Raw genomic sequence first — 65,393 nt, forward strand, 5'->3', positions numbered from 1 at the left:
GAGACAGTGGCCTCATCACGGCCCCAGTGGTAAGAGCATTGGGTTCCAGGCCTACCTCTGACTCATTCAGTCACTCGTTCACTCACTCATGCCTTCATTCATTCAACTAGCATCTACTTAAAAATCTAGTTTCTTCCAGCCACTCTAGAGGATCTGGGTATATAGCAAAGAATAGCTTCTGCTCACAAGAGTCATTCTCCCAGGGGGCAAGACAGATAAATGGAGAGTGGCAGTATAGTAGAGGGTGGTGAGTGAGGAGGAGGGGTAAGGGGTCAATGCTCCCTGAGCCAAACGGACCAGTGAGGGATCTGAGCTGCTCTCCACTATCTAGGGTACAAACTTTACAGACATGGTCCCGAAGGTCCCTCGGAGTGGCCCCGGTTGCTAGCAGCTAGCAGCTACAGCCAGCTCAATGACAGGGTCATGGACTGGCTTCTCCCCTCCCATTCCACTCTAGGCTGTCTGCTCACCCCGCGATCATTCCCCAAATACAATACCTGCATGCAAGCCAGTTGAAGGGACTGAGACTGGGGAGGGGTGGGACAAGTCAAGAGAGGGAGGGCAGGGAGAAGTCTGGGAGGAAGTAACTCCTGAATCCCGAGCAGGAGTAGTGGCTAAGCGAAGAAGGAGATGAGCAGGGGTCCCCATTCCTGACCGAGGGGCTGAGCCACGAGCAAAGCCATAGCTGTAGGAGAGAACAGGGTGCCTTCCATGAACTAAGAGTGGCTCCCTCGGGGGAGGAGAGCTGTGAGAGGTGACACTGGACGAGCGGGCAAGTGCTGACATGAAGACCTTGAACACCAGCCGGGGGACTTCATTCTGGGGGCACAGAGGGGCGGTGGAGACGAGAACACAGGCACAGCCTTCCTGCGCAGTGGGCCTGTCTGTGCCTAACCTGCCACCGTGCTAACCAGGAGCCATGCCCCGTCACAAAAGCTCGCGGAGGGAGCTCCTCGTGTCTCCCCAGGTCCAGGTGAAGGAACCGAGGCACAGAGAGGTGAGGTCACCTGCCTACGGGCGCATGGCAAATAAGCGACGGAGACAGTCTGCAGGTGCAGGCAGAGGGCCCCAAGGGCCTCCTTCGGCCCCCTCACACACGGCTCTCGGCCCAGATCAGGGGCTCTCGGCCGGGCGTGGTTTTGCACGCAGGGGCTATATGGCAAAGTCCGGAGACATTTTTGGTCACAGCTAGGGCAGGAGGGTGCTGCTGGCGACTAGTGGGGAGAGGCCGGGAGAGATGCTCCTCTCTCCACTCCACCCCCTCTCGCGCGGGGAGGGCTGAACAGCAGGAGGGCAGGACCCAGGGGAAGAGAAGGGGTGGCAGGAGGAAGCCTACCAGCCAGTGGGGGAAAAGATAAAACCCCGCCGCACGTGGTGTGCCCAGTGCTTCCACGACCGTGGTGGAGCTGGCAGGGGCGTGTTCCTGTTCATGAAAGAAGCGCATTTAATCATTCAGCACGAGGGACGTGGCAGACGCGGGGTACACGCAGCAGCCGGGAGCAGGAACGTGCTCGGGGACGCCCAAGCATCCGGCGGAACGGGGCGCACTGGATTTGGGAGGTTCAGAACGGCCGTGGAAATTCCACCATGGGGCCATCAGGGCAATAAAACCCAGATCTGGAGGGTTAGACCCTGAGGCTGCCTTCCAGCTCAAGAGGTCAAAAAAGACTTCCACTTGACTTTATGAAACTGACATTTCTGACATTTACAGCAAGGTAAAGAAAAGCAGAGCCGGAGCGGGAGTTTCGCTAGAGCAGGCAGAGCCAGCAGGAGCCAGCAGGATGGGGTCATGCCCTCGGCAGGAAGGAAGCCGCACGGGCCCGGCCATTTCTCCTCCCAGGCTCCGGAAACCTCTCCGCTGGTAGCGGGAGGACACCCATCCAGCAGTCGAGACTTTCACCTTCCAAGAGTGACGACGTGAGGGCACGTGGTCTGATGAAAGCATGCGAGGCTTTCTTAGAAAACCCGTCTTCGGGGTGTTTGGGTATCTGGGTACCAGGGCACCTATGCCGGCCAAACCCCGCCACCCCCACCCCCTGCTTCAGCCCCATCCCCAGCCGTGGCCCGGGCGGCCACGCCAACGCTCACTTGGGTGTTCAGAGCCACGGCCCCGGGGTCCCAGCATCCATGGGGGTCCCACACCCATGTTCCTACAGCCTCCGCCTGCTACTCTCCGAGATGAGCAAAGCCGGACGCTGGTTCATGGCGTCGGGACGGACTTAATCAGTAATAACCACTGCAACAGGGAGAAGATTCTAGCAGGAGCTGAACTGAGCTTGGATGTGCACAGAGGGGATTGGACATTTTAAAGGGACACTGAGGGGTAAGGAGAGGGCTCTGAGCAGGGGCTCGGAGGAGTCAGGGAAACGGAAGTGGTCTCGGAATGTTGGAATGTTGGAAGTCTGGAGCTCCTGCTGGGGTTTCTTTCCAACAAGGCTCCTCTGTCTTGTCACCCTACCATGCATGGCCTCCACTCCTAGGATCCCAGAAGGCTGGTACGGCACCAGCCAGAGGGCCCGGCCACCAGCTCACAGGAAAGGAGGAGAGAATGGCATGTTTGAAGAAGAAGCAAAGGGCCCGAGCCCACTGTCTTTTCAGGAAGGTCCTGGAAAGGGCCACACCATACTTCCATTTACGTCTCATTGACAAGATCTCGGTTAAGCATCAAGGGGAAGCCGGGGGATGCGGCCTTTCATTTGAATGGCCAGGTGCCCAGGTAAGAAGTAGGCGCCCTATTATAAAGGAAAGAAGGAGAAAGAGTTCTAGGAGACAGAACAGCCTCTGCAAGGTGGGTGGTTTGAGCCAGGGTCTGCCCGCACCGAGCCTGCCAACTTCCTCTCTTCCTGTGCACAGCTGAGCAAATATTGGTCCCAAACTTTGGCTGCCAGGGTGAAGGAAGTAGGAAGCCCCGCTCAGACGTCCACGGCTCAGCCACACGCTCGCGGCCGGCCTCTCCCAGAGCTCCGTGCCGGGGGACACGGGGCTCGCTCTAAAGCAGCTCTGAGTCCCACGCTCCTGGATCGTGAGTGCCCACCTCTGACACCATTCCCCTCCTCTGGGCCCTCTGCCTGGACTTCTTCCCCCGAACCTTCCCACAGCCAACTCCTTGTGGTCCGGTCTCAGGTCAGCCGTATCACCTCCCCCACAGGCGTCCCCTGGTGCCATCTACATTTAGCCATTGTGCCCTACGCTCCATCCTGTCTCCGCCATGGCGCTGCTCTCCACCTGTAGTCATTTGGCCGAGCCTGCTGTTTTCTATCTCCCCACTCTGCAGACAAACTCCATGATATGTAGATCCTGCCTGCGTCGTTCCCTTCAGCATCCAGTGCCTATGACAGATATGCCTCAATAAATATGTTTGAATGAATGAAGGATCGAGGAGTAAAAGTGAGTGAGGGAATGGATGAATGCATGGAACTATTCAGATACTTCCTCTGACACTCACCGATTCGGGCCTTGTTTTTCCTTGTCACAGCCCGCTAGCCGCCTCACCTGTTCCACCCCCAGGACATTCTCTCATCCAGCTAGGCTCTCGGGCGAGCCTTAGGCTCTCGGGCTGCCCCTGCAATGCCCTTGGCAGCATGGAAACTTGAACAAGGGGTGCTTTTCTGAAGCAGTTCTGAAGTTCCAGGGTCTGGCCCAGCACCCACCGGCTGGGGGATTGGGAGGGAGTGACTTGACCACTCCTAGCCATGTTTTCTATGCCGCAGCAGAGGATTGAACTACCGTCTCTCCCTGGTCGTTGGGTTCAGAGATCGTGTGTTTCTGACTCCAGGATGTGGGGGCGTTTTCATGTTGGTTCCCCCCTCCTCCATGGTGGTCCTCAGACTAGCCTTTGGCCTCTCCATGACGAAGTTTCGTGATTTTTCGTCTAAGGGGAAAGGTTTAGGCATGATTTAACCCTACGGGTTCGAGTCTCAAGAAGGGACATTGGGACCCACTTTTCTCCACTGCAAGAAAGGAAGGTTTTAGGCATGATGAAAAATGCCCGGCGCTTGGGATCAGTGCAACAAAACCAGGTCACCCCACTCACTGTATGAATTTATACAGGTAACTGCCTACCCTAGAGACCCACAACCACCCTGGAGACCCCTAGCCAGCAACACTCAGCACAAATGTCCTCTCCCTCCCCTCTCTCCTACCTGGGCAAGTTAGATACCCTCTTTCTCCCATGGTACTTTGTATATTCACCTATTTTTAAAAAACATTTTAATGTTTATTTATTTTTGAGGGAGAGAGAGCGAGAGAGAGAGAGAGAGATGCGTGGGGGAAGGGTAGAGAGAGAAGGAGACACAGAATCCAAAACAGGCTCCAGGCTCCGAGTTGTCAGCACAGAGCCCGATACGGGGCTCAAACTCATGAACTGCGAGATTGGGACCTGAGCCGAAGTCGGGTGCTTAACCGACTGAGCCACCCAGGCACCCCGCTATATTCTTCTATTAAAGTCCTTACCTTGATGACTGTGGCCAGCCTTTTAGTACACTTACTCATCTATCCATCCATCCGTCCATCTATCTGTTCAGTCAGAAAGCATTGTGTAAGTACCACTTACTACTGGAAAGAAAGAAACAAACAAGGGCATGGTCTTGACTCCCATGGACCTCAGCACCCATGCCCGTGAAGTGAGGGTAAGCAGGAATAGGCTGGCCAAGAGGGGCACCGACCTCAGTATTGGTGAGCATTGGGAAGATCCCCTGGGGCAGCTGGGCTCCGGGTTCCAAGAGCCCAGGCATGGCCTGAACGCAAGGAGGGGAGATGGCCCTTTAGAGAGAGAGGGGAGGAGCGGACACTGGGAAGGATGCGGTACATGGCACAAAGCACCTGCTTCACAAAGAGTCATTACCAACCGGAAGGGTGAGTTAAATGAAACGTGATAACAAAAACCTTATGTGTTATTGAGAACTGTGCTATGTGCTGTACCCACGTATTTCTTGGAATTCTCTGGAGTCTGGGCAGAGGGTGACTTATCTCTGCTTTACAGACGAGGAGACAGGTGAGCACTTTCGAGGAGCATGCCCCAAGGCCATGCAGCTAGTGAAAGACAGCATCAGAGCTCAGCCCAAGAGCGGCTGACTCCACAGCCCTTGCTCTCACTTCCAGGCTGCACCCCAGCCATCAAGTAGTATTCACGAAGAGGAAGAAGGGTGTGGAGGGGAGGGGCGGGAGGCTCTGCAGTGTGCCATGACCAAGGCAAGGGGGAGCCATGGAAGGCTACTGAGCCGAGGAGGATCACATCTGACTCTTAACCTGGATCGGGGGCTCTTAGGAAGCAGAAGCTGGCTGTAGGCTCTCACCCCCCAGCATATAGCCTAACACAGAGAATGTTTGCTGCGTGACTGGAAAAATATCAAGGAATCTGTGAATGAATAAAACAGTGTGGTGTTGTCAGACTCTGGAGTCAAAGTATATCTGCTAGGATTAGAGTGAGCGGTCTGTAATAGAAAATCCGTAACCGTGGCTTTAGCGAAATGAAGTTTATCATCTATTCCGTACACAAGTCTGCAGGCAGGCGGTCTGAGTCTGGTATAGTGTTTCAAAAGGGTGAAGGACCAAATCTTCAACGTTCCTGCCCTACCAAGCACCACATGGCTTCTATGGTGCAGGTCACCTCAAGGCCTAAAATAGGCGCTGGGGTTCCAGCCATTATATCACCATTCCAGGTGGCAGAAAGCAGAAAAGGAAGGAGTAGAGTCCGCCCCAGCCCTTTTAAGAGACTTCCCAAAGCTGCCATCCAACGGTATCTCATCGGCCAGAACCCCTCTAACACCAGGGAAGGCTGGAACGAATAGTCCGTCAGCTGGAGGGAGACACTGCTATCCTGAATACACGTTGTTATTAAGGAGAAGAGAAAGAATGGATGCCGTCGAGAGCAACCGGCAAACCCTGCCGCCAGCAGTAAGTGGCCTTTGTGCAAACCTGCGTGCGGATGGCATCTCTTCCTGGGGAAGGAAATGCCCCTTCACCTCCCGGGGAAGCAGTTATCTCAGGGAGCGTCAGGAAGAGGAGCTCGAGGCAGCTCTTCGGAGAGATTACATCTGCCTGATAAATGGAAGCCACTGAACTCCAGTGATTCCTCGTGAGGACGCGAGATAGGAGCTCTTGGCTGGTTCTGGGCTGCTGTCTCCGGCAGCCGAGGCTCCTTATCACTGCCGGATCAGGGACTGCTTGACAAGACCCATTAAAGGGACCGGGCTGGGATTCCGCTGACGCCCTGGAGCCCTGGGTGCTCAGAACCAGCTGCTTTCTGACAGAGAAGATAACAAGGCCTGGGCCACCCTGGGCACGCAGGAGAGTTCAGAAGCTTCCACCGAGGGTGGGTCCCGGGCCCCTGCCCCCTGCAGAGCTCCCCAACCACAGCCAGCGGCAGGCCGGCCAAGTCCAAAGGCACCTTCCAGGGGGACAAGGACACCGTGCGGCGGTCCCGGGGAGGCAGTGACTCGCCCACTCCCCAAGCCCAGGCTGCCAGGTCTGCGGGGCAGGGCCAGGGAGCCCGGGGGGACAGTGAGTGTGCCCCAAGCCGCAGATGGAGCACTGAAGACGTGAGCGGTGGGTGGCTGCCTGTCGGGAGCCATGGAGTGGCAGGCCCAGGTTTGGACCCGGCTCCTTGATGGTGCCCGTTCTGGTTTTCTGTGAACTGAAGCCAAGAGGCCACCCGCTGAAGGGGGCTCACTGCTGGATTCCTCCCCCTTGGCTCCTAGGTCCCCTGCCGTTCTAGCCAGCGGCCGTTCCCCGCCTGCCCCGTCGTGAAACCCTGTAAAATCAGGCTGGGCTTCCGGTTTTGAACAGTTTTTAACGATCCTTCCTTTGTTCCCGAGGAGGGGGGCAAAGTGGGCCTTATTCGTGGGGTACAGAGAAGGTTAGGACATGCGTCCAAGCTCTCCAGCGTGTGAGGGGTGAGGCTGAGATGAGGATGTCTAACATCTGGGGAGGAGGCTGTCCCTAAAACGAGGGGACTCTGTGGGAGGAGCTCCCCTCTCAGCGGGCCGGCACCCATGGGCCCCTGGCCCTTGAAGTGCAGACCCAACAGAGACCATTAATGAGATGTGGTCGGCACCCGCCAGGGCGCTCGCCTCCCCCCCTAGGGAGGCCACGGCTTCCTTGTCTCAGGTGCCTACCTCAGCTTCCCAATCTGCAGCCCCGGGCAGGGGACACCCAGGGATGACACCCGTGGAATCCAGGGACTCGGTCACCTTAGTGCTCAGCCGGTGTGCGCCAGCCTCCCCCTCTGCGCCTGGTCTCTCGGCCGTGACCTCATGTCATCCGTCTGTGTCCTGCCTGGGCGCACGGGAAAGACAGGCAGATGGCAATCGAGGCTGGTTGTAGTCCCCCAGTACCTGCAACGGGGTTGAGGGAGACAGGCCCTCCACACCCGGCAGCCCCCAAACAGCAAAAGCACAAGACCCAGCACCCGGAGTTCTACTCAGCAACCCCGCTCTTTTCCGGTGCTAACATTCCTGTGACGAGGGTCGCCTGGAGTGCCGAAGGCCTTGACTTCCTCATCTGTGAGATAGGTTTGCACATCCCTCCTGCTCAGCACAAAGAGAGCATGAGAGCCTGTAGGAGAAATTGCCGGTGTGGTGCCTGGGACAGAGTTTATGGGCTCAGAGTGTTTGGGATCATAGATCTGAGCCTTGAGCGTGACAGCTTTTGGGGTCCAGCCCAAGGAAGGACAGCTGGGGGTGGGGGGTGGGGGCTGCCTGTGTCCCTCATAGGGCTGTCCTCAACCATGGCCACCTCTGGTGCCTGCCCAGCCTGTCCATCCATCCACAGAGGGTTCTGGAACAACTGGAACAAGGGCCTCATCTGGGGGGCTGCCATTGAGTAGAGTCGGGTGCCACTGGTTGGAGGGAGAAGGGCTGGCCTGAGAGGACTTTGTTGGCGGGGGTGGGGGTGCGGAGGGGGGAGATGGAAACCCTGAATGGGGTACCCTGAGCCACAAAGTGAGACCCGGCTGGCCTCCCAAGCACCTGCCATTGGCATCATCATTCACTCAGTCTTTGAATAAGGTGCTTTCTTTTTGTGAGGCCATGGCTCACCCTTGCTCTAATTGGATTCACCCTAGGGTACGTAAGATGACCCATTTTGCAGAGGAGGAAAGTGAGATTCAGAGGAGACCCCTTAGTTCGTGACGGATGAACAGGATAGGTCCCTCTTTGCCTTGCCTTCTCTTCATGCAAATTACATCTGGTCCCAGAAAACCACAGACAAGGGATTGTAGAAAAAAGAAAAAAAGTTTACCAAAGGAGCTGAATACAGTGTGTCTGTGAGTGTGTGTGTGTGTGTGTGTGTGTGTGTGTGTGAGAGAGAGAGAGAGAGAGAGAGAGAGAGAGATGTAGAGAGAGAGAATAAGAGAATAAGAACCAATGATTAGCTCCTGCTGGAAATTCTGTTAACACATTTATTTTGCGCTTCTGAGTGTTTTCTACACTCTTACCATGTATCCTTTGTAATTAGGTATCAAAAAGAAACAATAAGCACTATTAAAATAATTTTAAATAATGAGAAAGGGCAGTTAGGTTCTGGAGAAATCAGCATGGATTTGGAATCAGGAAGCTTGGCTTCTAGCTCTGAGTCTTTCCCTGCCTCGCTGTGTAACCTTGGCCATGCAGCCCCCTCTCTGGACTTCAATTCCCTCACCCACCCATCCCCATCAAGCAATGGCCCAGAAGCTCATGCAGAGCCTTCCCCACTGGGTCTCTGTCTTGTGAATAGTCCCTTCTAAGAAAAAAGCAGATCAGGGATCCTTATCTGAAGCCCCAAAAGTCCTAACATCCAAACCCACCCCTTCTGTCTTGGGGATCTGGAGTCAGGGCTGAGAAGAGGCAGGTCCTTGTGAATCTGACAAGTTGTTTCCAGCTGCTGCTAACATGTCATTAGCAGGATTTTCCTAAACCTCACATCCACTTTCCAGAGTCCCACAGACCAGGCACAGTGGCCCTCTTGTCCTCTGAGGCCCTCCACGACTCCGTGCCTGAAGAGGGAAGCACACATACTCGGATTTCTGAACCAGAACCCTGCCTCTTCTGACTGGTTCCTCGCAGGTTACAGTTTAGAAGCCTCCCCGAGACGTCTGGACGCGGCGATCCCTGCTTTCGCTCTGGGGCTGTGTCTCTACTATTTCCAGATGTTTACACAGCTGGCTGGATGACTTAACTGCATTGACATCATACACCTTGATATTTCCTCTACACAAAAACGGTTCGGATGGGAAAGAAACAAGCCATTGAGAATCCGTGCGCCGCGGAACTAACCGAAATAACATTCCAGCTCGCCCAGGAAGATTTGGTTGCACGAACTGCCCCCACCAAAGTGCACGGGTCTCGGTTTCCCCGCACGTAAATGGAAGGGGTGGGGTTGGACTGCTTCAGAGCTGCTTTGGGTGCACCGAGTAGATCTGAAGCTGACAGATGTTTCTCCCAAGTCCTGGAACGGACGACTGATTTTTTGTCCAACCGATAGCCATACGTAGGGCACCCACGATGAGCCAACTGATGGGCAAGACCAGGTAGGCACAAAGACGGAAATACGGAGGTGCAAGCGGATGTCCCCGAGTGACCCCTGTGCATCAGGCTCTGTGCCGGTGTCCCTTTCTTTGGCTCTGTTTCTCTCAGCTTGAGAGATAGAGGGATCGGAGCTTAGAGATGTTAATGAGTTCACCTCAGCTCACAAAATCCGGTGCCTCCGGGAATTCCAACTCACGTGTGATTGATTCCAGAACCCATACCCCTAAGCATCACTCTGGACGGCTCTCCAAATATTTCCTGCCCTCGCAGACCTTCCAGTCCAAAAAGGGATATGAGTCGCTTAAGGAGTGAACATTTACACCCCTGGAGCTTGGCAAGTGCCACAGCCAAGGCGTGCACCGAGTGCCAGGAGGGCCCTGGCCTCGTGGGAAAGTCTGCTTGGAGAAAGGGCCACTCGGGCTGGGCTTTGAAGGCTGAGCAAGAGCCCGTCTGGCAGAGGCACCGTGAGGCAAGACATCCACTGTCTCTGGCTGATGACAACGCCAGGCCCCGACAGCCTACTTCCACAGCCTTCTCGTTCTAGGCACAGCACAGAGGGTCCTGGGTCTGGATGACACTCTGTGGCCAACAGTGGCTCCTCGGCATGGCCTCTCCCTGCCTGTCAGCTCTTTAAGGCCGGGACCAGGGCCCGTCTGGGTTCGTGCCTGGCACCTGGCACCGAGCCGGGCACAGCCCGTACTCACTGGACAAGTCGACGTTCGTGTTGCAGGACCTATTCCCCCAGCGGCAGCAGAAGCATCAACAGCTACCACTTGTGACGTGTTGCATGCCAGGTGCTATGCGAAGTCCTTTTTGTGCATCATCTTATTTGATCCGCCAAAGCCACGGTCTGAGTAAGGGACTATTCTTTTCCCTGCTTGACACATGAGGTTAAATAACTTGTCCGAGGTCACACGGCACACAAGTGGCAGGGCCAGGATTCGTGCCCGGGGCCCGTGGGACTTCAAAGCCCATGGCCTTAACCCCTCTGCCACCGGGTTCTCTTTGTTGTGGCCTCTTCGTCCCCCAGGGGGAAGGGCTCTTGCAAGCAGGCCTGAGGTACCACAGCCCTTTCCAGCACATTCTGCCCCTTTGTCCTCCGACATCTGTTTATCATTTCCCCGCTCCGGAGCTGGCCGGGCCCTGGCTCCCGCCTCGCCGTAATTCAGATGTCAGGGAGGATGGGAGCCAGTGCCTGGTGACTGAGCACCTGAGCTGGCAGAGAGTAAGGACAGCCTGCCGCACACGCGCATTTGTTTTGTCAGCCTGTAGCATGGCATTTGTCAGAGGCGGGGACGCGTGGATGCCACCCAAGCCTCCCCAGGCTTCTTGCCCTGGCCTGCCAGACAGCCCCACGCCGACAGCCTCAACTCCGGGGAAGGTGAGAGGAGAGGGGCCCTGCCTCCCACCCCTGCCTGCCGGCCCCCCTCCCCTCCTCCCCCAGATAGAACTGACTGCCTCCCTCATTCTGCTGCAAGCCTCCACCAGGATAGAACTCCTCTTTCCCTTTGGAGCAAGAACAGGGACAGCTCTGGAAATTTCTGGAAGCAGCGTTTTGTTTTTCAAAGCACGTCCTCTAAAATGTTCACCCTGAGTGGGGCGCCTGGGTGGCGCAGTCGGTTAAGCGCCCGACTTCGGCCAGGTCACGATCTCGCGGTCCGTGAGTTCGAGCCCCGCGTCGGGCTCTGGGCTGATGGCTCAGAGCCTGGAGCCTGTTTCCGATTCTGTGTCTCCCTCTCTCTCTGCCCCTCCCCCGTTCATGCTCTGTCTCTCTCTGTCCCAAAAATAACAATAAAAAAACAAAAAAATTTTAAAAATTTAAAAAATAAATAAATAAATAAAATGTTCACCCTGAGAGATGTCCTGAAGAAGAAAAAGCAGCAGCATCAGCATCAGCCTTGGGGGATACGGCGGGCTCCATCCTGCTCTTGCAGGGGTCTCCGTGGACCCTGGAGCCATGCAGGCACTGAGAAGTCCTGCAGCATTTCCCAGGTTATACTTTATCCTGAGAGCACTTATTCTGAGTGTGAGAACACAGCCCAAGGCTGGAGGGGAAGCTGGGGCTCAGGCAGGAGACGCCTCCTAGAAGGGCCCACACCCACCAGCAGAAGACCCCCTTCTCTGCAGACCCGCGTGGTGTGGAGACCCCCTGCCCACCCCTGCTATGTGCTCCGGGCTTCTCTCAGTGACTCACCTCCTCACCTGGTCAAGGATTCCCAGATCCACTCAGCACCCCCAAAATGGGCGTTTCCTGGAGGCCCAAGGGTGAACATAAGACCAGAGTGGAGGAAGCTACAGGGAGGCAGGGGTGGTCTCTTGATCAGCATGTTCCCTTCCTGCCGAGCTGCTCAGGACCACAGGAACACCTTGTCACTGAAGGTGTGCAAGGCCAGAAGGCCTGACTAACTGGGGAGTCCAGCCTCCGAAGCAGGGGCTAACCCCGTCCTACCTGTTGATTCTAGGACGCTGGGAATGCACCCGGGGAAAAACAAGCGGCCATGGCTCAAGGCCTTCCAGGAACAAACCCTTGTGACAGCCCCGCCACACTTCAGCACACAGCTGTGCTTCCCTGTCTGGCTCCTTGGCCAGACAGGAGCCCAAGATGTTTCCTATGGGGACCTGTCCCCAGTGCCTGACGATGTCTGGTCCGTAACAGAAACTAGATGCGGATTTACCAAGTGAGAGTGAAATTACAGGCTGGGCTCTTTGGGAAGCAGGCTCTGAGCTGGAGATTCGTCGGGGAGGTTCCCCAGGGGAGGTTCTTGTGAGTGACACCTGCAGGAGAAGCGAAGAAAGGAGAAAGGAGCCGAGGGAGAAACGGGGCAGTGATGTAGTCACAGTAGAGCCTCAGCTGGCCCCGTGCGGAACCCAGAAAGCCGGTGGCTCTTCAGAGCGGTTCTGAGTTGAGGCAAATGGCCTGGGCTCCTCTGCCTCCAGGGTAGCTGTTCAGTGAAGGTGGGTTGCCCCAGGGAAGGGGTGTGACCTCCACGGCGCAGCTCTCTTTAGCCAAGCTGATTCCTAAAGAGGGCCGACGTTGGAGTGTTCTTAGCTGACAACCTTCCCGGCAGCTGGCGGAGAAAGGCCTTCGGTCCTGCAAGGGAGACATGCATTCCCAGGAGAGATCGTGGGAGTCCCACACTGCGACCCCTCCCGCGTAGCCTTGCCACACGCGGATCCCAGCCTCCCTCTCCTCCCGGCCCCTCTGCCCAGGCCGGCTCTCCCCTTTCCACCTCCCATTTCCCTTAGTGCAGGCCACGGGCTGCTCCAAAGGGCAAGCCTCGCATGGGGGGGGCCGGGGCAGGACGTGATCAAGCCCCGTGTTCGACCTTGTACTTCAGACACGTGGGACAAAGAGAGCCTGGGCTGTCCCCAGCAGGACACGCACCCGGGCTCCCCTCGACCGTGTGGCTTCTGCAGGCAGGAAGGGGCACTCGAGAAGCTCCTCACCTCCGCCCCCAACCGGGTCCTTCTTCTCCGGGCTTTGGACTGGACTCTCAATAGTTGTCTTCTCCGCACCCTTACCCCTAAAGGAACTCTAGCCCTTCTCCACCTTGCCGGCTGCCTCTCCTGGACCTAGCCGCAGCCCTGCTATGAATGAGGAGGAGAAGCACCCACAGCCACTGCAGCTGGACTGTCGGGGAGAAACGGAGCTCTGTGGGACCACTGGCTCGAGTTGGAGAACACGAATAATTGTAGGCACTCCTGCAGGGTCTGGTGTCTCCCCGCATCAGTTTCTTCGTCTGTGAATGAGATCGATGAGAGGCACGGAAGAGGCCCTTGGTGACCGTTCTTGGGACAAACACGCCAGGGCACGGCATGGGGGACGCTGCTCGGTGACACGGGCCGGCGAGCGGCCGGCCGGGTTGGCATTGGGGCGAGTCGACAGCGCAGTGGTTAAGCACAGGGGCGTGGCCGGGCAGGTCCTCCACCCCCGTCACACGCTAGCCGGGCGACTTGGGCACACGGCCACACTTTCCGCTGTTGGTTTCCTCTCTGCGAAGGCAGGGGTGATAGGACTCACCTCAAGGGCCGCGTCACAGGGCACATTAGAGCATCGCAGCTCGGGTGACCCTCGGCGCACGTGCATTGCGTTCTCGCCATTATGCTCGAGGCTTCTGGACTCGGTGTCACGGATCTTGTCATCACCCCGCACGGCCTGCCCCACATCCCCTGCGGGAGGAGCACGCCCTGCATCGTTTCGTGAAGAAGCTCGAAGCCCCGCCCTGTCAGCACAGCCTGCTGCGTAAACCTGGGGTTCTGAGCTGGTCCCTCCCGCGTGGAGCCCTCTGAGAAGCCGGTGAGGTCCCAGGGAGGGAGAAATGGAAGGTGCCGCCAGCGGCTTTCCCCTGCTGTTCTCTGAGCGGGATGGGGGCCCCATCAGTGCAACAGCCCCGCCTTCCCCCAGCAGGAGAGGACGCCGGGCATCGCGGAGCAGCCTGGAGCCGCAGGGGTGCCCAGTGTCTAATGGAAGGGGATGGCCATCCAAACGCCGTCCATCAGCAGCGTCTGCCGTGACCCCAGCTGCTCCCCCCAGAGTGCGTCTTCCCATCTCCCGGCGCCCAGTGCTGGCAGAGGTAGATGTTTTCCTCATTAGCCCCGATGGAGGGTCTCATGCCGCAGAAGGGCTTGGCGGTAAGGCACGAGGGGGCGTTCTCGGTAGGCTGGTGGGAAGGGAGGGAGAGGCACCTGGAGGGCAGCGGCTGGTCTTCCAAGGGGAAGCGGTTGGTGAACACACGGCGACCCGTGGGCTTTGGTGGCCCCGGCCAAGCAGTGGCCATGCCACAGCAGTGCCAGGAGCCTCCGTATCTGGAGCCGGGGAGGTCACCGCTTCACGGTTTGGAGGTTGGCGGGGGGTGGGAGAAGTCTGCTCAGTGACAAACCGGTCCCCGGTCCGCAAGGGATGAGGAACAAAGGCCAGCTCCCAGGTGGGGTATGTATAGGAACCAGGGTGTTAGGAATTCTGACACGGAGGCTGGCCAAGGAAGGGGCAGGGCTACAGCCACGGGGCAGGGGATGGGGTGGAATTTGGGAGCTGTCATTTCCACTATCATCCAGGGAAGGTGATAGTGCCTGATAGGCCCACAGGAGCGAGGGAGGGAGGAGGTCACGCCCCAGCACAAGGCTTAAGAAAACAGCAGCAAGATCTTTTTTGAAGATTTTTAAATGTTCATTTATTTCTGAGAGAGAGACAGAGTACGAACAGGGGAGGGGCAGAGAAAGAGGGAGACACCGAATCCGAAGCAGGCTCCAGGCCCCGAGCCGTCAGCACAGAGCCCGACGCGGGGCTTGAACTCACAAGCTGCGAGATCACGACCTGAGCGAAGTCAGATGCTTGACCGACTGAGCCACCCAGGTGCCCCCAGTAAGATCTTTCGGAGTCACTAATCCAATTGCATCGTTCAACTGCTTAAAACCTTCCAATGGCTGCCCGGAAGCCTGTGTGCCCTCGTAGGCTCTTCGCCCCACCATGCACCATCTTCCTACCTCCCTGTGGCTAGCCCCTGCTAGTTTCTCTCAATCACTCCAAAATGCTACCAAATTTTTGTCCACCCCAGGGCCTTTGCACATGCCGCTTCTCTGGCAGGAAAGCTCTAGCTGCCTCAGGCTTCAATACCAGCCCCCATCCCCTACTTCTCGAAGTCTGGACATAAATATCAACTCCAGGGAAGGACCATCCCTGCCCATTTTATCTAAAATCACCCCCCCCCACCCCATTATCATCTGTTTTAGCATCCTTTTTTACGTGTTCTATTTTACTGTATTTTGCTATAGGCCTCTTATCGTAATTTATACTTATTTTGTTTATTTGGTAGCTTCCTTGTTTATTGTCTATCTCTCCACGAGGATAGGGACCTTCTCTCTCTCTCTCTCTCTCTCTCTCTCTCTCTCTCTCCCCCTCTCTCTCTCACCATGATCTCCAGCCCCAAATACTCAGGAAGCTTTCCATACGTGTCGGCTGTTTTAGCAATGCCATGGTGGTTACTATTGCAGGGGTGCAATAAATACCGTTTGAATGTTGAGTGAATACTGAGACTCACTCCAGGCCCCACTATCTGGAAGGGTCGTGACACCAGATGTGCTGCAGGCCCTGGGTGGGCAGGGAACTCCTCGCTGCCTGTTTCTGCCCCCCCACCCCGGTCCTTCCGGGAGGCCATCTCTGCCTGAGGCGGTGGGGCCTGTGAGCCTCTGGCCCGCGATCACTCAAGGTTCCATCCTGCCTCTTCCAGGCTTGCCCGGCTGCTGGAGTCATTCCGGCGATTTCCCCCCAGCACACGTTCTGTCATCTCTTCACCGTGAACTGTAGTTAAAATGTAAATAAAAAAAGGCTTTTAGGAGATTTAACTGTTTCCCTTGGTATTTAAATTATTCAATTATAACTAAAGCTATTAAAATACAGTTAATTAAAATTGTTAGATTGTTTTCCTTTGCACTGATCACAGCATTGCCCGACTTCTCCCTCTAGCTGTTTAATTCCTATTAAAAATGATAATGCCTCGCTTTATTCATAAATGCAGCAACCTTCCCGCACATTCTTCAAGTGATCTGTTTTCTTTTCTTCTAGCAGTGAAGCGGAAATTCTGCTGTAGTCTTTAGAGGTTTAATCAGCAGTAAAAAGGACTCAAAATTTAAACATTAGCATTACCGAGTCACAACAAATAATACAGCCCCCTGTAAAAAAAAAAAAAAAAAAAAAAAATCTGTCTAATTCTGACGCAACGTAATGTCATTAGAGACCAAAAGAGAACCCTGAGGTTTAATAAAAGGTAGGATCTAAATAAAGGTTTCATTACTCCCAACATAGAATTACTGGATCCACACGTTAAATATTTTATTTGAAAGGTTTCGTGGCATTTCTAGTGGGAATGGCTCTGTTGTGGAAGAACAGACGGGTCAGTGCTGCCTGAACAAGAGGGGGAAAAGAAAAGGAAGGAAGGAAGAAAAGAAAGCTTCTAGACCAGCTCAAATCTCGTTAAGCTTGGCGTGTTTAAGATGACGCACCCCGAGAAGCTAATTGGTTATAGTGTTTAAACTCCCGGGCCATGTGTTCGCACGACGATAATGGCTGTTCCAGGTAATGGTGGGCAAGGTGGCACAGGTACTTAACTTTCTAGAACGTAGCGGGTGTCACCTCTGGCATTTGGAGTGATTTGTGAACCACGTGTGGTGGGTGTACGTGTGGGGGGGCGGCACGACCTCCTAGTCCCCAAGTGCAGAAAGGGAGGGAGTGGTGTAAAAGTCAGACTCGGCCGGCGGTGACTAGCTGAGCAGGAGCCTTGAGTGCTAAGACGGGCGCGTATGATCGCATCCTGCCCTTCAGGGGCCCAGAGCCCCGCCAAACCGCGTATGGGATTCTAAGCGTGGACGGCGCTGGCCCCAGGAAATTCTGCCTGTGAGGAGGAGGAAGGCCGCGAGGGAGGCTTGGTGCTTCAGCGGGCTGAGAAGTTCTCCATCAGCCAGGGGAGACGAGCGTGAGAAAAGGCTAAGGCCGAGAGGCGGGAAGGAGCTGGCAAGTCTGGGACACCGGGCGTTTGTTCGGAGCCCAGGCCGGGTGGAAGGATGTGTTAGGAAAACCTAGATTTAGGAACTCGATCAAGAAAGGCCTTGAACACCATCCCTGGGTACTCCGCCTTTTACTCTGAAAGTTGCCACACAACCTACGCAGCAAGCAAAGCCTGTCGAACACTTACGCCGGTCACAGAATCGGCACTTGAGAGGCACTTGATGGTTGTTGAGTAAATGAATGGAGGCTGAGGCTTAGGACCCGCCATATCGTGTTTGCTGATCACCTGTGAAAAGGCCCAGGTTGGGCTGCTGAGCTGGGGGTGGTCTGAAAGGAAGCCTCTGCCAGTCGGAGCCACTGGACCGATACCCGTGTTGGCAAGGACCCCGCTCTACACTGGGGCTCTAGGCTTCCACCTGAGCCCATCCATTTCCATGCTCTCCTTTGGAGACTTGCCTGTCCACCCTTGGCCTGCAGGGCGGCGGTAACTAAGCTTCTCAGGCTCGCTGCGTGTTCCCCTTCGCCCAGAGAAGCTGGAGACGGAAGGGCATAGTGACAAAATCAACACCCCTGGTCACCAGGACAAGGCAAACGAAAGCTACAATGGGAGACCACTAGCCTCCGCTAGACGGGTCTGACCCAAGAGGCTGACACTGCCTCAACACCGAAGCAAGGATGTGGCGATGCCAGAATCCGTGCCCGCTGCCGGTGGTACAGCCACTTGGGAAAATTGTTGGGCAGTGTCTTCATTAATAAACTTACTACACACTAATGCATGATCCAGTCACTCGGTTGAAATGAAAGCATAACGCCCATAAAAAGGCCTGAACACAAATCTTCCTAGCAGCTTTATTCATAATTTCCAAGGATTGGGAACAACCCACATATCCATCAGCAGAGGAATGGATAGAAAAAATTGTGGTATATCCATTCAATGGAATACTACTCGGCTGTGAAAAGGAATGAACAAGCAGAGCGTGCGATAGTATGGATGAATCTCAAAATAATTATACTAATTGAAAGAAGAGGCTAAAAACAGTGCATACTGTATGATGCCATTTATATGAAATTCTAGGAAATGCAAGTTAATCTAAAGCAACAGAAGGCAGTTGTGTGGGGCCGGGGCTGGGGGATCGGGAAGGGGTGATAGGGAACCGTTGTGAAGGGGCAGGAGGTGACTTTCGGGCGGGATGGGTCTGTTCACTCTCTTGACAGTGGTGATGACTTTATGGCTACATACATATGTCAAAAGTTATTACAGCATATGCTTCAAATACATGGCGTTCATTAGGGAAATTATACTTCGTTAAGCTGCTTTAAAAAAAAAAATAAAAAGAGCTAGGACTTCAAAGTTTTCTTTTTTTACAGTTTTAATTTTCGTGCGGTTTCCCATGTACAGAGTAGGAAAATAGTCAAGGGTCCCCTGCACACCCTTCCTCCGATTCCCCAATTGCTAGATTTTGTCTCATTCACTTTATAATTCACCCTATTATTTTCCTGAGCTATTTGAGAGCGAGCTGGGGACGTTGCTTCCGATTACTCAGAAACTCTGCCGTGTGTATTTCTTAAGAATGGGACCTCCTACACGTCACGGTGTGGTTATCAAAATCAGGAAATTTAGCACTGATAACCAAACTGTTACCTGATCTGAATCCCATAATCAAAGGTCATCAGTTCGCCCTGTAACGTGCCTGCACCCCAGGATCCACTGAGTTTGAATCCTGACTCCATCACTTCCTTGTCGTGTGACGTTGGGCATTCGCACCTGCATTCCCTGACTTGTACAACGGGCCCTACGCTGATGCGCACGCCCCAGGGCCCGGGGACAGTGAATGAGAGGGAGTCTGGACAGTGTCGCTAGCATGGTGTGGCGCACGGGAGGCATTCAGGGAGTGGGGTTACGGCAAAAGCAGCCTTGATGCATCGGAGCCATTGTCCCCTGCCCTCTGCAAACACCCGTTTGCAGAGGCGCCCAGCTCAGCCGAGGCCCTGGCAGCCTGCCCCTCCCACCCAGCCTCTCTGGGCCCACCCCTGCCGTCCCCAGTGGCTGTCAGGCTGACCCAGAGCTGCGGGCGCTTCTGAGCAGCTCGACAAAGGCAGCTGTCCTCTGGCGAAGGAGGTAAGTGGGTTGCAATTTTGGCTTTTCAAAAGCTTCCGCTGATGGTGCTTTTCTTCTCACTCTTTAAGAAGTGCTTCTTCCTTTTTTCTTCTCCCTTCCTACTGCCTAGTATTCAATCCTGCAGGAAGCTCAGTCTCGGGGCAGGCGTCAGTCTGGGATTGTCTCTGCTCATCTGTCCTGTCTCCCCATTGCTGGAACACATGGCCTGCCTCTCTGGCCACGGCTGTCCGGACCTGGGAGACCTTGACCAGGATGAGCAGGGCCAAAGTCTACTGCCTGGAGACCTCCACTCCTGGCTGGAGTGAAAGCTTTGCCCTTTGGGGATGATGGCAGTTAACCATGATCCGATCACCTCTCTTAGAGAGGCTAAATAAATGTGGCGAGAGAGTTGGCTGGTGGGCAGGTGTAAGGGAAGTGGTAAGACCACCAACAGATGGACACGGGGGACATCTGAAACTGCAGACTTTCAGGCACATGGAACCCACAGGTGAGAGCCTGAAAATGGACACACGGGGAGGAGAGGGGACTGGGGCAGGGTGAAGGCAGCTGGACGTCAACAGAAAAAAGAGAAAGGGCCTCGGGGTGCCAGGGCGAGTTGCAGAGGGGGAGCCCACACGTGATGAGCACCCCTGTCCGCGCCCTCATTCCCTGTGTCCCTCTGGGGCTTCCCCTGCTACACTGCCTGGTGGTTTCCATCCCCTAGGGCAGCTTAGGTAACAAAGGACTACAAACTGGGTGGCTTAAAACAAAAGGAATTTATTCTCAGTGCCAGAGGCCAGAGAGCGGGTGTCACAGGATTGGTCCCCTCTGCAGGCTCTGAGACACGTTCCGTTCCAGGCCCCTGTCTTAGCTTCTGCTGACCACGCATCCAGCGATCCCTAGTGTTCCCCGGCTTGTAGACCCATCGCGCCAACCTCCACGTCCACCTCCTGGGGATCCTCCCATCGCCTTCTCGCCTGGATCTCCGCGTGCCTACTTCCTGTCTCTTGCAAGGACACCTGCCGTTGGTTTAGGGCCCACCCTGATCCAGGAGGAGCTCATTTCAAGACCCTTCAACTAATTACATCTACAAAGATTCTTACACCAAGTGATGCCCCATTCTGAGGTTCCAGGTGGACAGAATTTGGCGGGGGTGGGAGTGGCCAGTCACTGCTCACAGTGGTGAAGATAGATGCTGGCCTTCACTCTGCCTCCCTGGATCCTGACCTTGAGACACCAAGGCATGAGCTTGCTTGCATGCACGGCTATTCCTGGCAACCTTGAGAAGCTCATTTTTTAGAAGAGGGGTAAGTGTCACCAGAAAGGAGAGTCATGAGTCTTTCTATGGATCGAAGGGTCTGTGTCCCAGATTCGGCTTTCCGGTGGCCCTGCTAGTCCAAGGCTGTTGGGCAGCTGGTGGAGAAGACATGGAGAAGGAAGAAAGGGTTTGACAGAGAAAAGACATGTGTAGCTCTGCAAACCAAGACATGAGTAGTGGTTTGTGGGTTGTAGGTGAGGCTGAGGCCCCAGAGCGAGCAGAGAGGCAGGGGGGAGTGGCGATAGGAGAGAGATCCCAACTGGGCCATCAGACAAGTGATGCCTGGAGGACCTCTCTGAGCCTCAGAGTTCTCGCCGGTAAGCTCCACTTCTCCAATGCCACCTGAGCACCTAGGAGGTGCCAGAAGCATTCTGGGAGGGAGGAGGATATGGCGGTGAGGAGGCATGACCCTTGGGCTCCCAACATGGCAGAGGAGGCAGGTGTGTGAAGGCCTAAGGGGGATCATCAGTTGGTAGGGAACATACGAGCCTTCAGTGCAAGTGCCAAGGCCGATGGCAGCCAGGTGGGCAGAGGTCTCTGAAGTAGGTGATGCTGAACAAGATCTTAACGGAAGATATGACTTGGTCAGCAGGATGGGAAAGGCCAGGGTTGAGCTCATGGCACGAGCAGCCCCTGAAAGTGCTTGGTGTATTCAGAAAGCACATCATGGCTTCCTCGGGCCTGGAGGGTGGGGGGTGTGGCGGGAAATGCTGTCAAGGGGCTTGTAGAGAGAGGCCTTAATCCTTGGATGCGCAGGAGTTGGGACTTCAGTCGGTACCTGGCGGGGCCACGGGAGGCTACGGATGCCAACGGCAAGGTGAACAAAGTGGGGTGCAGAAAGATCACGCAGGCAGAAAGAGGGGACAGGAGGACATGGGCTGGAAGCAGGGAGGCAGTGAGAAGCTATTGCAACAGGCCCGGGAGGGATGAAAAGGTCAGTGGCAGTGCGAGAGGGAAGAAGGGACGGAGGCAAGAGGCATTTGGCAGGTGGCCCGCACGGGGCCGCGCGGGCCCGTCTGCAGGTCGTGGCGGCTAATGGATGTGATGCTCTCTGAAAGCTGCGGAGCGCCTCGTCCGGGTGCGGTGGCAGCTCTGGACTGGAGCCTGTTCAAGCTTTCCTGAAGTGAAGCCTCTCCCCTCCTCCTCCCTGGCTCATCCTGGAAGCTCTTTTTTTTTTTTTTTTTTTTTGCCTGTGAGCAAGGGAGAGAGGGGAGGTGAAAAACAGAGACATTAAGTGCCAAAGCTTATGTTAATACAGCATTAAGGTTGAAAATGTAATCTCTTAGGAGTCAGGAAATTCCGAACCAGAGGTTTCCATGGCAACCCAGCCACACTGCTCCTCTGTCCATTCGGGCCCTGTTTTCCTTGTTAAATATGATCCCGTCGTATATTATATTTTATCGAGCTAAATGTGTTACCCACAGCATGCAAGGGCTCCAGTCAGCTGCAGCACGGAGCTGCAGGGAACCTGTGTGTGTGTGTGTGTGTGTGTGTGTGTGTGTGCGTGTGTGTGCATGTGTATGTGGTAAGGGTGGGTCTTCAGAATTCGCCTGATACAACACAGCCACATTGTAGGTCCTTGTACCTAATAAATGGAATGTAATTTCATTAAGAGCAGCTCCCGTGGAAACAAATGAGCAAGGGCACTGCAAGCCCTGTGCTCTGAGGGGGTCGCCCAGGGTGCCCACCCCTCCTGGGAGCACAGCCGGGTCCCTCACAGCTCGGCACCCACCGGGCCCCAGGGGCAGGGCCACCCCTGCCGCCCCGGGCCCCCTCCTGGATGGAGTTCTGAGGAGGTGGATGGGAATTACCTGGTCCAGTGGTTCTCCACACACGCCGGTCAATTGAGGCTCATCTGTCACTGTTCATTAACATCCCAGGGTGCACCGGGAAGCGGCAAACAGATACGGAAAGGAAATTCGATTCTCTTCCCAACCCTCTCTCCCACGAAGAGAGCACAATGCACAAAAGGCGTCCCCGGTGGCAGCAGGGATGTTCGGCGGGACAGGAGGGAAATGGACTGGCAGGGAGGGCAGCTCAGGGGCGGCATGTTGTGTCAGAGAAGCCCCTGCAGGTCAATGTGGTGGAAAGAGCATGGAATGTTGGAACCAGGCTGCCTGGGACTCGGCGTCTCCCAGCCATCTTTTCGTTTCCCTTTGTCTTAGTTTTTTCATCTGCAAAATTGGGATAAAATTACCCTTAACCTCACACAGGCTTGTTGAAGGATTAAATAGGGTAATTGATGCAAAAGCTCACTGTAAACTTGTAGATCCTATACAAACGTCACTCTTACAGGAGTTCTGGAACGCCACTCTGGACTCTAATGCTGTGGGTTCTAGATGTGGTCGGTTTCAAGCATTCTACAATGGTGGCTCCATCCGTTAAGCGTCCGACTTCGGCTCAGCTCGTGATCTCTCACTTCATGAGTTCCAGCCCCGCGTCGGGCTCTGTGCTGACAGCTCAGAGCCTGGAGCCTGCTTCGGATTCTGTCTCCCTCTCTCTCTGTCCCTCCCCTGCTCTCATTCTGTCCCTCTCTAAAAAAATAAGTAAACATTTAAAAAAATTAATTAAAAAAAAAAAGAATTCTACCATGGGTTCCAGAATTAATGGACAGATCTGGAACAGGAGGTGGTGATTTTTTTTAGAAAGGGTCAGATAATAAATAGTTTAGGATTCAGAGGTCATGCTGTGACTACTCAACTCTGCCACTGTAGCTCAAAGGCAGCCACAGGTGATACATAGGTGAACGGCCGTGGCTGCGTGCCAATAAAGCTTTATTTACAAAAACAGGAAATGCACCGGATTGGCCTGGTGAGTTGTACTTTGCCAGCCCCTGGTCTGCAATTGCCTGTGTAGAAAACTTTTTTTGGTGAAGGCTGCTTTTCTCCTCAGAATTGAATTCTCGCTCCTCTCCGTCCTTCCATCCCACACACCTCCCCCTCCTCCCACCCACTCACACACATACCTCTCTCTTGGCCCCAACTTCTTAACCTTCCAGACTCAGTTAGAATCACCTCCTCCAAGAGAAAGTCGCAATAGTCTCTTGGCCCTTGTCTACTTGCCTCGTGGATCATGAGTTCCTGAGGGCAGCCAGCTGTGTCACCCCAGGCCCTAGGTCTCGGTGGATGTTTGCAGAATAGATCTCCGGAAAGACACGGCATCCCAGGGAACTGGGATGTTGTCATTCCCTCGGGAGGTCTATGAACTGGAGTGGTTTCAAAAACCTTATGTCTGCCATCGTTCCTCTAATTGTGAGCTGCTAAGTCAGAGCTTGTAGAACAATCCGAAGGCAGGATTACCTTTGCAGACATAGGCCAACATACGTGCCCACCTTACAAGCCCAGGGGCCAACCTGCTCTCTTCACGAGGTATGCTGAAGCCCTGGGCAGCGGGCCAGCCGGGCAGCAGCGGGTCAGTGGAAGGTGACACTCCGTGGCCGCCCCCCTGACGGAAGGTGCTCCTGTCACAGAGCACACAGTCGTGTCTGTGACAGTGCAGTGGCTCTTGATGCTCCCCTCAGGGAGCCTCGGCCTCCACTAGCCTGGACAAGCGACGTGATAAGATGGAAGCTTCCGGAAGAGTGACAACGCTTTTGGCTTCCACATTTGCGGGCTTTCCTCGTCCTCCCCCTCCCGGGCAGAAGGAGACAGGCAGGATGGCGTTGTGTAACTCACCCCTGAGTCACACTTGCCCCAGCACCGCGTTGGTTTTCTGCCTCACAGAGCCGAGCGTCCTCGGGACAGCCAGACGGGCAACTGTCGTTCAAGAGTCAAGGCTGGGGGATAGGCTCTTCTGCCCCTAGTACACCAGCTAAGAAGATGTCCCTTTTCATTACCATGGTAGGGGACTCGAAACACGTGCGGGTGCCCGCATACAGTGGGTGTTCATCGGGACGTGCAGCACACGCGTGTGTGCTCCCATCATCACATGGACACGGCCTTAGCACAGGCTTGCGAGCCACCTGGGTGGTTGGTGGGGGCACGTGTGTGTACATGCGCGTATTGAGGCGTGTGCTTTTGTGTACGTGTGAGGCCGCGTTGCTCCTAGGTGTGCCGGAAACGTCTGCCGGTCGGGCAAGTGCTTTTGCCCGGCTGGGTCCGCGCGTGTCTTCAGTTCAGGGCTCCGCTTCTCCCGGAGGGCCCCGTAACTTCCATCCTCCAGCCTCGGCAGATGGACATTTTACTACCTCGCTTTTGCCACGGCGCTGGGCAGCCTTGCCGTGGGAAGCCGGAGCGTGACGCGCTCCGGGGAGGCAGAGACCGAAGCTCTGATGCTGGAGCCCCAGAAAGTAACGCACCCCTGCGACGAGGCCCCGGGAGGCCCCGCAGAGGCTGCTCGTTAGTGTCACGAGGAACCGATGACTCAGCCTTTCTCGCCGCGTCCCCTGACAGCGCTCCCTCTGACCGGACAGCGGGCACACCCATTTCACGGGAGGCTCGAGGGGCTCCTCCTGGAGCCAGCCCAAAGCTGTTTCGTTCCAATCCCCCAAATGCCTCCCCTGCCATCGAGGAAGATGTGGGGCAACAGAAGGTCACGGTGTCACCCAGAACGGCAAGCAGAGGGGTCTGACTTCGCCCCACGCTCTGGGAATGCGGGTGAGGCAACATGTCGGGGGAAGGCCAGTCGTGCTGGAAACCACAGTGCACGGAGACAGCACTACCCCAGCCTTGGGCCTCCCCCCCACCCCCCCGCGCTCAGCTTGGGGGGGGGGTGGGTTTCAGCCACGTGCTCCCAAGAAGTAGACCCCCAGACAAGGACCTGGGAGCAAGTAGCTTATCTGGAAGGTGATCCCAGTCCTGGAGCACTGTGGGGAGCCCGGGAAACAACCGGTTGAGTCAACGGGAGCCGGTGAACAATGCATTGATGAACAGGTTTTGTCTGCGGCTCGTGCCGCTGCAGTCTGTCTGCCCACCGAGGGCTGGGCACCAGCCCACCGAGGAACTGAGGTTCGGCCAACTCTCACTTCACTGGTGGAGGATTGGCTGCCCTAGGGGCAAACTAGCGCCCTCCGCTGCAGACCCTGGAAAGGCCAGGGGCAAAGGGCTCGGCCACACCCTGGGGGGGTGGGGGATAGCCTGGCCATCGGCAGGTGGCAGGGGCTAATCTGGGCCTCTGGACTCACCTCTGTTGCTCTCTCCATCTTCCCTGCCGACTCAGGCAGTGGCAGGAGCTCTGCGGGTTGCCCTTTCCACAAAGCTCAGGAGCCGGGACGCCCCCGCACCCTGCGCCGGGAGCCGGGGCTGGGTCGGGTGAGGCCGGGGCTGCCCGGCCATCATGGGCTGTGACTGCCCCGCAGAACCTCTCTGAGCCGGCGCTCCTGGGAAGGGGCAGAGAGGCGGCCTGGCTGGAGGCTTCCGAAACTCTGCAGCCAGACGCACGGCACAGCGATCCAGCCATCGCACGGAGAGTCGCTGGGTGCTGACTGCCTGTCCCGGAGACTCAGCACGAGTGAGACGGAAGAGGCCTCAGAGAAGAGGATTCTAAAAGTCAACACGACAGCGAGAACCAAACGGGAAGCCTTCGTGCATCTTTCCCACCTCCCCTGCCCTCTCCCCGCCCTGCGAATCCCGGGCACGCTTCATCTGGGTCTCTCCTGGGGTTCCTCAACTTAACTGCTCCTCATTGTTGTTCAGCTCTGTCAGGGATGGTGATAAGAACCATAACTGTAATTACGAGTGAGCTCCTCCTTTGTGTGGAGCCCTGTGCTTAGCACACACCATTTGATGTAATCGCCACAACCGTGCAATAAATCAGGTACTCCTGTCTGTGTTCTAGAGAGAAGAAAGCTGAGGTTCTGAGACGTTCCGGTCCTCACCTTAGGTCACGCTGCTCAGAAGGGACAGAGATGTGTCTGGCTCGGTGCCTGTGGTCTAAACACACTTGCCGTCTCTTTCCTACTGTTCCGTGAGTTCCCAGAGGACAGGGACTGATCTCTTCACCCCCCGACGCTCCTCAGAGCCCAGTACCTTGTCCAGCGGGTGGGGTGGCCTTTGAGTTTAAGAGTTCCTCTCCTCCCTCTGTCTCCCCCACTGGGAATTACTGGGTGACGTGCACTTCGGCAAACATCCACTGGAAGGTCTGTGACCAGCTCCAACCTCCGGTGTTTCAAGCCACTTCCCATATCCTTGGACCACCTCCCACGGGGAAGAGCGCAGGTCTGCCCGCCGGCTTTGTGTTCAGTTGGAACGGTAGATAAAATTCACTCGCACGCCTCCCAGCTGTGTGGTCCCAGACAGGTTGCTTAGTGTCTCTGAGCCTCTGTTCCCCGCAATGAGGGATTCTGCCTCCCTCCCAGGAATGCCACGAGGACAGTCTTCGAGACATGCCCGTCAGGCCTCCGGAAGGGAGCAGAGAGCCCGACTTCCAGGAAACTCTTAGATACAGACCCCACCCTGACCAGACTGTGAGTTCTCTCAGGGCCGGGGGAGGGTTGTTTCATTCTGTCCTGTCTCTGTCTCCACCACACCCGTTCCAGGACCCAGCACCGCATGGATGCTTGACAAGCCACCGTGCTGTTGAGCTGTCCCCAGTGCAGCGGTGTCTCTAAGACTTGCCCTGACTTCCCGGGCCTCGACCAGAGAACAGACAGACAGGCGGGGGCTTTGCAGCCAGGGGCAGGCCTCTGTGTGCAATTCTTGAAAGCATAGCCCTTCCTCCTTGCCCTTTGTTTTCCTTTGGCCACCTTCCTTGGTCCCACACCTACAGTCAAAGGCTGCGGCCACGAAGTCCCCCACCTGCATTGAGTGAAGAGGCCCGAGGGCCTGCAGACAGACGAGCAGGGCAGACCGGCTCCATCAGGACGTCAGGCCCGTCTCCAGCTCCCCGGCCACCGCAGGAGCACACCCTGTCACCCGGCCCTGACCTCTCCTACCGGTCCAGCTCTCCTGTGGTGAAGCTGCCACGTTCCAGCTGTCAGAACCCCAAGCTGGGGCTTCCCCTGCAGCCCGGGCCTGAGCTTCCCCCCCAGTTCGTTTCTTCCCGAGCCATCTCCCTGGTGGTGCCCAGGGGCGGCCCCTCCACCGTCCGCCCCCTCCCCTTCCCCGCCTTCGCGTGTTCCGAGGTGCCCATCCCTCCCTGCTCTAAGTGTTTTTGGTGCCACGATGCCTCTCCCTTCTCCCTTTCCCCTGTGATAAAATCCTTCTTTCTGACCTTATTCTGTACCATCCCGACTATGGATGGTGGTTCTGCTGTTACGAGTCTGGCTCAGCAGAAGGCTGTCGAGAGATTCCCACCGTCCGGGCAGTACGTCGGGGCCCATCGCGCCCAGCCGGGACCGCGCCCATCTCCTCGCTCCTTCCCCTGGGGGTGGGGGTGGGGTGGGGCGGATGCCTCTTCGCCCTGCCCCAGGCCTGAGTGGGTGGGGACCCTCAGAGCCCAGTTCCTCCCGTCCACCCACGGCTGCCGCGGCTGGGGCTCACATGCCAAGCCTGGCACCAGCGGCAGGCGCCATGGAGGGCAGACGCCTGGTGGGGGATGAAAACCTCCATTCACGACAATATCAAATCCCTGGCTCCGGAGAGACAGGTCTGCTGCCGGTCCGAGACACCGCCTGAGAAGGGAAAGGCGATACCAGGAGAGGAACGTCTCGTTAATGCGGGCTCTGTTCTTTTCACCTGGCAGGCCAAACACAGCAGCTCACTTGTGCCTCTGAAATCCTAACTGGCTCCTGGCTGGGAGCTTTGGGGACCGCGTGGGAGGCGTTAGGCGGCGTGTGCCAGGCGCACCCAGCCAAATCCCAGCGCAGCCAGGACAAGGACTGGAGGGGAAGCCCTGGGGGTGGTGGACCACACCCACACCTATGCCCGCACTGCCCGGATGGGGCTGGAGCCCGCTCTCCAACCTCCCCGGAGTCCCTCAATTGCCTTTTGCTTTTCCCTGGACTCCTTTCCAAGTGTCCACTGCAAGGTGAGTACAAAGGAGCCAGACGATACGGGTGTGGAGGGCCCTCGGTAGTTCTTTGAGTCTGTTTCTCAACTTTTTAGGGTCACAACCCCCTTCATCAATCTGTTGAAAGCCATAGATGCTCTCCCAAGAAAAACGTGTGCCCCAAATCAAGCATGAAAATATACAGGATTCGGAGACCACTAAAGCCCACTCGGCTAGCCCTATCGGGTTCCTGTGAGGAATATTTTCCAGTATCTCCTTCAATGGTTGGAGAGACCAGAGCCAAGTAAGAGGACTCGACTTGTCCAGGAAAACACAGCACGCCGTTGGCAGAGAGTTGATCATATTTAACATCTATTTGGTTAGGAATAAGTGGGACTCTTCACAGAATGGATTTGGCAAATATGAAATATCAAACTCAGAGAGTCAAAGGGCATACACAACATTATCCATTGTCCCTTCATGGATACATAGTCTCCTTCTTCCGCAAAGGAGGGTTTGTTTTGTTTTGTTTTGTTTTGTTTTCGTTTTTTCAGTGTTTATTTATTTTTGAGAGACAGAGAGAGACAGAGCGTGAGCAGGGGAGGGGCAGAGAGAGAGGGAGACACAGAATCCGAAGCAGGCTCCGGGCTCTGAGCTGTCAGCACAGAGCCCGACGCGGGTCCCGAACTCACGAACCGTGAGATCATGACCCGAGCCAAAGTCGATCGCTTAACCAATTAAGCCACCCAGGAGCACCCCAACAAAGGAAGGGTTTTTGAGGGGAGCACGTGGCAGCCAGCAACTTTCAGTGTCCCTTACAGCCGTGTATGGTCTTGCCTCTAAGTTCAGCCGATGGAATGTGAGCAGATTTCTGAGTCCTATCTCTGGAAAGAGTGAGTGCACCTCACTTCCTTGTTTCCCCCATACCACTGGACGCAGTTGTGATTGCGGGATTCAGAGCAGCAATTCTTGGCCACGTGATCAAGGCTGGGGCCTGAAGATGGCCAAGCAACAAGATGGAAGGAGACTGGATCTCTGACAATTGTGAAGCCAGCACACCAGCCTGGGACTGCCTAGCTGTTGTTTTGAGTTTCTCTGCCATAACATTAGAATGAAAAAAAATTTTTTTTAATGTTTATTTATTTATTGGAGAGAGGGAGAGGGGGAGACAGAGAATCCCAAGCAGGCTCTGCACTGTCAGCAGAGAACCCAATGTGGGGCCCAAACTCATGAACTGTGAGATTGTGACCTGAGCTGAAATCAAGAATCAGACGCTTAACCGATTGAGTCGCCCAGATGCCCCTAGAACGCAGATTTTAACTGATAGCCTAACAGACCAGAACATTGGTAGCCTCCACTTTTCCCTTATCCGGGTGGTCTCCAAGACCCTTGAACAGTGGGCATCTCTATCTCTCTTGCTCCCTCTTCCCAAACCTGTTGCCACCTCTCTCCTCCAGCTGGTGTCCCCCGTGGGACCACCCGGAGGCACTCCAGGGGCCTCCTGGTAGCTCTCTCTGGCACACCCCTCCTGCCTCCAGTCCAGAGCGGCATTTCTGAAATGCACACATAAACTGAATCCTCTACTCTCCAGCCCTTCGATGGCCCCTCGTTCCCTTCCCAGGGAAACCCACTCCACCCGTAGCCTGGCTCCCAGCCTGCCTCACCAGCACCACCTATTGTCACGTACTTTGTGCACCTGTGCTCCAACATGGAGAATCGGCTGTCCTTCCACCCCTTCTCAACAGCCTGGTGTGTTCATCCTCCAAAGAGCTCCTCCTTGGCCAGCCCCCCTCCCCCACACTTTCTCCAGCGTGCCCCACATCACCTTGTCCGTTACGGCACATAACTCGAGTCGCTGACATCATCCACGTCCTGTGCGAGATTACCAGCACCCCTGTGCCGGAATGGCTTGCCTAGATCCCCAGGTGCCACCAAGCTTCCAGGAATGGGGACTGTGCCCGAGAAAACCCCGCTGAACAGAAATGCGTTGCTGGAATGAGAAACAGTACCCAGCCCGTTTTACACCTCTCTCAGGGACTGTCCTGCTCCGTTGGGCTCTATCGCTCCTGTGCGGAGCTCGCTCCTTCCCTCCTCCTCTCCTTCCTTCCTTCCCGCCTCCTTTCCTCTTTCTGCAAGCACAATCCCAGTGCCAGCACGATGCCTGCAGAGGGAGAAGAGCTGTTGGGTTAGTATTTGTAGAATGCGGGGACACATGCATGCAGGAAGTGGGTGTTACGTTGTGTTATGTTTGCTGGGCTCTGAGCTGAGCACGGGGAGCACAGAGGCAGAGAGGCTCTGGCCTGCCCGCAAAGCCTTCCCAGCCTGCCGGGTCAGAGGAAGCCCCGGCTGTGGAGGAAGACGGACGCGTCAGCTCCCCAGCACCTCCTGGGTGAGTCTCTGCAGCATTTACTTTCGCTAAGTGATGTAACAGGACCCGAGGAACTGGTCTTCCCCGCTCCCGTGGGCGGGCTGGAAGAGGTGAGAGGTGGAGTGATCCGAGCCTTCTGGCGACGTGATGAAGTCATTTGCAGAAAGACAGTTTTGTTCTGACTTGAGTGTTTTTCCACATGACTTCATCCCCCGGCAGGCCCGGCTCGGGTCTTATTTTTTGATGGGCCCCAGCCCCAGCTGCCTACAGAGAATGGCCCCTGAACCCTTCCCCGGCGGCTATGCCAGGACAAGTGAGGTCTGTTCTCCGCCCCGGGGCCCGGCACCTGGCTGTGCCACCCACCGCCCTGTGATGCAGGCGGTGCCCGCCGCGGCAGGAAGATGGCTCACGGGGGCCGTGGTCCAGGCGGGGCGGCCGGCGGGGGAGACCCATAGACGCTGTGGACAACGGCTTCCCTCTAGCATGCCCAGAGCTCACTCCGAGGTATCTCTGCCCCTCTCTGCCCTCAGTTTCCTCACCTGCAAATGGAGGTGAGCATCAATGTAGGTCCCCAAGGTCTCTGGGAGAATTCAGTGACACAGGACCCTGTAGCAGGTCGTCGTCACTTAAGCTTTGACTGAATACCTTCTTGGGCTGGGACCTCCCACGGTGTCCACAGACCGATGAGGAAAAGAAATGGTCCTAAATCAGTGTGTGAAGGCAGCGTGAAAGGGGTATGAACCATGTGCGGTGGGTGCCCGGAGGAGTGGGCACTCAGCCCTGTGGTCAGCGCCGGCAGGGGGAGGTGAGGAAAACTCAGAAAGAGGTTCTTGAGTCAGGTCTTAACAAATGAGAAGCAGGGGGCACCCGGTTGGCTCAGCTGGTTGAGCGTCCAACTCTTGATCTTGACTCAGGTCACGATCCCAGGGCGGTGGGAATCGAGCCCTGTGCCAGGCTGTGCAATGAGCATGGAGCCTGCTTGAGATTCCCTCTCTCTCTTTCTCTGCCCCTCTCACCCACTCTCACCCACTCTGTCTCTAAATTGAAAGCGAAAAAAGAAAGAAAGGAAAGAAACCGTGGTCAAAACAAAAGCAAAGGGAATGGGCGATCCAGGCAGGGGGTTGGAAGAGGCCAGCTCAGAAGAGGTCTGTCAGAACACCTCCAGTAGGAGCAAGCAGGTCCCAGAGGGTAGTGGTATCAGTGGGCAGGGGTGTCGTCTCTTCCCAAGAAGAGCACGGCCCCAGGGTCGTCATACAGAGCCCCAGCCGTGCCCTTGGCAGGGACCCAGGCCTGACCCACATTTCCCAGCCTTTCTCCGTGTCCAGGCTTTTTGCCCTTCACGTGTTCTCTCACATGATCCAAACGTGGCTGCTACCCTGCCAGATACCTCACCTGCCCACAAAGATGCTCAAGGCAGGAGGAAGGGGACGGCCAGACTCCAGAGAATCCCCCTTCTACTTACTTTCTGTCCCGAAGCTCCCCTGCAGGCACTCCAAGCTTCGTCTGTCCGGGCTGCTCTCACAAAGTATCAGTGACGGTGTGGCCGAGGACTGTGGGCATCCATTTCTCACAGCTCTGGGGGATGGAAGTCTGAGGACAGGGTGCCAGCAAGATTGGGTTCCGGCGGGAGGCAGCTGGAGGCTGTCAGCTTCTCGTAGTCTCACGTGGCAGACAGAGGGAGGGAGAGCTCTCTGGGGTCTCTTGTATAAGGGCCGTGATTCCATCCCCAGGCGAGCCCTCGTGACCTAATCATCCCCCAGAGGCCCTACCTCCTAACTCCATCACCTTGGAGGTTAGGATTCAACATATGAATGAGCGGGGAGCAAACATTCAGTCCGGAACAATCCCCTGTTCTCACCCACTTTGTCATGGACTGGTCACCCCGGTTGTGAGGGAGACCGGGGAAGTGTCTGGGGAAGGGGATTAGGATTCCCGTGATCAGTTTACATGCCAGCATCAGGGCTCCAGGAGCAGGGAAGACGGGCCGCTGGAAGGGGGAGGAACGGCCACCAGGTGGACAGTGAGCGGGGCTGTCACATGTGTCTGGGGCCAGTGGTAAGCATGAGGTTCCACGGGGCCGCGCGTGGTGAGGGATAGGGGTGGGGGCTGGGTCAGACAAGAGTCTGAACAGAAAGCTTCTGGGGCCTTAAACTGAGAGTACTTCATCTAAGGGCTCTGGACCTAGGGTTCGGGTCTGTTTTAGAACGAGAGCTTTGTTGGCTGTAAGCACTACCTGGGGGAGGGGGTGCAGAGACTTGCCAAGGGCAGCTGTATTATTGAGGTTTTGCCGCTTTCCATTGAGAAAAGGCTGTGGGTCCCTGGGAGTGGGGCTGTGTTGTTCATTCCAATGTCCCTGGAACCTTCCCTGTGCTGCTCCTACCAAAAAAGGATGGCCGAGGGAATGAATGAACGAATGAATGAATGAATGACATTCACGACCTCTCCTCGCCTCGGTTTCCTCCTCTGTATCTTGGGATCAACGATAACAGTTCTTGTCTTGCAGGACTGCTGTGAGAAGGTGAGGACGGCTGGCACGGTGCTTCACAAACAGGAGGGCTGCAGGCGGAGAGGAGGAGGGGAGGGTCATCTTGAACCCCCCACGGTGCCGAGCCAGGCCCCTCCTGCTGGCACCACTCACCGCTGACCACACTGAATAGCCTGCGGGTGCCCATAGAGCCGCCCCAGATTCTCAGAAGAGGGGGCAAGGAAACACCTGGAGAGGCCCAGCGGGTCCTGCCGAAGATCGCGATGGGAGAGTGATGAGGATAAACGGCTGTCTGTCTCTGGTAACGCAATTAGGAGCTAAAATATTAAACACTTTACGACAGGACATATATCTCCGGCATAACGAGCTGCCTCTTGCAAAGCAGGCATTGTCTGGGTGGGAGGCAGGCAGACCCATATCTCAGACCCAGCAGCTTCCGCTGAGGGCAACAGAGTCACGTGCCGTCCTCATCTGGGGACTCTGACTTCACCGCCAACACCAACATCATCATCGTCATTTGCAACTTGCAGTTGCAAGTTCCTGAGTGACTACTGTGTGCCAGGAGCACCGTCGGGGACCTGTGCATATGCTGAGCCACTTTTTTTTTTCACGGCGAAACCCTAAGCCGGTTGGGGTTGCGGGGGGGGAGGGGACACGGGACAGCTGGAGCTCAGAGATGTCATACGACTTGTCCACGGTCAGCCACCTCGCAGGAGGCAAAGCTGTTGGCTGCCATCCTTGCGGGAAACCAGGACGGAAGAACCAGATGGAGTGGCTTGGTAGGTAGAGAGTGGGAAATCTGGCTTGTCCTGGGATGTCCCGCAAAGCTGGTGCCCTGCTGTGCCCCTGGTGTCCCAGTTGCTGGGGCGCACGGTGGTGAGGCTGATTTGGATGCAGAGCACCCAGATTCCCAGGCTGTTTGTGTCTCCGGGAAAGGGCTGCCTGGCCACCTCTCTACTTTGATGGTGAGTGATGGATGATTCTCACGGGTTCTGAGTTGACACGGATCTGTGATAAGAACCGTGGATTCCAGGCATCAGCAAAGAGTTAGGATGCTTCACAGCACTTCTGAAAGCATACTTCGTAGGCAGGCAAGCACTTCTCGATACGTGTTTACAGAGCCTGTCTGTGTCTAGATCTGGGTCGCGGTGGGGGGGGGGGGGGGTAAGAAGGAAGGCCATGCAGCCCTTACTCGAGGCAAGGGGGCGTTTGCCAAAGCGCTTTTGCATTCATCGTCTCGTTTTCTTCCCACAGGAATCTTGTGAGAGAAATGCAGCTCCAACCCATTTTGTAGATACGGAGACTGAGGCTGAAGGCTTTCAAATGGCGTGGTTGGCCCGGGAGACAGGACCTGTATTTGCTGAGCACGTGCTCTGTATTAAGCTCTGACAGACATGAGGTCCATCCTCGAGAGGCTTCCGATCTAGCCCAGGGGAAGGCTTGAATAGAAGCCATTCAGGTAAAGCAACAGCTACAAACTGAGATCAGGGCCATGAAGGAGAAGAACCAGGTGTTTGAAACGGAAGTAAGAAGAGGCTTACGTCGGTAAGGGGGACGACTCTCTGAGAAAGTGGCATTTATGCCGAGATGGAGGCTGAGTCACAGGAAGAGCTCCAGGTGAAGGGACCAGTGCGTGCAAAGGCCCTGAGGTGGGAAGGACCTGGCGTGTTCCTGGAGCAGAGAAGTGGCCAGTGCGTCTGTGGGGAGATGAGCAAGACCCAAACCTTTGCAAGGCGCCCCCATGATGAGCCAAGCCTTCTGGTGTAGAGCTGAGCTCTAAGTCAGAGTTCTGACTTCAGTCTAGAGACTTCTCCATACCTCTCTGGGGCCTGGTCAGCCCCAGTTTTGGGCGGAGCCCCACCCTGCCACAAGGGAGCCCCTAGGCTCTGCCTGACCACCTCATCTGTCACGATCTCCCCCTCCCCCCCACCGCAGTATACAGACAGCGCCACCAGTGTGGCCTTCTGCTCCCTGTCTGGTGTGGACCTTCCACCTCTCCTGAACTACCCCCTTCCTTGAGCCGACAGGCAGCATTCCTCTGAGTCAGGGAGCGGGGGCCGTGGGGGCGAGCCGAGGGAGGGCTGTGCAGGCTTTCAGGAGCATTACATCTGGAGAGGGAGACCGGAATGTTTGTGTCTGAAATTTAGCTAATATCCCAGGAATTTCTCCTGGCGGTTCAGAGGGTTCCTAGGGGGACTGCAAAGCTGGGATGTCTGGGTTCTGGAGGCGGGCTGGCCTCGCTCAAAGCCTCTTTGTCTCCGTGGCTCTGCCTGTGTCGATCTGGCTAGGCATCTGTGTGCCTTTGTGTGTGTGTGTGTGTGTGTGTGTGTGTGTACCTGAGTATCTTTCTGGGTCTACATCATGGTGTGACTGGAGTCTCTGTGTCTCTCCGATTCGTGGTACGTCAGTGGGTGAGTCCCTGCTGTCTGTGTGTCCTTGTCACTTGCCTATATAGCCATCCATCTCTGCCCTTTGCCTTTGCAGAGGTGTGGCTCTCACTGGGCTCCTGTCCCTCCTTCTCCGCCCTAGGGCTAGGGCTGGGTCGTGCCCTCCCTATTAGTAGGAAACAGACTACAGACAAAGAAGAAAGAGTAAGGGGTAGGGGAGACAGAGTCGGGAGACAGTTCATGTGTGTGTTGCGGGGGGCGGGGGGGTGTATCTGTTCCTCTGCCCAGTCAGGGAAGGGCCCTTGCAGGCCAAACCCTGCCTTCAGCCCCACCACAGAGAAGCAGTTCCCTCACGCTGCCCATGAGTCCTCTGGCTCAGTAGCCTGAGTCACATCCCACCCCCCTGCCCTCTCCCTTCCTCCCATTTGGTCACAAAGCATTGTTTCATCCTCCAGCCGAGTCCCCTCTCCCCTGCTCCCCACCATGCCCTCGCCTCTTCCCGCTCGGTGCTCTGTCCTGGTCCCCCACCCTCCAGTCTGATGTGGCCACATCACGCTTTGGGGAGCATGTCGTGCCTTCCCTACTCAAAGGACTCCTCCTTAGGAACTTCTTGGAGCCACTCACTCACCCCTTCTGCCCGGAAGCCTCCCTGGACTCCCCAGGCAGGGAGAAGGCTCCTTGCTCCCATCCCCTTGTATTTTTTCCTACGAGCTTCTGTGACCCTCGCCCCTCAGGCTGGGGTTGTCCACCTCCTGGACTCCTGTCTCCCTGTAGACGGCAAGAGACAGGGCATGGTTTGGCTATATTTCCCACCACTGCCTGAAACACAGGGATCTCCACAATACCTGCCCTGGATGAGCAGAGGGCCCCCAAGCCCCTTAAGGTCAGTAAGGAAGCTGGGGGACTCGATTTCCCATGATTCCCTGCCAGCTTCTCTCTCTGCCGTCTGCTCTGACGCGTCGCACACCCCACACAGGCACAGCACGCGAAGACCCCGACACCGGCCCGGGTGCCCCGGACCCCGCCGATGCTCAGCAGCCTTTGAAGCCAAGCACAGGCCACCCCCCGCAGTGTCGCCCATGGCTGCCTGCTGGCCTCTCGGCCCCAGAGCCGCCATCATACAGCCCCTCAGGGGCTTCCGACCGCTGGAGGCCTCGTCACCCGTCCTGGAAACATCTCAAGCACACGGACAGCCCATTCTAAACGTTTCATTCTTTATGTGGTGTATTCGTTTTCTAGGGATGTTGTAACACATGCCACAAGTTGGGTGGCTTAGAACAGTCCCGAAGGCCAGACGTCTGACATCAGGGTGTTGGTGCCGCCTTGCTCCCTCTCGAGGCCCCAGGGAGGATCCCTCCTGGCCTCTTCCGGCCTCTGGCGGTTGCTGGCAATGCTTGGCGTTCCCTGGCCCGTAGACACATCCCTCCAGTCCTCCCTTCTGCCTTCACACGGCTTTCCCCTGTGTGTATCTGTGTCTCAGATCTCCGTCTCCTTGTGAGGCCCACCCGCAATCCAGAACCCTCTCTCGTCCCGATCCTTAATTACATCAGCAAAGGCCTGATTGCCAAATGAAGAAACAGTTCACCTTCCCGGGTACTGGGTGTGTCAGGACTTGGGCATATCGGGTGAAGGAATGTAATCCGGCTCACTTCATGGCAGCTGTAGTTCTAGAAACTCAACAATAGCCCGTCGACCTGAGCGGTTGATGATGACAAATAACAGAGCCCCCACGATTGTCTGGGTTAGAGGTCCCCTAGCACACCTGGCAGCGGGCCCCCCACATCGTCTCTGGGTAAGCTGAAACACCTGCGGACACAGAAAGCCCATCACGCCCCGTGCACGCTGGCTTACGAGGGGGCCCGGGGTGGGCGGCCAGGCTGTCAGGAAATACGGAGGAAGAAGGAAAGGTGCCTCCTGCCTTCCTGAGGGCTCAAGGCTTCGTCACTTTCTGACACTGAAGGGTAGACCCTGGTGAAACGAAGATGTCCAGCCAGCTCAGGAGGCAGAAACGGAGCAAGAAACGGAGCAAGCGTTCCGAAGCCAGGCTCTGCCCGGGACGTGAGTGGGGTGGCGGCAAAGTCCTATTTCCTGGTCCTTGCGCTACATCTGCTCTTGCAGAGTGGGCCTGGGGAGGCCTTCCGGCTCTCTGGGCGTCAGCCGTGTGCTGGAATTGCAAAGGCTGGCCCTTCCTGTCTCAAGGCTACGGCGAGGCTCTCCACCGCGTGGATCGGGGCAATCCGTGCCTACAAAGGCCGAGGCTGTTTTCGTGGTTAAGGGAGTAGCTAGAACGAGAACAGCAGCAGGCAGCTTGCTTTATGTGAATCCCGCACCCTCCAGGAGATCTACAAGGCAGCAAATGGGCAGGCAAGTGGCATCGTTGAGCACCGACTGTATGCCAGGCATTCTTCTAGGCCAGGGGCTACAATTTCTCATCTAACGGTGCCAAGGGCCCTGCACGGCACAGGCGTTAGGGAACCCGTATTTTTTTCAGAGGAGGAAAATGAAGCAAAATATCAACCGAGATCACATCGCCAGAAGGTGTTTAGAGATCTACAAAGAAGTCACTGGCAAGTGGCTTGAGGTGAGGGCCGGGGCGACGGAGAGGCAGGTTCATTATGAAACATGGATACAAGTCTTCGAGTCAAAAGGAATAAATAAGCGGCTGATTTCCCTGGAGGGGACTCGGGCCACCTTTCATTATTTCATTGGCTCAGGAGCCGAAACAGCTGCATTTTATCATTCCTCAGAAATCCATAAAAGGGATGGAAAATGCTGGTGCTTTTGGGGGGGGGGGAATGGATGAGCCCTTAAATTTAATTGTGGCCCCCGCTGCTCCACGACGGGGCCTGAGATACCCCCTACCAGGTCTTGGGTTCACCGGCACCCCAGTGGAGAGAAATGCTTAGCCTCCAGCCCCAGGCCCACCCTGACCACACCCTCCTCTGGCCTCCGGCAGCTTCTGTCCCTTCTGCGTGTCATTGTGCCTGGCCTCCTGCCCCAGACTGGGAGCTCCATGCGGCTGCCTGGCGGGCTGGGCTCTCCTGGCCACTGTGGGCCTGCGCAAGGGATCTCCCTTCCATCCCGACAAGGGCCTTCATGCCCGGCCCTCCCAGCTCAGCCTTCTTGGCTGGAACAAGCAGCCTGAGCTGCAGGCATGGGCTTCGGCCCGGCCTCAGGTGCTGACTGTGTGATTTTCAGGATGCTCGGTTGTTGACTGTGCAGGGGACCCTAGGACTCGCAAGCTGGATGGTTCTCCTCCCTCCGTGAGCATGTGGATCACCTGGGCCCTGGGGCAGTGCAGGTTCTAACCCAGCGGCCTGGGACGCAGCCCTTTCAACTAGCCCCCGGCGGGGGTGGGGAGGGGGCGTCCAGTGCTGGCATATTGCAGACTTGTCCCAAGGCTCTCGGTCATAAATGAGTAAACTGAGACCCAGAAAAGGGCAGCGCTGCCTGGGGTTACACCATAAAAGAGCGTGGCCAAGAGGGATTCTCACCCAGTGTTCCGTCCCCTGGTCTGAGGTTCACAAACTCAAACGCCTCGGGGACTGGAAACAGAGAAATGACTTCAGGCAGACCGCCTCAGTCTGCTTACCTCGGACGCTGCACATGGCAGGACCCAGCCTTCCTGCTCCCGAGTGCCAAGGCCAGAACAGGTCTCCCCCAGGCACGGCCGTACTGTGGCCAGTGGCCCAAGGAAACAGGCCGTACGTTCCGAACGGCGGCACACAGAAGGCGGGCTTTTGCAACTGGCAAACTTGGGTGCCCATATCAGCTTCATATACTTTTGACTGGAGCCTCTCCCAGCCTCAGTTTCCCTCAATGTACAGTGGAGACCCCACAGAGACTTCAAGCCCGTGGAATGAGATGCAGAGGCAGTTCCCTGATCCAAGGCAGTGGCTCAGCCCAGAGGGGCCCCTCTCCCGGTGTCCGCTCCCTGTGACTGTGCTCTCCACACCCTGCCCACTGCCAGGGGCTCTTACGTGCTGCACACACTGCCCACGGCCCATTTGGTACTAAGAGCCCTTTACACCAGCTGGATCGCCTCTCCCACCCCCGTCCTGATTTCCTGCTGCATTTTTCACTCAAGCTCTGGCTTTTTCTGGAGGTGCCGGACTCTGGAACAGCAGCTTCTCAGCCTACAGTGTAAGGACGGAAGACAGATTTCATGTCACTTACAAGCTCTGCTAGGTTGGAAGCGGCTGCCTGGAGCACTCTGGCCTGAGAGGAGCTCTGAGACAGGTTCCTATCCAGGGGGAGGAAGTGCGGCGATCGATTGGTGATGTCTGCTGTGGGCTCAGCCGTGGGGAGGGAGGGCGCGTGTGTATGCTATTTACCACCCTTCGACCAGTTGCCCGGGTGGCAACCCCGGCAGCTCTTCACAAACCCTCGTTCTTATTCGGTCACTCCTCAAAGCCACGCTGTGAGGTCGGAGGTCGTACCCCATGGGATAGATGAGAAAAGCAGAGACACGGGGAGGTGAGGTGACTCACCCAGAGTCCCCCGTAAGCACCAAACGCAGGACCAGAGCCAGCTTTGCCTGAGTTTCCTTCCCACGCTTTTCCTGCTGGCCTCATTTCTCCCCAGCCTGGAACGGCCAAGGTCCAGGGTCAGGAGGACATGTCACGGCATCCCCAGACATGCCCCGTGCAGCGTTTGGGTCCTCGCTCCCTAAGCTTGTCCACTCATATCTAGAGAGGGCGCAGGCCTTGGTGTCTCCAGACCGGCCTGCATGGCCCTGGGCAGCGTCTCTCCGTGTCTAGGCCTCAGTCTCCCCATCTGGCTGGTGCGGGAATTGTGCTTTCTATCAAATCAGTGGACTGGGCGATGGAGATCCAGCAGGAAGTGCTGGCCTCCCAGGAGACAGCTCATAGCTCTTACCCCTGTCTTCCTCCTCCCTGGAGGCCTTCTCCAGCAGGCCTGATCCCTGTGGCTCTCAGAGAAGGGCCTCTGACCCTTCTCCAGCCTCCCCCCGGGGCTGTGGCTCATTCACAGGCCTGCAAACCGCCCCATGAGCAGCGTCCTGGCGGCCTGCAGGAACCTCACACCAGCTCACCCCCACCACCCTGAGACTCTGCCAAGGCCACCACCCCAGGACAACATTCCTGTGACTCAGGACAGCGGTGCCAGCCGCTGCTCTGCACCGGTGTCCACGGTCAGACGCCTTTCCTGCATGCCCAGTGACTCAAACGGGTGCCTCTGCCTGGTGAACCACAGAGGCTGGTGGCACCTGCCCGGAGCTGCGTCACCTGGCGGGAGAGTGGGATGAGGTCACGTCTGCACTGGGACTCAGCTGTGGGTGAAAGAAAGCTCTTTGCACATGTGGCCGAGCCTTCGGTTATTTATTTATTTTTGTTTGCAGCTCTCAGCCCAGCTCAGCAAACCAGGTCATGAGGGGGAGAAGCTCGTGTCTTTCCTGCAGCCTGATTCCCATGAAAAGGTCCCAAGTTTACATTTCTGGGGTTCTCAAACTAAAAGCACCACCCAGGTCGGGAACTCACGAAGCCGAAGAATGTCTTTGGACCAGCAAAGGTGATAAGCCACCCAAAGGAGTTGGAGGGTGTTCTAGGGACAAAGGATGAGATGGCAAGGGGAGAAACAGATCATTAGTTTAGCACCTACTGTGTCCTAGGCACTCTGCTAGACAGTGAGCTCATTTATTTTCCAAACAATCAGCGTGGGCTGGTGTGCTCAATCCCATCTGCACAGAGAACTTGTAAACATCACCAGCGGTTCTGATTTAATGGTTCTGGGTGGGTCCCAGGCCTGGTATTTTTTAAAGCTCCCCAGAGGATTTTCATGTGTAGCCGGGAGTAAGAACGGTGGCCCAATGCGAGGCTTCTCAAACTTCTCCGTGCACAGTAACGAGTCTTATGGACCTTGTTAAAATACAGACTCCAGTTCAGCAGCACCGGGACAGAGGTGTATTTCTGTTCGGCTCCTGGGGGATGCTGAAGCTGCCGGTCCTTGGACCGCACTTTGAGTAACAAGAGCATATACACTGTCAGGTCCGTGTTGGCTAAGACTTTTCGTCTGTGACTCGCTGGATCCCAAGCACCACCAACAGCACTGGAGCAAGACAGCCACAGAATAAATATTTGTCAAAGGCATAAAGAATTGAACGAGAGTCGGAGGTGGGTGCTCTGTGGCCGCCCTTTTATGCAGCGAGAAAGCCAAGGTCGATGCAACGCCGGGAGTCAAATGGGCTTGGGCAGGGGCTGACCTGCACGAGCAGGTGCCTGCTGGGTGACAAGGGGCCCAGGGATGACAGAGCAAGGGCTCAGGCTCTGGGCGTTGCCTCCCTCGGGCACCCACCAGCACTGGCCCCAGGAGTGGGGGCTGAGCCGGGTTGGGTGACCGAGCACAAGCCACTCAATGTCACATTCACTCCCTTTCTCATCTGAAAGGTGGGAACAATCATATTTTTAATTCCAAATAGTTATTTTGAGGATTCAATGAGATGATGCACAGACTGAACATTAGATGATATTAAGAATTATTGTTTACGTTTATAGCTATGATAACAGCTCCTTCTCTTTCTTCCTTTCTTCTTTTCTTTCTTTCTTTCTTTTATTTATTTATTTTTTTTAAAATTTTTTTTCAACGTTTTTTATTTATTTTTGGGACAGAGAGAGACAGAGCATGAACGGGGGAGGGGCAGAGAGAGAGGGAGACACAGAATCAGAAACAGGCTCCAGGCTCTGAGCCATCAGCCCAGAGCCCGACGCGGGGCTCGAACTCACGGACCATGAGATCGTGACCTGGCTGAAGTCGGACGCTTAACCGACTGCGCCACCCAGGCGCCCCTCTTTCTTTCTTTTAAATTTTGTATCCAGTAGCCACACACACTGAGGTATTTATTTACAGGTGACATGACACTACGTCTAGGACTTGCTTTGGACGTTCCAGCAGTGAGGGAAGGAAGGAAACAGAGAAGACGGAAGAGGAGGAAGGGGAAGAAAAGAGCCAGGAGGGATAGATGTTCAGTCATTAGGGAAGCTGGGTGAGGGCCCGGGCTTCATTACCACCCTGTCTGTTTCTGATTGCCTTCGAACATTTCCACAATCAAAGGTTCCGAATAATAAATTAAAGAGTGATGAGGCAGGTCACATGCTTGGCTCGGCTCCTGATTCATAGCAAGTATTCAGTGAACATCAGCTCTTGTTTCTCCAAGGTGAATGGGGCTTGGAACACGAAGGTGAGGCAGCAGGTGGGGGGGGGGGGTGCCTAGCAGGTGTGTCCCCAACCCAGAGCCATGTGCCTGGCCGCCCTGTGTCAGCAGGAACAAGACTGAGATTTGAGAGCCAGCCTTCAGCCCACAGGACCACACGGCTAGCAAAGCCGTGTAAGTTTGTTTCCAGAACAATTAGAATCAGAGGCGGTGGTAAAAATAACAGCCGCGAGAGGGGAGCCTGGGTGGCTCAGTCAGTTAAGGGTCTACTCTTGATTGCAGCTCAGGTCATGATCTCATGGTTTGTGGGTTCGAGCCCCACTTCGGGCTCTGTGCTGACAGCATGGAGCCGGCCGGGATTCTCTGTTTCCCTCTCTCTCTGCCCCTCCCCTGCCCTCTCTGTCTCTTTCTAAAGTAAATAAACATTTAACAAATAAAATAAAATAAAATAAAATAAAATAAAATAAAATAAAAGTAAAATAAAATAAAATAAAATAAAACAAAGTAAAATAAAATAAAACAAAACTAACAGCCACTATGGAGGACCAACTATGCCAAGTCTTTTGCATCCATTTATTTAATGCCCACAAAACCCTGAGAGGCGGATGGCATTCTTCCCGCTTCGCAGATGAACAAATGAACACCGGGCCAAGGACACATTGTCTGCCACTGGGCATGCCCAGCATGCAGGGGGGCAGTCCCTCTGTCCCCCTTTCTTCATCTGCATTGTGTGTTTTGTGGCTTACTTTGGCTCGAGCTGTCACCCCGGTCCCAGCTCCCATCGGCCCCTCCCGCCTTCCCTGCTCTCAGCTGTACCCGGCGCCTGCACACCCAGCGTCAACAGCTCTGACCCGCCTGCCAGGTCCCGGCAGGGGCGCCCAGGCACTCCAAAAGCACAAGCCCCTCTCCTTGCCCGCCCCCCCACCCCCCAGTTCCCTGTCTGAACCTAGCAGGGTGGGATTTCCTCCAGGTCCGGGGGCCTGGCTGTTGCAAGTGCAAGGCTGCTTGCTCCTCCTGGCTGCACGCTGCGTCCTGCTGCAAATGCCACCGTGGATGGCAGCCGTTCTTTGCCTAAACTCCAGCTCACCACCACTGTGCAGCCTGGGAAGGGAGACCTCAGCCTTCCCCAGGCCTGTAAACACTGAAGCCACACACGCAGCAGGGCCCCCGCAGCCAATAAATCTTGGCCCCAGGGTTCTCTTAAAGAGGCAGAACGAGGGACAGAAGGCAGGCTGGGCCCCTAGGTAGCTGCTGTGGCACTTTTTGTAGCCAGCGCCCCCACCCGCCTCCCCTCATCCCAACCCCAGGAGGCAGAGAGAGAAAGCAAACATTCATCTCGCACTTTCCGGCAAGACTTTTTGTCTTGCTTTATAACATTTAACTTTTTTTTTTTTTTCCTCTGCTGCTCACCCTGGGGACAGGATACTGTGGAGACCTACCTGTGGGGATGAACACAGGATTCGTCTTCCGGAAACTGGAGCCCCTGGGCTGGTGGAGGGAACCAGGTGGGAAAACAGAGGTCGTGGGCTTTGCACCTGGGCAGGCTCAGGGAAGTCGAGGTGGAAAGTTGGGGTCAGATAGAGAAGCAAGCCCAGGACAGATATATGTTATCCAGAAGCAGCATCTGTCCTGAGCAGGTACAGCGGTGGCTGGGGAGGACACGGAGGCCCACAGTGCTGGCAAATGACAACTGGACACGGACGTAGGGATGGCACCTGTTCATTCCACCCTGGGAAAAGTGAGGCCAGTGAAATCCTAACAGGTGGGGCCAGGGCACAGCCACGGCTAGTCGCTGCTTCTCCATTAGAGGTGATCTGGTTTGTCTGTTCTTGGGTATGAATATAGCTTGATGTGCGGGCTGATGTTCAATCACATTCCCCTAGACGTGCCGTGTCCTGTTATTTCTGGAATCGGGTTCCCATGTGTCTACACACCCACTAGACAAAAATCTTCCCAGGACACCCAGCTCAGCATGGACCTCAGCAGCACGCAGACTGGCAAGCAGTCCGTGCGCCCTTCTCGGTCCGCCCCTGGCACCACGTGCTGGGGAAGACGCGGGAAGACGCGCTAAGGAAGCGCACGATCTGGTGGAAGCCGAGGGCTGTCAGCCCCACCCCGGCTCTGCGTCCTTTGATTATCTGTGTTGCGCACTGGGTAGACTTTCACTATTACCCACAGGCAGAGGACAGAGGGGCCAGGTGAGCGAGACACAGCATAGAGGATGCTCTTCCCGAGGGGAGGGTGGCGGGCCTGGGGAGACTCTGGGATCGTTTGGATTTCAAGGATCCAAGCTGGAGGGCAGAACAAGAAGTCCCTGCAAAGCCAAGGAGCCAGAAAGCCCCAAGTGTGGGAGTTCTGGGGAAAGCGAGTATGAAGACTGTGCCCGAAGGGGAGAAGCAGAGAGGAGGTAGCCCGGTCCCACACTGCTTTTCCAGCCTTTGAATCCATCCGGGAGCAATGCCCTTTGTGTAACTACCCTTAAATCCCAAACTCGCATTTTACAGATGAGCCAGCCGAGGCCACGGTGGACAAAGCGACTGCCCAAGGTCACCCGGGTAATTGGGGTCAATCCAGATCAGGAAACGTGCCCCTGAGCTTTGTCTTGGATGCGTGATTTTATTATCCCGGTGTAGGCAACTGGTGAATGCGGAAATGGAGTGTGTTTGCTTGCGTTTTGAGGAAATGATTAACTTCTGACCTACTGACCCAGGTTGCCCCGTTGCCAGAGTGCGATCCACCCGGCAGGTCACCTGGGCCAAGGAGGCCTTGAGAAAGGGCGAGAGCCTCTGCCCTGAGCCGGACTACCTGCTCGGGCCACCCTCTGCACCCTGGCGCCATGGGAGCCTGTGAGGACACCCGTCCCTTGCTCGGGGAGAACATTAAGGCCTCGAGAGGGAAGGAGACCAGGCTGATGCCACACAGCTGATGGGAGACACGCACAGATGTCCCCGGACAACAGGATACACAGCATGTCCTGGAGAAGAGGAGAGATGTTCCCTCCAGCAAGTAGCACTTGCTCCCCAGCCTGGTGTGGGGGGAGGGGTGCCCGACACGGGAGGCTGTGACTGCATCGAGCACCCCGAACTCTGGTGCTGGGTTTTCACGCCTGACCCTCTTCATGCTTCACTACAGCCCTGCGAGGCAAGCGTTGTCCGGCCCATTTTACAGATCAAGAAACCGAAGCTCAAAATTACAGACAAGGGACATGCATGTTACCAATGTTACAGTTAAGGCTTCCAACCCAGGCACTCTGACTCTGGAGACCTGTTTCTTTTCTTTCTCCCTCCCCACACGGTCCCCGCCCCTAGGAGTTCTTCTTCCAACAAGAATGCCCCAATAGTGGGGAACTGGCCCCCTATTTCACTGCTTTCTAAAGGTCTGTGTTTTACAAGTTCTATGGGCAGGAAGACGTCCCGTGGAGACGGGTGGCCAGGGGCTGGGGAAGGGGTGAGCAAAGCCACCTCTTCCCAGGCCTGGGGAGAAAGGAAGCCTTGAGAGGAGGTCCCCAGCTTTGTCTCCCTCATCCCGTGCCCCATGTTCCTATTCTCACAAGAGACGGAAACGTCTGAGAAGGAGAAAAAAAAAAAATGTCCTTTGACATGTACGATCCCCCACGCCCAGGGAATTTTCAGCTGTGACAACAGACGCCATCCAGGACCTTGCCAACGCTGGCAGTTTCTCCAGCGTCCAGCACAAATAACGTCCTCTCATGACCACACAGTGGACACCGGAGCCCTCGAACGTACCGTCTCCCAAACCTCAGTCATCCTGTACGGCCCCCGGGGCTTGCTGTACCCAGCCTCTAGCCTTTACCTGCTGGCTGTTGCCGCCTGATTCATTTCCATCAAGTCAATGTCATTTTAAGCTTCCAGAAATGCGTTTTAAATGCATTTCGTATCACCATCATCAAAGAGAAATGTGTCTTTTTCTAAAACATTAAAATAATTACGAAGGTAAAAAAATAATTATGAAAATTTAAAAATTTTTAAAAATATGAAACAGGGGCGTCTGGGTGGCTCCGTAGGTGACGCGACCGACTTCGGCTCAGGTCATGATCTCACAGTTGGTGAGTTCGAGCCCCACGTCAGGCTCTGTGCTGACAGCTCAGAGCCTGGAGCCTGCTTCGGATTCCGTGCCTCCCTCTCTCTCTGCCCCTCCCCTGTTCACGCTCTGTGTCTCTCTGTCTCTCTCAAAAATAAATATTTTTAAAAAATGAAAAAAAAGAAAATATTTAAAACAGTGTCTGTGCACCTGCCCACACCGCCTTGCTCAGCCTGGGAAAGCTGCTTCTGTTCAACCCTCCCCCGCCACCCAGCCCCTCTGACGCGCCGGCTGCATCAGTGCTCAGGCACCCTCACGACAAGGACCCCATCACATATCTGTCCCCCTGTGGACCTGCCAGTCCTGGGCCAGAGCCTCCTCATGTCCTCTGCCCCACGGCTCCTCCTCAGGACCGTCTTCAGCACCAGCCAAGTTCAGCTGGGGGAGCACACCGCGGCTCACCACGTGGGGACCCCAGGGCCGCAGACTGTGAGGACGGTGGGACGCAGTGCGAGCCACTTACTGCCCATGGCGCCATGCTCAGCCTGTCATGAGGATGCGTACAGCAGTTCGGCCCCTACAAACTTCTTTTTTTTTTATGTTTATGTATTTATTTTGAGACACAGAGAGAGTAGGGGAGGGCAGTGAGAGGGAGAGGGAGAGAACCCCAAGCCGGCTCCACTGAGCTGTCAGTGCAGAGCCCGACGCAGGACTCGATCCCACGAACTTTGAGATCATGACCTGAGTGGAAATCAAGAGTTGGCCGCGGAACCGACTGAGCCCCCCCCGGGGAACCCCCTCTACAAACTTCTTAAGGATCCGGTTCCACCGCTTAGTTCCAACTCAGATGTTCTCCCTAAAGCGGCTCTAATGTGAGCTCTAGAATTCCCTCCACCACGTAGACTCCTCCAAGGTGATCCTTGGCAAGACTTTATTTGTTTCAGTTTGGGAAGCACAATTCCCTTCTCTCTGTCCTGCTTTCCTGAAGCACCAGCACCTCACCCTGCCGTCTCCTTCCCGTTCCCACTGTGCTTGGCAAGGGAACCTGGTGAAATGCTTGGGTGAATGAAGATGCCGTTGGGTGAGCCACCTCACCCCACATTCTTCCTACGGGCTGAGACTTTTCTCACGCATGTTGTTCTGCCATGTCCCACGGCAATCTGGTCAGCTGGGCTTTCAAAATATTCCCAGACGCCTCTCCTTCCCACCAGCCACTCTGCTAACTTCCTGGTCCAAGCCACTATCACACCCCTGGAGCAGAGCAACCTCTTCCTAAGGGGTCTCCCGCTTCCACCCTTGCCTCCCACACTGCCTGTCTTTACTCAACACAGCAGCAAGTGTCCCTGTTAAAATGTAAATGAGATCACGTCTCTCTTTGGTGTAACAAGCTTCCGTACCTCCCTATGCTGTTCAGAGAAAAGCCTAAACCCTAACAAAGCCCTACCTGGCTTGTCCCTCCCTGGTCTGCCTCACCATCTCACACCTTTCTGTTTTCACCTCCTGCTCCTCTCTGCCTCGCCCACTCCGTCCCAGACACAGGGGCTTCCTCGCTGTTACCGACACACTAGGCACATTTCTGCCTAAGGACTTTTCTGGTGCTGTTCCCTTTGCCTGGAGCGCTAATCCCCCAGGAAGAGGCCAGGTAGACATGTGGCACCTCACCAATTCCTGTTCTGCCCAGATGGATCCTAGTGGCTCCTTCTCGGGACATCTTACCTGAAATGGCATCCCAACCCTGTCATTTCATATTCCCCTGCCCAGATGGAGTTTCTGTCGGAGTATTTAGCGCCACTTGATATTAATATGTAATTGACAATTCAGTATCCATTACTCCCTACCATCTCCTCTTAGCCTGCCCCTCCCTATCAAAATATCAGCTCCCCGGGGGCAGGGACTTTTATTTGTTTTGTTCTCTGGGATATCCTCACATATGGTGACCCATTGAATCCAGGGATATGGGGACTAGGGTACCTTTTTTTTTTTTTTTTTTTTTTGAGGAGTCCAAGGCTCAGAGAAGTTAAGAATGCTGTCCAAGATTACATGGCTGGTAAGGGTTGGAGCTGTTACAGACACTCTTATCTATCTATCTATCTATCTATCATCTATCTATCTTCCCTCCCACTCTCCCTCTCACACTCATGATGATGATTCTGCCAGACATGGTCTTGTGTGCTTCAGTCCCTTGGCAAAGCAGGAGAGGCAGTTGCAACCAGATTCCCCAGGACTTCTTGGTCTCCCCACATCATGGATTTCCAGGACAAGAGGCTCCTTAGAGGAAGCAACCGACAAGGGCCAATAATTCAATGCCAGCTGCTGGGAAAGTAAGGTTTTTTGGTTTTTTTTTTTTTTTTTTTTTTTTTTTTTGCTCGTTTTGCAAGAAAAGAAAAATGCCATTTGGCCTCAGAAAGATGTTCTTGCTGCCAAACACATGATTTTTGCACATGGTGAGGATGTGTGATTTTTACATATGTATTTTTTTTCTTTTTTCTCTTTTAGTAAAAACAGATTCCTCTTTGGCAAGAGGGTGAAAGAAAGGGAGTATAAGAAGATTGCCACAGAAAACCATTACTTTGCGATTGCAGAAACCAAGAGCCAAGAGTCTGGAATTGCCATGGATGAAAAGGAATTAAAAAAAAAGAGGAAGTGAGGCAAAAGACTACCAGCGTTTATGAACCAAGAGCTAGATTTGGGAGTTGTGTCCATCGTGAAGCACCCCAGGTCTTCAAGAGTACTTAGATATTTCTAAATTCTGAGATGGCAAAGAAAGGGCAGAAGTGATGCCACTCTTCCCTTCTTTGCCCAGGGCAGACATTAGTAATCGATCACAGCATTCTTTCTCACTGAGCTGGGATGCAGACTTGAGACTCTAGGAAGCATCTACTGACTGATGAAGGTTGGCAGGTAAAATGAAACAAGGTTGCTCTTCTGCCCTAACCAACCCCTTCATTTTACATGAAGTGATTGAGACACAGAGAAGAAGCAAGCAGACAGAGGTTACACTGAATGTTCACATAAATAAGTCCTCTTTCGGCTTTGCTGCTGCCTCCCAGGCTAGGGCTTACTTCACAAAACTCCCCATCTCCCCATCTGCCAAGTCCCTTCACAGAGGGTGAGAAGTTCCAAGGTCCCTAAGAGAGGACTCAGAGAATTATGTCTGAGAGCTTAGGTTTCTCACCTCTGCGGACTCCCATCGGTATCCATGCAACAGGCCATCGCTCTCTGCACATCACCTCAGGTCAAGATGGATGCCCAGATGGATGAAAATCTCTGTTCAAGAAGCAAGGCTGGTCGCATATCTGTGAAGATCATTCTTAAAAGGGAACAGTTGATAACTAGGAAGGCTCAACATTCCCCCAGGACACTGTCACCTCTCTGGAGACAGTTCGTATATATTTTTCCTGAGTCTAAGGATAAAGTTTTCCATTAGATTAGCATTTCCAAAGTGTTTTATGGGAAGCACATTCTCAAGATGTTCTAGAAGATTTTCCACAAGATAGCATAAAACTAAAATACAAATAACATAAAATAGAAAAGACATGTGGCCAAGTATATTGGAGCAATTCAGCATACCAAACCCTCTGGTGGAAACATATTACATCTTAGACTCTAGAAGGCCCCCAGACGTTCTTTAGTAAAGTCCTGTATATTGCATTTTTCAATATGTGTTTGTCCACAGAAATCTGTTTGCACGCAGAGTTTATTAAAGGTCTACTGGACCTTCTTTAATAAAGACTGATGTAGAGGCACCTGGGGTAGCTCAGTGGGTTGAGCATCTGATTCTTGATTTCAGCTCAGATCATGATCTCACGGTTCGTGAGTTCAAGTCCAGCATCAGGAGTGCCAGGCATGGAGTCTGCTTAAGATTCTCTCTCTTCTTCTCCCTCTGCCCCTCCCCGCCTTGAAAAAAAAAAAAAAAAAAAAAGACCAGTATAGATGTAGCACATTAGAGGGGAAAGAACAGAGGAGTCCGATTCAGAAGAACTACGTCTGAATCCTGGCTCTGTGTCTTTGATATTTTATTTTAAAGTTTGTACTTCAGTTTTTAGGTAATATAAAATCATCCAGATTTAGTTTAGATTTTTAAAATACATTTATTTGTTAGAGATAATATAGATTCATTATAGAGAATTTGGAGAACATAAAAATGTATAGGAGAAAATTAAAATTGCCCATAATTTCACCATCCAGAGATAAGCACTAGCTAAAATTTTTGATATATCCCTTCAAATCTCTTTAGTTTATTAAAAGAATCTGTAGACATTCACTTTTTAGAAAAACAAATCATATTATAATATGCATAATTTTATATTCCATTGGGTTTTACTTTTTGGTTTTCACGATGAGAAAAAAGCGTGATTAAACAAAATATCCAACCATGTTCCATGGGAGCATGAGCTTAAGTGATGTCGCAGAATTATATCATATGGATAATGTCTGGAATCCTTGAGGCCAGAGGTTTCAGAAAACATTATTATTTGGACTTGAGAAAGTTAAGACCAGGCAAAAATGATACATTATGAAGCACCTATAGTTGAACGTCAACAGCAGCCCAGAACCAAATGCACTATGTGAGTCTGAAAACATTTGAACAATCCCACTGAGATAAATAGTGTCTGTAACAAACAAAAATTCTCCTTCTATTCAGTCCAGGTCAGGTTTCCGTCACCAATGAACTTGAAGCAAACTTGCACAAACCTGTCAGCTCAAAGAGCTTTGTGGATTTCGAAATTGCACACATTGAAATGTAGGCCTGTGGTGTGACTGGCAATCAAGCCAACCCTTCATTGATGACTGTTTTGGGTTGTGTCCAAGTTTTCATCATTGGAAGGAAGACTGCAAAGGGCAAGACTGTCTACAATTTTTTTTTTTTTTGCATATTCATGATTGCTTCCTCAGGATATGTTCCTGGAAATTGAACTCCTGGGTCACAAAGAAATAATACTTTCAAGGTTCTCAATGTATCTGCCAAACTGCTCTCCAGATAGTCAAACAATTTACGTGGCGAGCATCCTTGTATGAGATGGGCAATGTTGCCACCCAATAGCCACACTGAGTATGATCACTGTTTGAGGAACGAATTCCACTTTGAAGAGCAGAAATTCCCATCTCTGTTTGAGTTACATTCCCTTTACATTCCTCTTTTTATATTGTCTTTATATTTTCCATGTAAATCTTTTTTTTTAGATTTCTTTATTTTTGAGACACAGAGAGGAACAGAGCACAAGTGGGGGAGGGGCAGAGAGAGACTGAGACACAGAATCTGAAGTGGCCCCCAGGCTCTGAGCTGTCAGCATAGAGGCCGACGCGGGGCTCAAACTCCCGAACCATGAGATCATGACCTGAGCCAAAGTCGGATGCTTAGCCGACTGAGCCACCCAGGCACCCCTCCGTACGAATTTTTTTATTGAGATGTTCATATTTTCCCCCTTGCCTTTAAGAGCTGTTTGTAGATTAAGTATATTAAAACACAATGGAAATCACGTATGTTATAATACTACCCTAGTTTTGTCATTTGAATTTTATCTATGCTGTTTTAACAATTCCCCAAATTTAAAAAATAAAACCTGTATACGTGTGAAATTGAATAACAAAATTCTTAACACCATGTAAGAATGTCCAACAAAAGACCTTACCTGAAACGCAGCCTCCCAGAAATAACCTTACTACTGTTTTAGCATAAAATTTCCTAATATGTTCTGCTTCTTTCAAACAGGGATGTATCATTTTGTGTATAGCTTAGCCTGGTTTGCTTACTTTTATGAATTTTGTTTCTGGTTTAATAAATATTCTTCTGTAACTCAATTTTTGTGAATACATAGCATTCCATTGCATCCAACCAGCATTTACTTAAATATTCCCTGGTTTCAGACATTCAGGTTGTTTCCAATTTTCATCATTATTTGTAATGCCCTGGTGAATACCTTTGTCCCATCACCTGTTCTCATGTCCCTAATAATGCCTTTGTAATGAATTTCTATACTTTCTGGGACAAAGAGCAGGTATATTTTAAGTTCCTTTCATTGTTTTGTCAGTAATAGATATAGATTTTTTTTTTAATTTTAAGTAAAGTGGTTTTCCAAGAAAAGAATCATCAGGGTGCCTGGGTGGCTCAGTTGGTTAAACCTCTGACTTCAGCTCAGGTCATGATCTCGCGGTTCATGAGTTCAAGCCCTGCATCAGGCTCTGTGCTGACAGCTCGGAGCCTAGAATCTGCTTCGGATTCTGTGTCTCCCTCTCTCTCTGCCCTTCCCCCACTTCAACTCTCGGTCCCTCTCAAAAATAAATAAACATTAAAAAAAAAAAAAGAAAAGAAGAATCATGCATAATTTTTCCACCCAGAAGCAGGTACCATTGGAAGTGTTAAACTTCATCTATACCTTTTCATCTGTGCATGATGTTTGTATAAAAATAACAGGGATTATGCTGGACACACTGTCTTTTATAGAAAATCGTTCAACTTTGCCACATCATCAACATCTTGAGTACAGATGTAATGTTCAACCAACATACTCTTACTGGTCACATTATGTTGTTTACACATTCTTTGATTTATTTCATCATCTTTCTTTAAGAGTTTCAGGGTTAAGGTGATTTGGGGGTTTTGTTTCCCAAATTCCTGAAGTTATCTGTGCACTGTGATAAACACCATTGTCGTATTCTGAATTATGTCCTCAGGACACATATTTACATACGGTCGCTGCCAGTGAGGTCAGTGAGTCAACAATATGTCCATTTTTGAGGACATTGATATATACTTGTAGATTGCATCATGGGCTTTGACCCGATTTATGCTCCGTTCCGCAGTGTGCAAGACTGTTTTCCAGAACCCTGACAACTATAGGGAATTATCTTTTAATTAAAAGTATTTGGTGAAATGTGGCATTTTACTGCTGTTTTAATGTGCATCATTTTTTTTTTAAACAACAACATCAAACAGTCTTTCATATGTTTACTGACCATTTGGCTTTCTCTTCTGTTAATTACTTATCACGTTTGCCTGTTAGAGTGTTCGTCTTTTTCTCATTGTTTTGCAAGCTTTCTTCATAAATTAAGCTTCTTAACACTTAATATGCTGTGGTTGTGGAAGTATTTTTCCAGTTTTACATTTGCTTCTGATTTTTTTAGTGTGTTGTTAGCATATAACAGGAGGAATCTTACATAGTCTGACCTACCGAACTAGTCTCTGTACCATTGTCTTTCAACATCTTCCTTAGAAAGACTCTCTCTGGTCCCAGCTTCTAAAAAGACTGACCTACATTTTCTTCTAGTGCCTTTGTGACTTTATTTTTATATACATATCTTTAATTCACCAGAAATTTATTTTAGTTTGTCACGGAGCTAAGGATCAGAGTTAATTTTTTTCCAACATCATTTACTGAATAATCCGTCCTTTCCACAAGGATTTGAAATGTCACCGTTATCACATACTAAATATTTATACATACTCCAGTCTGTCTCTGGGCTTGCAGTTCTGTCTCATCGATCTCTCTGTCTATTCTGGGGCTGAGGGGAGAGAGATTTCTGGGGTAGAACAGGCAGGACTTGATAAGTGATTACACTTGGGAGGAGCTGAAGAGGCCTTCAAGGTCTGAGACTGAATAACTGGACGGATGGTGTGGCCATTAATCAGGAAAATGGAGATGGGGGAGGGCTCGCTCTATCCCAAGTCTCTCCTCTTTTCAATCCATCACTCACGTTTCAGGGAGAATAAATTTTTTAATACATATTTATTTAATATCTTGGAAAAATAATGCATGCACAAGGTAAAAAATATTCAATCACTACAAAAGGTTTACAGTGAAAAGTCTCCCTTACAACTCCCCTTAAATTCCCCTCCACAGAAGCGACACTGTTAAGAAATTTTGTGTGTGTCTTTACAGGATTGCTTTCCTTCCATAAAGCCTAGATAGACAGACCCCTCCATGCATGCACGTTCACACACATCTTCTGGACAGATAGAACCATACTACAAACGCCATGCACACCTTGATTGTTTTAACCTCAATGATTTATCTTGGAAATGGTATCATATGAGCACCACTCGTTGTTCTTAATCTCTACTTGAAGTTCCACTGAATGATGCACCATCATTTTTTTTAACCCAGCCTCTCCAGAAGGACACTTTAGGAATTTGTTCCAATTAATTTTTCTTCTTGAGCATAGAGCTGACCATGTTTCTGTTCTGTGGAAAGTTCTCCCTGGCTCTTCCTTACCAACAAAACACAGCTGAGAGCTCTGGGTCTGAAAACTGGAAGATTCACAACATGGCCTCCTTTCCTGTCGAAGTTCACCTCAAGTCATGTCTCACCTTGGCCCTCGGACTCACCACCTCAAACTTCTTGGAAGCCCCTCCAATTCTCTATGCTTTTTCATGTTCTATGGCCTTTTAGATGCAGTCTCTGTTGTCTTAAAACTCTGCTCTGCCTTGTCCAACTTGGTGGGGGGGAGCTCTTACTTTTCCTTCAAAACTCTGCTCAATATCCACTTCCTCTGTGAAAACTTCTCTTAATTCCTCCTCACTTTTGTAAACATATGTACTTGTGCATTTGGGCACATGCGTGCACACACGTGTACCTGCACACACACACACACACACACACACACACACACATAAACACATGGACCAAATGAGTTATGTCATCCTTGGTGCTCTCGGGGCATTTTCCTCATGCTCCTAATGCCCCAAACCTTGCTGTGTTGTAACTACTATTCATCCTTTGCAACAGGGGTACTTGGGTAGCTCAAGAGTTAGCTCCTCTGGGCAGACTCCCTTGAGCCCTCCCGTACCACTGACCATTCTACCTCTCACTTCACTCTTCTACACCTATCACAGGATCCGTGGAACTTCATTGCTAGAATTTTCATGGCCCTTTCCTTCCCTGTAGAGTAGAAGGTTGTGAACTCCTAGAAAATACATCATTATCTCCTTGGTTGTTGCAGTTCCCATGGTCCAATGCCATGTCTGATACGTCAGGTGCCCAGCTGGGCACACTCAACTTTGATAGAGTAGGGAGGCCATGCTGTTGGTCATGTCAGTGCCTGTCCTGACTGGCCAGGTGCCCATGCCCATGCCATTACTGGACACCACATTAGCACTCCATAAATGTTGATTGAACAGTAACCATTATTTATAGGTCTATAATTCTCATTAGACTGCCTCTGATTCAAAGGCAGGATGTGTCATGTTTGTTTTTAATTCCTCCAGGACCGGTAGCGGTGCCTGACTTGTAGTAGATAGTCAGTCCGTGCCTGTTGAAAGACTTGAGCGGATGCATACGTATAGAAACAGAATTGCTTTGGGGTCGTGCTAGCAACTAAGCACGGCTTCCCAGCCTCTTCAGTTACTGCTTACCACTGTCTTAGGAGAAAGGCAAAGTCCTTAAAGTGGCCTTCAAAGTCCTGCATGGTCTGGCTCCTGCCTGTCTCTATGAGTTAGGGTGGTGCTCAGCTGTGAGTGGTAGAAACTCCCAAATAGCTGTCACTTGAATATGACAGAAATGTCTTTCTCTCATCAACACGAAGAGACAAATGGTCGTCCGGGCAAGAAATGCAGGTCCTTGGTTGTCAGAGACCCAGACTTCTCTTTTGTCGTTCTGCCATCCCTAATACATGATTCTACAGCGTGGTCTATGATGGCAGCTCGGGCTACGGACATGATATTCGGGCTGCGGACATGAGCTTCACCCAGATGGAAGGAGTACAAGACAAAGAACATTACCTTTAAGAACATTTCCCAAAAGGTGCATGTAGTACATTCCATTGACTGGAGCTTATCTACATGCCCATGGCTAGCTGCAAGGGAGGCTGGGAAATGTAGTCTTTATTCCAGACTCTCTTGGGCCCAGTTGAAATAAAAGGCTCTCTAGTGAGAGATGAAGAGGAAACTGTATCTTGGGGGACAAAGAGCAGTCTTTTCTGTACTTCTCCACCCTGATCACAACCATGTTCCTTTCCATTTCTCTTCTCACCACCTCCTTCCTGCCACGCCCCCCGGTGACATGAGATGTCTGTTCATGTTGTTAGCTCTCCCCCCTCTCACTTCAACCTAATTCACTTCAAATCATCCATCTGAATTCAATTAAACCTTTATCTGCATAAGAAACATCCTCACTAAGTCAAAACATCATTCATCAGATGTCAAAGGGGTCATGTACCTCCCCTTTAAAACACCTGTCATAATCCCAAGTCTACATGTATTTGTGAGATTATTTCCCTAACATCCACCCTCCTCCCTAGACTGTAGGCCCCACTGGGCAGCCATCTTGTCTGTCAAGCACAGGGTCTTGTCCATATTCGGTTCTCAATAAATTAGCAGGGTATATTGATTAATTAATTGTGTGTATAGTGGGCCATTTGAGATACAGCTCTGGGGCCAGGGAAATATGTCAAGCTACAGATATTCTTTTGGTCATTTCTTCCACAGACATGCATAAAATTATGGGAATAGTTAAGGTTCTTCAGAGTACAAGAGAAAGAGACAGAAGAAAACTCATACCATTTATATGTATTGGATAGATATATATGGCAGAAAGCAAGCAAGCAAGCAAGCAAGCAAGAAAGAAAGAAAGAAAGAGAAATGAGAAGAAGAAAATGTTCATTTGCCATGTCTTGTGATGGGCTCATTATTTGAGGTCTCATTCTCCTTCGCGGCAGCCCTGAGACCTAGTTCTTGGTGCCCCGATGAAAAGGGACAGACCAAGGCTTAGATAAAAGGTAGTGTGACTTGTTCAGGATTTGGGTGAGGACCATCTGACTCTAAGTCCATACCTCTTGGTGGGGATTCGCCACTGAGAACGTGGTCCCGAGGAGGGAGAAGTTGAGGAGAGGCCAGTGTCTAAATAACACAGGATACAGAGTCCCAAAAGTCCAGAAAAATCGGAAGGGCCTCGAGCAGAGAGGCCAGTGGCTGGGCCCGTTGGAGGTCACTGTGGATGAGCGAGCCCAGAAAAGTTGTGACAGTCCCCCGAACGATGAAGGATGGGCAGTGCCCATGTGTGTGTCTCTGGGGTCTGTATCTTCTAGAACAATTTAGTAGTAAAAAGAGCAGATGGGGGTGAGACTTCGGCTCTAAGGAGAGAATAACCAATGCTAGCTAATGCAGTAGAGGAACCCCGCATCTCAGTGGCTTATCCCAGCAGAGGTACACTGCGTTCCTTTCATAGTCTGATGACAATCCTGGCGGCTGTCCTGCATGGTCCTTTTACAAGTAATGACTCAGTGACCCACGCTGCACCCACCTTGCAATTCCATCTCAGAGAACTTAGCGTCCAACTGCATGAACAGGAGAAGGTGCTGGGTGAAGGCTTGCCTACTTGCTCGTAGCTACCTCCCAGCAGAGGTGGTATCTCACTTCTGCTCATTTTCCGTTGGTGAGAATTAGACCTACAACTGCATGGGGTCTGGGAATATGCTCTAATCAGGTGTCCTGGAAAAAAAAAAAAAGTGGCTCCTTGAATACACAGAATTGTCTCTGCCACTCAAAAGCTTTCTAGACTACAGGAGAATTTGGTTCCGTTATAAGCAGAGGTAGAGGGACTGACAGAGAGGGAGGTATGAAGGCGGGAGAGAGTGGGTAGGGCCTGGTGAAGGGCTCTGGCTGGAAGAGAGGAAGGTCCCTTCCGAGATTGGAGGGTGGAGAAGGTCCAGGCCCTTCTCAGGAGCATATTTGCATGGCAGGGAAGAGCTCAAGCTCTTGAGCCAGACTTTCCAGATGAAAATGTTCCCTTCACCATTTACCAGCTAAGTGACCTTGGGTAGGTCGCTTAACCTCACCATGCCTCGGTTTTGTCATCTGTGAAATGGGAACCTGTGCCGTATTTGTGTGGATAAAATAAGTTAATTTACGGAGTATGGACTGGAGTACTAGACATATAATAATAGCTCCAGAAATACCCTAGATCCATACAGCCATTCATTTGTGATACATGCGCACACGTGCTCTGATCCAAAAGGGTGCACCCACAAACCCTGGGCATCTACTGCTCCCTGCTTGAGCCCTGCACGGTCACCCATCAGAACGCGTGTGTGGCATTCCAGTGCGCACATGCTCATGCTTCATTTAAACAGGCTCCTCCAATTGAGCACGTGGGCAGTTTCCGGTCCTTAATGACGCTCATCGTGTAAACAGTGCTAGAGCGAGCATGCCAGGACTCATGCCTCGGAGTACATGGGAAGGTCGATCTGTTCTAGAGGTGGAATCGTGGGATTCAAAAGTACATGTGCTTCACTCTAGAGACCACTGTCCCCAAACTGTCCTCGATGAGGTGGCACCTTCCTCACTCCTCCCCGGAGCCCTCGATGAGGGTGCCTGCTCCCCTTGTGATAGATGTCTGTTTAATGAGTAAGCAGGGCTCTTTTAGCCAGTTGGCACCCTAAAGTCTATGAAAATCTTAGGGATATGGAAACACACACACACACACTCCAAATTAAGAAAAGAACACTGCTAGCTCCGAGTGAGTATTTAATTCGCTCCCCAAACTGGGAGGTGGCTCTGTCCAGAGACAAAGAACAGAGGCTGGGACAGGCTTGGGCTGCCCTTGCCCTCCTCTGTGCTCCGGCACCACGTGACCTGGGCAGGACGCCTAGGCTGCGTGAGCCTGAGACGCTGCCTCTCTAAGATGGAAATACAGACAAGTCCTAGTACGTGGGTACCTAGGACCATGCCTGACACATAAAACGTCCCCTATAATGTCATCTACTAACGTCTTAGGTCAAGAAGGCACCTGCAGTCAAATATTGCATCGTTATGTATAAATTACATCTACTGTGGGATGCAGGTGCAACTTCATATCCTGCTATGACGAGGGGCGGTCCCCCCGCAGGAAGGTAGTTCAAGCCCCGATAATGGCTGTGTGGGTGAATGAGGGAACAAACAAACCAATGGAAGTGGAGAGAAGATGACAGGTGCTTGGGGGCGGGGTAAGAGAACCCAATGTCCTGTGGCTCCTGCTGAATGCAAAGAAACCCAGCCACGTTCCCATCTAAAATAAGGGCAAAGACTAAAGCCACAAGGTCTGGGGAGAAGTTCCCACACGTGCAGACATACACGTGAGGAGCTCGAGGGCATGGCAGATGCTTCTGGTCACACTGAATCACATGTAGATAAAGTCACTGCATTTTCTGCTCTCTGCCAGTTCTCCTGCTCAATGTCTGTTCCCCTCTTAGGCAAGCTCCCCGAGGACACGGATTTCTGCCTGTTTGATTCCCTGGTGTGTCCTACGTGCTTAGGAGCGCCTGGCACGTAGCAGGCTTTCAATAAACATTTGTCAAGTGTGATTCAACAAAAGAGGAAATTTCATTTGGGAGCTAATATGTCTCTAACACACCTCCAAGACTTTTGAACAAAGAGACAGAGGTTCTTGGGCTCAGAATTCTTCCACAGCAAGAATGGAACCACCTTGCTTGGGGGTCGTTGTGTTTATTATGGCTATCTGTCATGGTGGTCATGGGCTGCTCATGAATGTCTCCTCTTCTCCTAGGCTCATGGTGGGATTGCACCCCAGCCCACTTTAGATGCAGGCAGGCCAAGTGCTTTGCCTCGGCCAGTGAGATATGCCCCAAGGTGACAGGTGTCACTCCCAGGCAGGACTTCCAAAGTCAGTGCCTGGTTTCCATCACCTTCCCTGCATGGGGGGCTCAGTGGCAGGGGAAGCAGGTGCCAGACCCGGGCTGGTTTCAGCCTGAATATCTAGGTGGCTTTGAGGAGTCGACCTCCCTCGCCTACCGTGTTTGCATATCAATCACTAGAAGGAAATGCCTTCTTGCCATCAGCTAGATTTTGAGGTCACTTACTGTCATAGCCCAATCTATCCTAGTTCTGGCCATCAATTCTGCTGAAGGACAGGGAATGCCCACGGAGTGGCCGAGCATGGAACCAGTGGAGGACATGCTGACACAGAAACAAGAGACTCAGGGGACCCAGAATGCCTCCCGATAGAGGGCAGAGAAGGTCCAGCTGAGGGTGGAAGCATGGGTAAGACTCCTCAGGGGAGGGAATCTAGCCTGGCCATCGCTGTAACCACCCCCCCTGAGGCTCCAAAGCAGAGCCTTGTCCTTGCATGTGCTTAATACAGTTTGCTGGATAAATGATGGATAAATGGATTACTTTGAAGAAGCCCAATGCAGTGATTAGCCTTTGGACCTCTGACAATGGACAGATCAGGGCTCCAAACCCGGCTCCATCACAAACTGCACATGTGACTGGGAACCAGCCCCTCAGGCGACCTGAGATCCGGTTTCCTCATCGCAACAATGGGGATGATCCTTACACCCGATCGTGATACGAAGCATCACACGCAAAGTGTTTTGCTTGTAACACCTGCCAGTAGCAAACACCAACGGGTTTCAGCCCCGACAATGTGACCCCGGCCAGTGATGTCTTCTTCAAAGTCCCTTCATTGCTAAATGGACATAATGCTATCTAGTTCACAGGCTGGCCGTGGGCATTGAATGCGGTGACATAAAGCACCTGGCACGGTACCAGGGACGGTCAGCCCTGACGTTCCCTCCCTCACACGTTCCTGGAGAATTCCATGGGATGCAGGCTTGGAAACAGGATCCTGCCACACCCACCAGGGTCCTGTTTCCAGGTCTCACGTCTCCAAAGTAGCAGCTCATTATGACAGATGAAGCCATCCAAGGCCATTAATGGAGGATAATGGGTTAATTTGTTACATCTCTTGGGGTCAAATCGAGAGTTGAACCCCACAGTCTAATGGCTTTGCTCGGGCTCTGTTAAGAGGCTGCGTGGCAGGATGGGGTACTTAAAGGTGATCTATCTCTCGGGGCTGTTGGAACAAAGGTGACGGATTCTTCCTCGGTGCAGCGGCCCTGGGGATGCTGGCGTTCACAGGCAACAGTGAGCTCAGGGCTGGAGAATTCAGAACAGGCATGGGAAGTTCTCAAGCCTAAAGATCCCTCTCTTTACAGCTACAGAGCTCTACCCCCAGCCCCAGCCGGACCCTTCACCAACACACTATTCACCAGCTGTTATTGGTCCTGTCCCCCCCACATCTAGAAGCTGCTGTCTTTTCCATTGACATTTTTGAGCACCCGCTGTATACCATGCCCGGCACGTTACCAATGGCCGTTTCGTTCAGCCCTTCTAGAGACTTTGAGTTACACGGCATTGACCTCATTTTCTACACAAAGCACTGAGTTTGGGAAATGATCATTAAATGACCCCAAATCAAGGGAGGGAGATGACGCATGTTCTCATCCAACCTCAACATCAGTTTCTCTCCTATCTCATTACCATGCCTCTCCAGACTCTAAAGTAAAGAAAGCCCGCAAGGATGACAAACCGCGTGTTCAACAAGGAGCATGGGGAGGGCCCAGGGGTGGCTCCGAGGAGGGGATCGAGGACACGGTCTGATGCCCATGGGAGGAGAGGTGCCACCGAACAGATCTCTGCATCAGGGCTGCTGGACTCGCCACGCTAGAGGTTTGAAAGCCGCAAGGCTGAACCCCCTCGTCATGAGAGCTCCTCTCCAGGAAAGAAAAAGTCTCTGCTGTGCGTGACAAGTGCAAGTGACACCTCAGAACTTGAAAGTATCAAGCTCTGGAGCCCAACCCTACAACTTCCGGGGGAGTCAGCAGTTTCCCCGAGGTGTCGAGCAGGCTGCTGGGAGAAGTCCTGGCCGCCCATCCTGGGCTGCCATGGGCCCTGCGGAGGCTGAATGGGACGGCCCCGTTCTGCCCCTCTGCCCTCTCTCGAAGGGGAACGTTCCCTGAGCACCCCCGGTGGGGAAGGGGGCCCAGTCACTGCCCACTCTGGTCTCCCAGCACCAGCCTCTCCAGCCCAGTGCTTCACCCGGGATATGGTGGCAGGTGTGCTGGGAGGAGAGAGAGGCTCCAAATCTCCCCACTGTGAGGGTCTGTTCCACCGCAGTACGCTTCCTTTCCATCTGTGAAAACTCCCCAGCACAGGGACGGCAGCGGGTTCCGTGTAAAACCCAGTAGCTTGGAGGCAGGTGTTAGGAAGGGCTGAGGCCACATCAGGGTTTGGCGGAGAGGAGCACCATGATCCGTTCTCCAGGGCTGGGGACGGGAGAGCGCCTGTGCCGTGAGCTGATGCAAACTGCAGGGTCCCGAGACCCCCTGCAGGGGGTCAGGCTCCATGTTCTCCAGCCGTGTGGGAGTATATAAATCCCATCTGTGGAGAAACATCCGCATTTCCCTCATAGGATCTGAATGCAGTTTACTAAGGTCAGGTGATCACGGGTATGCAATTTACACAAGGTCAGTATCTTTCACACAAGGTCACAGGCGTCTTTACACAAGGTCAGTACGACCGGTGGACGGAGGCAAGAGCTTGGACCTTAGTGTCAGACTGACGTCGTTTTAAGTTCCAGGTCTGCCATTTCCTCCCTCTGACGTGTGCCCTCTGTACCTGCGAGATTCTCCCCTATCAATAGGGCCCAGTGAGAGAACCCAGCCTACAGGTCAAGGTGGGGATCATGCGAATAACACAGGTCAATCACTTTGCCCAACGCCCGGTTGATGTAGTGTGTTACCAATGATCACTAATTAATACAGTTTTAACAAAATGCAGCCCCCCGCCCCCCCCGGGAGCCTGGGTGAGTGAAAGGGTGGTCATAACTTGTGATCGGCCCGTTAGCTGTGCCTCGGCAAGTGGCTACCTTCTCAAGAGTTCAAAATCACACATTTAATGAAGCCACGGAAGCATCTTTCCTACAAACATGCTTGCACTGTGTGGCTTAACCGAGCTTCTCTTCAGAGGGGAAGGCGGTGCGGCCATCTGCTTACCTGCTAGGGGCCAGCCACTCCCACCACCAGCCTCGGTTAACCGTGTCAAGGGGCTTCATTGTTATGCCCCTGAATCCAAACTCTGCCCCCCCCACCGAATCACCCCCGAGACGGAATCCGGGACCCGAATCCAGGAGGTCCCCCCACTACTCTGAGCCCCAAAAGTGAAGCTGGTGGAAGATAGCCTACCTGTTCCACTTGGCAGCTTTGCCTGCTGAATACCAGAGCTGCTGGGAGCCAGTGAGTGGGAAAGGCACCTTTGAAGTCCTCTCTCATGCTGAGCTGCAGAAAGCGGCTTGTTGTCTTATGCAGAGAGCAGTTGAGGATATCAAAGGGAAGACGGTATGTTAAATTTTGAGTGATCAATGTTTAATAGTCGGACTTGTAAGCTGTCAGGAGTGATGCTGAAGGAGAGATTCCCTGTGAATTGCAGGGTTTGCGATGTGACGGCAGCGGGGGGGACCAGCCCTCAACAGTCCCCGCGTGTGAGCAGGGAGAGCCACAGAGCTGTGGTGGGGGCCCACACCCTACCACGCACGGACTTGCTCCGCGGGCTTGACCAGAGTGTGGGCATGATCGGGAACGAGGGGTGAGTGGGGGTATGGTCTCCATCTGCCCCAGGCGCAGTCCTTCATGCACCGGTTCATTCATTCAGCAGATATTTAAATGCAGTGGAGGGGGGGGGGGGGGGGGGGGTCTTCGTTGGCCACGTGCCCAAAAGAACCTAAAGATCTAGCACTTGCCAGGAAACATCAATTTGCTTTTTCACTGAAACTTCTCTGGAAAATCCCAGCCTGCCCTAAGGCATCAAGGGAAGAGGCAAGTGTCACCTCTGTGCTGAGGCAGGAGGCAGGTGGGTTCCAGAGATGGTGATGCTGGGATAGAGTTGGACCGTCAGCCTGCAGGTAAGCCCTGGCTCAGTAGGCTGGTTTCCCCCTGCCTTCTGGACATCCGAACATCCGGGGGTCTCTGTCATTTACCCAAACAGCTCGGAAGGCAGGAGAGAGCCTGCGTCCCCTTGCCTCGTTACCACCAAGCCCTAGCAGATCTGGAATATGTCTTCCCAAGACCATGAGAGAGGCCCTGTCCCACCCTTGCTGGCTGCCATCACAGCCGAGAACATGAGAGCCTGAGTCCCAGGCTCAGCCCTATTCCCTCTGGAGCTCACACTTTCTCGTCAGGGAGGCTGCGGGGCTCAGACAAGGCTGTGAGTGGGGAGGAGCTCTCCCTAAAAGCTTTTTTGGCTGGAGAGCAAGAGACAGGTCAGGGATCCCCCGCGGCAGCCTTCTTCTGTTCCCAAATTCGGGCATCCTGAGAGGATCTGGAGAGGCTCAGAGTGGGTTCCAGGAGATCCAGTTGAGGCCTGGGATGCGGAGGGAGTGAGTGGCATGAGGGCGAGCCGGGGTCCCAGCCACCTGCATCAGGCAGCGTCACCGGACCTCCGTGGGCCCCCACCGTCTCCTCCGCAAAACGCAATTTCACGACTCTGGGGGATTAAAGATTTTATTCACTTCTTTTCAAAAGCCTCGGAATTCTTCCTGAACGTCAAATAACTGCTGGCAAACACATCCTGATGAGTAACGTGGAGTGAAATAGAAGCAGATGGGCCCACTCGCTCTGGCCTGTGCTCTGGAGGAGGAAGGGAAAATCACATTTGGAGTGAGGCTGGGCTCCAGGCCACAGGAAGCCCATCAGCAGGGCGATGCAGATTTCCAGGAGGGAGGGGTCAAGGTCCCCTAGAACTTGCCAGGAGATGGGGCCGTGCCGCCTGCCATCTGGCCTTGTCAGGAGGAAAAATGAGGAAGGGTCCCGGCAGCTGTACTCTGGGGTACCGACCATGCTGCAGTGGGAGCAATGACCCCGAGGGGCCCTGGCATCGGGACTGGGGTCG

At 53.5% G+C, this 65,393-nt stretch overlaps 1 long non-coding RNA gene across 1 annotated transcript; it reads left to right on the forward strand.

Moving 5' to 3' along the window:
* Positions 1 to 30,427: 30,427 nt before the first annotated feature.
* On the forward strand, positions 30,428 to 38,202 carry LOC121036846 (uncharacterized). Its single transcript, XR_005793507.1, has 4 exons — positions 30,428 to 30,675; positions 33,158 to 33,440; positions 34,394 to 35,550; positions 36,503 to 38,202. It is a non-coding gene; the product is annotated as an uncharacterized LOC121036846 (long non-coding RNA).
* Positions 38,203 to 65,393: the final 27,191 nt, after the last annotated feature.

This window comes from Herpailurus yagouaroundi, unplaced genomic scaffold (genome assembly GCF_014898765.1).
Source record: "Herpailurus yagouaroundi ecotype Mexico unplaced genomic scaffold, PumYag 163, whole genome shotgun sequence".
Classification (NCBI taxonomy): Eukaryota; Metazoa; Chordata; class Mammalia; order Carnivora; family Felidae; genus Herpailurus; species Herpailurus yagouaroundi.